This window comes from Talpa occidentalis, unplaced genomic scaffold (genome assembly GCF_014898055.3).
Source record: "Talpa occidentalis isolate TD23 unplaced genomic scaffold, MPIMG_talOcc4v2.1 talOcc4.5, whole genome shotgun sequence".
NCBI lineage: Eukaryota > Metazoa > Chordata > Mammalia > Eulipotyphla > Talpidae > Talpa > Talpa occidentalis.
In genome coordinates this window covers 138,517,519-138,587,786 of record NW_023604861.1, presented here as the reverse complement: position 1 = coordinate 138,587,786, position 70,268 = coordinate 138,517,519, and the positions used below count along the sequence as shown (strand labels likewise).

At 57.9% G+C, this 70,268-nt stretch overlaps 1 long non-coding RNA gene across 1 annotated transcript; it reads right to left on the bottom strand.

Annotated features, from left to right (window-relative positions):
• Positions 1-13,483: 13,483 nt before the first annotated feature.
• LOC129146964 (uncharacterized) lies at positions 13,484-20,887 on the bottom strand. Its single transcript, XR_008554387.1, has 3 exons — positions 20,431-20,887; positions 14,754-14,887; positions 13,484-13,520 (listed from the first exon to the last, which is right to left on the bottom strand). It is a non-coding gene; the product is annotated as an uncharacterized LOC129146964 (long non-coding RNA).
• Positions 20,888-70,268: the final 49,381 nt, after the last annotated feature.

The window sequence follows — 70,268 nt, the reverse complement described above, 5'->3', positions numbered from 1 at the left end:
TCTCTCACATCGCAGCAGAGAGAGACGCCCAGCACGCAGGACACGCGCGAGGAAAGAAGGTCGTGGATTTGTGTCAGACTCACCAGGGACTGAAATACTGTTGTCATCACCCGCTGAGTGGCAGAGCAAACACACGTCTTTCTGAGCTTCCTCGATTATGTAACGTGCAGAATGATGAGTTGCTCTGAGTCAGTGTCAGCGCCAGGCCCCTCGGGGCTCCGTCCCCAAGGTCGTTCCCTTTGCTGCGTCAAAGCTTCATAACGGAAAAGCAGGAGGCCAGCAGACGAGCGCCGCGGGCTGCCTTGTGACGGGGCTGGGCTCTGCTGGGAGGCTCAACCGCGTGTCTGCGGCAGCTGAGTGCGCGAGGACGGCCTGGGAGACCGACAAGGCTGACTCTGTTCATTCTGTCTCCACCCCCAGCACGTCAGCCCGGCCTTGCTCTGAAACGGGAGGTTACTAAGGACTGCTAAGCTACTCAGCTACCATGGCCCCTACTCAGACACTCTAAAAAGTCCCTGATAAACGCAAACTAGCAAGTGCCCACCTCCCCCACCAGCAGTTGCAGCTCAAGCATCACGAGCTCCCGCACACAAACTGTGGAGGCCTTGCCAGTCCTGCTCCTGGGGCTCAGCCTTTCGGGAGCAGTCCCGCTGAGCCTGCCGGTGGGACAGATACATCTCCCCCTCTCTTCACCTCTCAGAGGCCGTCTGGTTTCTCTGGAAAACTGCCGTCACGGTTCCACCGCGGAGGTACGCGGGAACAGGCGGAGAGAGACCTGCCCCCAAGGGCTGGCCCCGCCTCTCAGCCACCGTCCACTGACCAACACGGGCCCAAGACTCACAGGGTGGGGAGAGAAACCATCTCTTTCTAGACGACAACCACAAAGAAAGCCCAGAAAATGGAAAAAGAGGAAAAGGTGATTGTGAGACCATGAGAGCCACGAGTCCACCCCTCTTGCGCTTTCTCTGGGCTTCTGAGACCTAGTCTTGAAAGGCTGCTCCCCTGCGTCTCTCCCCGGCCACAGCCACTGTGATTCTCTACCACGTGCCACAGTGTGCGAGCACTTGCGGGGAAGTAACTGATTTTAAAATGACTCTTTTGGAAAAAATCTTTCCAATGATCCGGGCATAGTAAGAAATCCAGGAAGAAGACGCAAGCGCCAGAACGGTCACACCCTTGTTTATTTATTTCAGAAAATCCAGGGGGTGTCTTCAGTCTCCAAAGGTCCAGCGACCTCCAAATGCGCCCTCACAGGCCTGGGCGCCTCCCTCCCAGCAGTCACGTCCTGGGGACAGGGCAGCCCCGTCCCGCCAGCGGCGTCGCTGTCTCTGTGGCCCCACCTGACCTTCAGCGCGTTCTCGGTTTCTCCCCTGACTAAAGCAGGCTCTCGCCAGTCTTCCTGCCGGGAAACCCGCTCTCGGAAGAGATGCCATGATTTCCTGGCCTTATTTAGCTAGCAAATTCTCCGCAGATCTGTTTGTGCAGGTCACGGCTTCTACGCCCACAGCCCCTCACTGCGACCCCTGTGGAGGGCTGCACACCCCGTCCCGCCCTGTGCTCCCGCGTCCCTCCGTTAGGGCTGATGGGCGCGGCGGTTGAGGGGGCATCAGGGCTTCCTCCCCCCAGTCTGCCCCACGCCACCGCTCCTTGCCCGTGAGGCGTCACAGGAGCCTCCTGCTCTGTCTCCTCCCGGGTCCTCCGCTCCCGGGCCCTCTCGCCACGTCCCCCGGGACATCTGCCTGCGCAAGAGGAGGAAGAGCAAAGCCCCAGCGACGGGTCCTGGGCTCAGCCTCCCGGTTCCGGAGCCCTTTGCCCCTGACACGACCAGGCTCAGGGAATGAGACCCGCTCTCAGCCCCTGAAGACCGGCCTCGCTCCCTCCTCGATGCCTTAGCCCTGGGCCTCCTTCACGCCGCCGGCAACCTGGCGCCGCTCCCTGACCCATGGTCGAAGGCCCCGACCCCGCCTGCCCTCCCCCTCAGAGCAGCAGCTCGTTCAGTGAGAGGCTGAACAGCCATGTTGAGACGTGATGGCTGGACCAGCAAGTCACCCACTGAAGTCGTGTGATTGTTTCTAGCATAGTCGCAGGCGTGAGGGCATCTTCATCACCAGAGAAAGAAGCCCCCGCGCGGTTCGCCCCTCTCCTGCTCCGTGCGCAGCCAGGACGGGAAACAACACGCTGACCCCCTGGTCTCTCAGGCCTGGCAAAGCAAGCTGCAAAGCGCACTCACGAGAGAAGCTGGACAGAGCTTTGAAATGTCCTTGGGGTGTCCCTCAAATGCGCTCCCCACAGCCATGTCTCTGCGGCCAGCGGGAGCACACGGTCTCCAGACACACGACGCGGCCAGCGTGTTTCCAGCACGGGGAAGGCGGCTGCTCGGTGACCATCGAGGGAGCGAGCTGACTGGTGTTTAAGGGTCGTGCGCTTCAAAATGAATGCTGTGAAAACCTCGACTGGCGGGTGCGCCCTGGAGGCCGGGACAGGAGACGGCTGGAGGAGCCTGCTTGTTCCCTGCAGGGCTTCGGGGCCCTGAGGTGGCTGGTGCGGCCCCACCCACCGGCCAGCTCGGTCCCCCCTTCCCGCCCCCTGCTCATCTGTCTTCTCCACCGCACCCGAGCCCCAGCCCGAGAAAGCAGTTGGAGTTAATTGCACACGTAATATGGCGCCATAAAAGTGGCTGCATCCAAGAACAATGTTGAATCCAAGCCAAGCACATCACAGCTCTTTGCGCGACCTCCTGCACCGCAGAAAGGGACGTGAGAGGAAAGGCTTTTTGCCGGTGACACCGCGTTGAGCGATGGGGACTGTGACCTGCTGGCGCGCGCCTGTCCCACCAGGTGCCGAGGCGATTCCGGGAAGCGAGCTCCCGGCAGAGCAGCAGGGATGGGGGTGGGGGAGGCCCCAGCGCCGCTGGCGTCCCCGCCCGTGCGGAGAGTGTCCCCCCTCGGCTGGTCACACGCTGACACCTGCCCTGAAGCGTGGGCGCTCTCTGAACCTCAGGCCTCCCCGAGTGTCCCCAGCGCCGCGATGCCCGCGGGGCCCGCACGGCCTCCCTTGAAGCAGAGGGAGCGTGTGGAGACAGAGGCGTCTCTCTCCGGGTCAGCGATCCCGGGTCAGGACTCGAGGTCGCGCCCCGCACGGCCACGGCCACGGTCACCACGACCGGGCTCCGCACCCCGCGGGGCGCCCCGGGTCTCGTGCTGTGGAAGTAGATGAACTGCGTTTGGGATTACAATCTAGAGACGGTGGTTCTGGGGACACAGAACAAGCGTGGCCCCGGGTGTCACGGAGGCGGTGACCGTCACACACGCACGCGGCCTGCGCGCCCGGTGCCCCGCGCTGCGGGAGATGACGTGTCGGAGTTTACCCCGTTCCCTTGTGCTTTTGTTTTGTTTATCGTCCAAGTGCGTCCTTACAATTTTGAATCTATTTCCGCAAATGACAGTTCCCCCCCCAGGTTCTTCTGTTTGGGGTCCTCGCGCTTCCCGTGCGCCCCGCGGCGTCAGCAGAGCGACGGGACCAGCGGCTCCTCCCGGCTGCGCCCAGGTCGGGGCCACCAAGACAGAGCGGGGCTATTCAGGGCCCCCCGAAGCCGCACGGACCCGAGGGAGCTCTGAATGGGGGGAGAAGCGGTTTGGAAAAGGGCGCAGGTGAGGGGCGGGGCGGGTGGGGCTGGGCGGGGCGGGGCTGGGACGGGGCTGGACGGGGGCTGGACGGGGGCTGGACGGGGCGGGGCTGGGTGGGGCTGGACGGAGGCGGGGCGGGACGGGGCGGGACGGGGCGGGACGGGGGCTGGACGGGGGCTGGACGGGGCGGGGCTGGGTGGGGCTGGACGGGGGCTGGACGGAGGCGGGGCGGGACGGGGCGGGACGGGGGGACGGGGGCTGGACGGGGCGGGGCTGGACGGGGCTGGACGGGGCTGGATGGAGGCTGGACGGGGCAGGGCTGGACGGGGCTGGACGGGGCGGGACGGGGGCTGGACGGGGTGGGACGGGGCTGGACGGGGGCTGGACGGGGCGGGGCTGGACGGGGCTGGACGGGGCTGGATGGAGGCTGGACGGGGCAGGGCTGGACGGGGCTGGACGGGGCGGGACGGGGGCTGGACGGGGTGGGACGGGGGCTGGACGGGGGCTGGACGGGGCGGGGCTGGACGGGGCGGGACGGGGCGGGACGGGGGCTGGACGGGCTGGACGGGGCGGGGCTGGACGGGGCGGGGCGGGGGGGTGGGGCGGGGCGGGGCGGGGCTGGATGGGGGCGGGGCGGGGGCCGCAGTTCTGCGCCCCCCACGATGGGCGCCTCTCAGTGAGCGGAACCAGCCTTCGAAGCGCACAGAAAAGTGAAATCTCTGCGAAGTGAACGCACAGGACGAGCTGAGCGGCGCGGGGGCCTCGAGGACGGGGCCCCAGGCCCGCGCAGAGCGAGGAACCCCCCGCGGACCCCCGGGGCAGCGCCGGCTCTGGGCGGTGACGGGGTGGGGGTGGGGGGAGCCCCGGAAGGCGGTGCGGGGTGCTCGGGAGGCCGTGGGGCCTCGGGGTCCGGGAAGGCCCGCGGCGGGCTTGCGCCTGGCGACGCGGGGCGCCCTGGTCCCTCCGCGGGGACGCCCGCCCGGCGCGGGGGCAGGCGGGGAGGGGGCCCGTCCCTGCGGGGGTCGCCGGGCCCCGTGGAGCACCCTCCGCAGAGCCGCACCCCGACTCCCCCGCGTCCTCCGAGCTTCCCCCGGGGCCGCCTTCCCGCGCTCAGCGGGCGCCCCAGAGGGAGGGCGCCCCAGAGGGAGGGCGCCCCAGAGGGAGGGCGCCCCAGGGCCGCGGGAGGGCGCCCCAGGAGCCGGACCCGGGAGCGCGGCCGGTGCCCGCAGGGCCGGGCGCGCCTCGCCCTCCCTCTCGGATGCGCTTCCCTGCTGGGCGCAGGGAAAATTTGCTTTTGACAAATAAATCCGTGGCAAGAACGTCCTGTGAACAGGCGGGGGAACCATTTCCATCTCAGGTGACTCCATCGCCAGAAAGAACCTGAGCAGCTCACCTGCGCCCGGCGAAACCCCGTCAGCACATCCAGAGGCCGCGAGCCCCGCCGCTGGTTTTTCACGAGAAATTCAAGCCGCGTTTCGGGGGGACCCGGCGCCTGCTGGTGCAGCCCCGCTCACTAGTCTGGAGCGACTGACTGACATCAGGAGAGACGGAGCATGCCAGCCGAATTTTTATCACAAATTTTCACTTAATCGGCCTCTGGGGTTTAGTGCCGCGTGGCAGTTCAGGAAGGTCGAGCGTGGAGCCTCCTGCTCAGCCCCGGCGTCTCTGCCGGCCGCCCTGGGGAAAGGCAGAGACCGAGGCGACCTGAGCCCGCAGGCGTGTCTCGGGGGCCTGGACCGGCCTCACGGCCCTCGGCCACTCGGCCCTCGCACCCCGCGCTGTGCCGCCACACCGGCCTGTCAGTTACGTCCTCTTGGCCTCGGCTTCTTCGTTCCCACTTTGTCCGTGTTCACTATCAATATGGCTGTGAGTAAATGGCTCCTACCGCTGCATGAGGGGCCGCGGGAAGGGCTGGAGCTAGGCCTGACCCTCGCAGCTGGTGCTCCAGCCAGCAGGCAGCCGCGGGCACCGTCCGGCCTCCCGGACTCGCCGTGGGTGCTGCTCTGACAGAGCCGTGCCTGGAGAAGGTGAGTTATATTTCGTGTAACCCCCACCCCCACTGTTGGTTTAAATAGCTGGCAGGAAACACAATCCCCGTATTTTTATTTTCTGATGTGCCCCTAAAAGGGCCTCGGGGAGAAATCATTTCATGTCTAGACCCGCGGGCACGGCCCTGCCCTCCAGCCTCCAGGGCCAGCAAGCTCCTGAGGAGGAGCAGGCGAGCCCGGGTTATCTGCTCGGATTCCCTCCCCAGCAGGCTCTCCAGCCCGTGAGACGCTCCAGGAGGCCTGTGGCCGCCCCTATTACTCGGGGCCAACGTGTCTGGGGCTCACGTGGACAGAGTGTGCACATGAACTATGTTTTCAAAACATGAATCTCCCTGAGTGTCTTCCCTGATACACAAATCGACTTGGCACGCGACAAACCAGGCGTCCCTGGGGTCAGCTGGCCCTCCCGGTTACAGAGCCACACGACTGCCTGCGAGTGAGGCCACCAGGAGGGAGTCAGGAGCGACCTGGATGGAAAGCAGCCGCAAAGTGCACGGGGACGTGGAGGCCCCGATGGCCTGCTGGCGCTGTCCCCGAGGAGGCGCGAAGGTGGCAGACGCTGCTTCCCGCGGATGCTGACAACAGATGGGTTGAGGGACGTTCTTGCCCGTCCCGCTGAGACCGTGTAGGTTGATTTCTGAGTCCTGTGTCTCCGAGTCCACCCGCTCCCCTCACTGGCCGACTCCCCCTTAGGCCAGTCAGTTCCTCTTTTCCGCCGACTTGGCTGGGGGGAGAGGTTCAGGCCGAGGGCCCTGCCTGCCGCAGGGGTCACTCGCCGTCCTCTGCGCGCACAGGTAAGCTCGCCCCCAAGGGAGACGGAGCCACCCGCGGCAGGTGTTCTCACAAATGCGGACGCTGTCACGTATTGGGGTCTCTGGTTCCCCGATAGATTACGCTCCGATGCTAATGTCTTTGCCTTGGCCGTGTCCATGCTCAGCGTACAGCTTACACACACGTTTCCCCCGAATACGTCTGGACAACTGGCCCAGGTTGAGACGGGGAGCCGGAGGAGCAGCCGGCCTGAGGCCTCTCTCCCGCGGTGCCTCTGTCTATTCCGTGCCCCCTCCCGCCTGAGCGCACCCGCAGCCCGGCCGTCTGTCCCGCCCGGCCGGGAGGCCCCACGGCCCTGGACGCGGCAGCCCTGACTCCAGCGTCATACCGGCCCCTGGGCCTGGGCTCAGCTTCCTCTAGTGGGAAGGCTCCGGGGAGCCTCCAGACCACGGCGCCCAGCACAGCAGGCCAAGTCCATGTCCAGAAAAACACTTCTGGCCGCCTCGGAACAACCCCCGGGCACTGCCGACGCCATGCCCTTGGCCTTAAGCCTCCGGGCTGCGGGAGGACGGGTCAGTGTCCCAAGAAGCTGGCCGTCGGGCCTTCCCGGGTGTGCGTGAGAGGACACGGCATACACGCGGGCATTCGCTCCTCATCCAGTGAAAGTCTTAAAATATCAAACAGAAAAGCAGAGGAACGAGAGGCCCGCGGCAGTGAGAGAAAGGAACCCAGTGCGCGCGAACTTCTGACAATTCTGCAGGATTACAGTTTATATTTAAAGACGGGGTTTCTAGCCGTGTGGCGTTTTAAAGGAACGTATTAAGGTAAACCACCCTTGTCAGGCGGTCCTGGCGTTCTGGATTGTCTTGTCTTGGGTGTGGATGTGACACTGACTCATCCCGAGTAGCCATCGCCCAGACCACGCCACCACACGCACCCTCTGCGGGCGCCCCGGGACCACAGAGCCACCTGCGTGGGCACGGGAGTGTGAGCCTGACCTCCCCCGGTGGTCCTGACTCGGCTATTAGTTGATGTTTTCAGTTAAATTTTGTCCGCAGGGTTTACTAGAATGTCCAGCGGCCTCGTCTGTTGTCACGGCCTGCGACGATCTTCCTCTCCCGGCCCTTCCCCCCGCCTGTCCTTCCCTCCTCGTCCGCCCGAGGTGGGCAGGGCAGGTGACCAGAGGCTGGGGTCTCCAGCCGTCGCTGCACAGCGAGGCCGGCCACACAGGGCCCCTGCTGGGTGCCCAGCCGCCTTCATGGCAGAGGGAGGAAGGAGAAACCCAGGAACCAGAGCGCTGGGGAGTCCAGCTCTTGCCGCAGGAGCTGACACCTCCTAGCTGGCCTAGGCCGGGCACTGCCCTGACGGCGCCCACAGGCGAGGCAGCTGGGCCTGGCGTCCTCACTTCAGATGGGAGATGAGGCACCATGGGTGGAGGCTGCTGAAGCTCAGGCCGCGAGTGTGGCCGGCAGGTCTCCCCAGGCCTGGTCAGGCCCGCGCCGCTTGGCCACCCCGCCCTGCACAGAAACGCCGCGCACCCACGGAAGGCGGCTCACGGGGGACACAGGCCGCCGCGCCCCTCACCCGGCCGGCAGCCCCCTGGCCCCTGCGCCCACAGCCAGCCACGCTGCCAAACCCGCCGGGACCTTTCCCGGACCCCAGGGCTGGGGCGCGGGGCTCCTCCCGGACTGGTGGTTTCCTGAGGACACAGCCTGTGCCGAAGGCTGAGCAGCATCAGCGGAAGGTGGCGTTTGTCTGGCCCCAGCGGGTGGTTGACAAATATTTGCCGAAGAGATGATTGATGGTCACACGGTAACAGAAGGCATTTAAAATACTTGAGGGTGAAGGGTCCCACATGGCGCGCAGACCTCTCCTGCCGCCCGCTGCTCCCCTCAGCAGTGTCCTTCGGTCCTTCTGCCTGCTCTGCTCCCCGCTCTGGCTCTGGTGAATTCTCTCACCCTCCCGCGCTTCTGACTGTACCCAGTGCATGTATAAACGAAACAAACGAACAAACAAACAAATAAATAAATAAAGCATGCCTCTATTAAAAAAAAAAAAAGGTTACTAAAATACTTGAGGGTGAAACAGTGGCAATGCCTCGAGGGTTCAGCGAGCACACGCGTGGCAGGCCGCATGGCGGCACACGAAGGCAGGCTGGCTCAGGCGGGCAGGAGCGCCAGGCGGCCGCCTAGAACCATCCACCCGGCCTGGGGGAGGCCGCCCCCGCCCCAGCAGAGGTGGAAAGGTCAGCCTGGCATGGAGGTAGCCCAGTCAGCTGTGCCGTCAAACCAGCTTGTATGGGGGAAACTTACTCTTCGCTTTGGCGTCCCCACCGGTAGCCAGCGCGGGGCTCCAGTCTTGGGGAAGGTGGTCCCCATCCCCCCTGCCCCGTGCGCAGGCGGGTGTGGGTCAGCGTGGTGTGCCCCCTGCGGGCCGGGACGGGCAGGCTGCACGAGGCCGCATTCAGAAGCAAGTGCCTGCGGGAGCGAGGTGAGAAGCCGACCCGTCTACACCCACGGTGTCTAAAGCGCAGTCTGGTCCCGTTCCCTGTGTCGCGGCCCAGATCCGAGCAGGGCTGACTCGGGTCCGCCCTGGGCCCCTGCGGCTGCCCCTGGACAGGATGGCGTGGCCCCTCCGTCCCCGCCGCAGACTCTGGAGGCAGAGACGGAGCTGCCTCCCCTCTCCCGGCTCTCACCTCGCCTCTTGCCCCACCAGACTCACGTCCTACTTCCAGGGAAGAGGCCACTGTCCGTGCCACGAGTTTGTTAAGATGTGATTTGAACGCGCTTTCCTGGCTCGGGGACACGCACCTCCCACTCACTGACCCTCTGTGTCCCGGGAAGCCACCGAGAGCACAGCCCTGGCGGAGACCAGCATGTTTGAAGGGTTCCAGCACTTTACGCACAGCAGAAGGCCCGTTTTAGACCTCAGTGTGAACACGCTCTCTGCGAGGGCCTCTCCCTGCGGCGAAGGCGGGGCCCACAAGCCCGGCGTGTGGGGACAGGGTCTCCCGGGGCCCAGCACAGGGGCCACACGGTCACTTTGTCCACTGTCCAGTGCGGTAGGCCATGCTCTTCACCTGACGCCAGGAAAGCTCAGTTAAAATTTAAAGTAACAGGGGCCTCCCTGGTGGCGCAAGGGGTTAAGACACAACCTATGAAGCTGTCCGCAGCCTCTGCAGCACGAGTTCAACCCCTGGCCAGGGAGCTACCCACATGGCGCAGCAGACCTCTCCTGTCTCCCCGCTGCTCCCCGCAGCAGTGTGTTTCAGTCAATCTGCCTGTTCTGTTCCCCACTCTGTCTCTGGTGGGTCCTCTCACCCATCTGCGCCTCTGGCCTGTACCCCAGTTCTTTTATGCGTAAATAAATAAATCTTTTAAAAAAATTCAAAACTTAAAAAAAAGAAATTAAAGGAACAAATATACACACCGATCAAAATGTCCAAAGGAGATTTACTTACCCAGAAGCCTCTGCTCGGCCTTGTAGTGGTGATACGGCCACCCTGACCTTTTCTTCCTGCTGGGGCAGCTGGCGCTGACCCTGGACTCGCACCCAGAGTCTGGACGTGTGCCCCCCTCAGAACTCCCCCAGCACCAGCCTCACTTTCCCAGGATGCCACCTCCCATGCCTGCTGTGCCGGAAGCCGTGGACAGGGCTGCGGATTCCATCCCAGCCTGTGCTGGTGAGATGGCGGCCTGCAGGGAAGGGTCTTCCTGCAGAGCGCGCAGCGCCAACAGGAAGAAAAGAAGGCAAATGGTGCATGATGGGAGCTCTCGGGATTTGCTCCCTTCAGCGCCCTCCTGTCTTTCAGCTGGAGTCGCCAGGCGGCCCTTAGCCCTCGCCCCTCACACCGGGCCGCGGTGGCCTCTGCAGGCCTCCTCCAGCCGCCCCTCCTGCACGCAAGCCCTGGTCTGCAGGGGTGCGGACCCCGCTGTCGGCACACACTCTTCCCCGCCCCAAGAGCCAGATCACCGCAGCGAGGCATAGACACGCCAGCCGGCGCTGGACCCCAGGGAGCCTGAGGTCAGGGATGGTCAGGGATGCGCTGGCCCCGCAGCTCCTGCTGCGGAGGCCGGTCCGTGGGACGCCGTGGCCAACCTGGTTTCTCAGCAGATGCAGCGCCTCCCGGCACTAGCCCTCGTCAGAAGGGGCGAGGATACGCCACTTCTGCCCTGGAGCTTAAGCTCCTCCGATTTCTTCTGCTATTAAGTCTGACGAGGACCAAATTGTGCATTGAAAAGGGTACCTTTGTCCTATTCGCTCCCAGTGAGCTTATGCTCTGAAGGAAGCGCCCAGACATTCCGCACAATGGGAGAACACAGCCCTGTCCACCTGAGCTTGGTTCCAGGAGGCTCCAGGGAACAAGGCGGCTCCGCCTTCGCGGGAGTCAGGCTGATGCCATCGAAGTGGCAGTTCCAAATCCCTCATTCACGTCCTTTTGCATCGTCAACGGACGGGACTTTGCATAAATTTGGCAAAGACACCTCATCTCAGCTCCTCTGATATTACCTTACATCTCAGGAGAAGGTGCTTGGCGGGAGGCCTGCTTCCCGACCTCGCTCTAAGAGAGGAGCGTGTTCAGATCATGCCCTGCACACTCTGGGGAGCGAGGCTGCTTTGCACCCACGGGGTCCTGGGTGTCCTGCAATGTCTTCCCGAGAGTAGGTCCGTGCTAGGTTCTCGCCAAAGTCACTGATGAGTGTCACGTCTTGAAGACGCAGCCCCGTCACACACCAGCCCCCAGACGACGGATCCCGGCAGGAAGAGCAATTCTGTGTCTCAGGCTGCTTCTCCTGCCCAGGCCCTGCCCAGCTCTTTTCTCTGGGCAGCTCTGTCTCTGTCTCTGTCTCTGTCTGTTGGCCTTTCTCTTTTAATGTCTAATGTCTCTCTTTCCCCCTTTATCTCCCTCGGGGCTGTAGATCTCCATTTCAAATAACTTTGATCTAATCTTGAAGGAAAGGCTTTTAACCTCATAGGTCACATTAAGAGAAAATCCTGATGTTATTATGTAAATAAGTTTTATTTTTCTCTGTCATCTTCCACTGGCTTGAGCAGGGAACGTTTGCACCAGCAAGTAGGCAGAGCATGGACTGGAGTCCCAGGGTCTGGATGAGTCTTTCCTTGTCTCCTGCAAAAAACACAGAGGCCTACTGCTGGCAGGCATAACGAGAGTCACGCACAATAACAAGAAAAGAGAGCAACATGTAGAGCAGCTCGCTGTCTCTCGCTGGGCAGGTTCACTGAAGAATTGCAGATCAGAGAGGCCGAGGAGTCGCTCACGCAGCATTGTGCGGTGACGGCCTTTCTTTCTCTGTGCGTGTGCGTGGGTGTCTGTGTGTGTGTGGGGGGGGTGGTAAATTCTCCCTTGTTCCATTCGAGAGATTGACAGTGAAACTTACAGCCACCCTTCGTAGTGGTCCCCTCAGAGAGGAGGACCCCCGCCGCACGTCGGGGTGGTGACAGGGACGCTCGCTTTTCCTTTGTCAATGTGATGAGAAGACGGCTGGTCACAATTCTTGAAATAAAAGGCATCGTGTGTACAAACAGTAATTCACTCTTAGTGCTGTTAGTAAACAATTCAAAGCCGGAGCAGTCTATAACAAATGGGAAGCATGATTCCTCATGAAAATACTCAGGCCAAAGTAAATTATGTAGTTTTCAGCTGGCCTTTCTTTAATAAATAGCGACGGGAAGAATCTCTTTAGGAAACGAATTGAGTCTTTCTCCTTTTCGATTTCTCTGACCTTCCCCAAGCTTTGTAAATGAACATCCTGCTACTTACTGAAAAACAATTTTTTGACAATTGTTCTTAGCATGTCTACTGACAAATTCACGCTTACAGATCGTCGATGTGTAGAATATTTGATCCAGCTGTGTGCTTCTAACACCACCAGACAGTAATGGCGGACTCCTGCCGAGCACTGACGTGAAGCGTGCGCCTCTGCACACCTGCGTGAGGCCCACAGACGGATCAGGAGGCCGCGGTGCTCGGGGCCTGCACTGCAGCCAGTGTGCCTGCGCTGGCAGTGGGGAGCGGTGGCTCTGAAGGTGGAGGGAATGTCTAATTGACATGTCAGAGGTATGACTGGAATTCTTAAAATTCAACAGCAAAAAGCAAACAACCCCATTAAACAGTGGGCCAGCCTAGGTATTTATCCAAAGAATATGAAAACACTAATTTGAAGCGATATCTGCACCCCCATTTTCATCTCGACAATACCCTAGATTTGGAACAGCTGTCAAGAGCCCATGACAGGTGATTAGACGAAGCACATGCGGTTGCACACTCACGAGGCACTTTCAGCTTTGAGAAGGGGAAATCTTGCCACTTACAACAACCCGGTGGACCTAGAGGTAGAATAAGCCAGACGGAGAAGGACAGACACAGCTGATGTCCCTCGCAGGTGGTAATAATGAAACAAAACAAAGGCATGAACTAAATAAAGCAAAAATAACATTCAAGCTGCACAACCAAAGCTGTGCTCCCCAGGGGAAGGGGGGGGGGCAGGTGGGTCGGCACAAGAGGTCTGAGGCATGGCGGGTGCTGGGATTCAACTTCTGTTGGTAAGATGATGTAGTAAATGCAGACAGTGATTCACGCTGGTGTGTGCCTGAAACCTCGGTAATGTGTTGAAACAATGCCGCTTCCATAATTTAAAAACAATAGGCAAAGAGATTTTAGACTTCCCACCAACAAATGCAACCCAAAAAAGGGAAAATTGATAAATTCAACCTCATTAAAATCTGTGCTGTGTGCAAAGCTTTGCTGTGAAAAAGACAGAAGAGGGTGGCAGCTGTGAGCACATGTTCGCAAGCCTCTCATCTGACAGGACAGAAGCGGCGCACACACGACGGTCCGCGCATCGTGGCAGCAGCGTGGTCTGCCCCAGATTACAGCTGACGAGGATGCCCGGGACCCGCAGGGCTGGGAGGCACAGCGGCCTCACTCCTGCAGACATGTCTCTGGCACGAGGCTGCCTCAGGACAGTGCAGAGACACTTAGAAGCCTTCAAAGTACAAGTTTTCTTTCATCATCTCCTCAATTTCCCTTGTGGACACGTTTTACAGGAACAATCTGACAAGAACAGAGCAACATCTGTCAATAGAATTGATCATGGCATGCACTGCAAACGCAATATAAAAATAAATTAAATGCCCAATATCATGAACTAAAATTACTTAATCTCATGCACAGTTATGTTAAATCACACAGGAACAGACTCTGAACTGTTGTTCCCCCAAAAAACTTAAAAGGTATGTTCTTCACATACGTCATTATAATGTGTAAATCACATAAGACACCATATAATGTAGTCATCATATAAGAACATAAATGTGCATATTCGCATAAGAGAAAAACCTGGAGAGAATTAAGTAATGATTGACCGTGGTGATCTGAGTGATGAAATTTTGGAGTTTTAAGTTTTTTAATCAAATTGTTCTTTATGTCATGTTCCACAATGAAGTGATACTATCTTTAGAATCGAAAAAATACAGCAAAGCATGTGACATTTTAAAGGACCTCATGTTCAATCTCTTACAGTTAGAAATTCGCCAGGATGGGGAGACAGGAAGGGCAGGACCGCGCCCGCCCCCAGCCCGCGGCGCTGGCGTCCTCAGGGTGCGAAGCCTGTACCCACCGCCCCTGCTGGGCCAGAGCCACCGCCACGGCCTCGGCACTGCCAGGCACCTGCTCCCGAAGGGAGGACGTCACGGTGGCACCGAGCAGGCCTCATCCAGCGTGGGCGCCCCGAAGTCCACTCCGGTCAGGGCCATGAAACCTGCTGACCCGAACTTGAGCTTCAGATCGACAGACAAGTGACCGGTCCCCCCTGAGGAGCATTCCACACGGATCTCATGGCGACCCGGCACCAAGGGAGCCTCGCCCGGCGCGGGGCCGAGTGGCCGAGACTTGGGTCCCCGGGAGGTGGCCTGTGAGCGCCTGCTCCTGCTCCCTGGTGCTCCTCGACTTTGGGGGCCTCTTTGAGCTTGAAAACATCTTTGATGCGTTTCCTGGGGCCACTTTTTCAGATGTTTCCTCTCTAAGGCATTGGGCAGCATCGTGCTGGGGTGCCGCCTCCCCGAGGAAGTTCTCAATAATCTGGAGCGAGGTCCACGGGGACCAAGGGTCAGACCCCCACAGTCCAGACGCGGCCCGGCCTCCCCGGGCGGCCTCCGCCTGCCGCTGCCTCCCACATCTGCATCTGCACAGCCGAGTCTCCCCTCGCTCTGATTTCAGCTCAGCTCCCTCCGGTTGACACCACACCGAGAAGATTTATTTTTTATATCTTGTAAGATATAAACTTACAGATTCTGCCAAAGGAGGAGGAAAATGAGTGTCTGTTGACTCCTCGCTCTTTTTCAGGCATGAGATAAATGCTGTGTGTATCTCCAGATTAATTTGTCTTCATAACATCTAGTAAAATTCCAGTGCTCATTTTCCTAGTGAAGAAACAAAAATTCAGAAAGGCTAAATAATAAATCTAGCATCCGGTAGAAACACTGAAATTCAAACTCGATTCACTTGATTAAAATACGTGCTCTTTATGCGCCGCCCCTGCCATTTCAGCAGGTCAATACTGCGCTTGAAACTTCCCATGATGGTGTAATTAGCTGCCGAGTGCAGGATTTAATTGCTTTAAACGATCTGCTTTTTATGAAAAGAGTTGTGGACATTTAGCTACATTTTCCAAACCTGAATATTCTTAAAAAATAATGTCCCAGTTTCCCCAAGGAGGGATATTTTTTTTTAATAATCTGAAAGATGGTGCTGAAATATATGTGTTTTTGTATCAAAAAGTTGTAGGTTCAAATCCTACATCTACTCCACCAACTCTTGAAAATTATATAATCTTATAAACACTCAAATGTGTCACCTGCAGATTGGGTCAGGATAGATATTGTTTAATCAGGCCTTTCTAGAAACAGAAGTGAGATAAGACTTGGGCCCAGAGTTGCTTTTCAGGAAAAGGAAGGTGGCGGGGTGGCCCAGAGTCGCACCTGGTACCAGGGTGCTGGTACCAGGACCCTCGGAGGCTCCCTGGCGTGGTCTATGTGTCCCGAGTGTGGCGGGTCCCCAGCTCCAGGGCTGCACCCAGGGTCCAGGCATCACCTGGACCAGCCATCACTCGCTGGCCATGTCCTGACGCGGCGGTGGCTGGGTGGAGGTGGCACCGAGAGACCGGGAGTCAGTCACCAAAGATGCCTGTGTTTTCTGCTCCTTTGCACCTGCCGTGCCTTAAATCCATCTTGACAGGGAAACTTCAAGATGGTGCCAAGCTGCTTCACAGGAGACACGACCCAGGAAGGTTCCCAGGAAGCGCAGGCCCCGATCCTGGTCCTGTGCGGACACACCAGCTTCTGGCACAACGACTCCTTCTCCAGAGGATGGATGAGGCCCAGTGACATCCACTGCCCTCGAGGGGCCCTGTCTTCAGGAGGTGCCCACTCAGCTTCCAGAACAGCCACTGAGGTAGCAGACCTGGCTTCCGGCCTTGGCCACAGCCGTTAGCATTGGTCAGTGGTAGCCCGCCGGGCGTCCAGGCACCGGCACCACTGTCCCTGCCACAGCCGCTGGCACGCGCTGCTGGGGAGGCTGTGGGCTGGCGGGGGCGGGGGATGACTTGGAAAGGCTGGTTGTTGGGGGGCCATGCCCTGGGCACGCTGCTGTAGTGAACGCTGACGTGACACTGGCCACCCCGTTGCCGTGGGGCTGCACGACGCCTGCGTCCGCTGGACCACTGCCTGCCGGGCTTGCTGCACGCAGTGTGGGGACGCCTGGCCCGTCTCCTCAGCACTGGGCCTCGCCAGTGGGCGTGCATGGGAAGAGGCGTTGCACCTTCAAGAAGCGAAATCAGCTTTATCCGTGACTCAGCAAGGACGCAGGCGGTGAACGCAAGTCTGTCTCCCCGATGGATGAAGGAAACGAGGTGGCCCAGGTTTGGGGGCCAGGCCTGAGAAGGGAGTTAAATTTTACTGACTAAAACACGAATTGGCGCAAGGAAGTGTGGCCTTGGGTGAAGGTCACTGGCCCGTCCAGGCACTTCATACGTGGACAAGCATGAAGAGGCGTTTCCTCAGCTGCTGGAGTTCTGAGTTCAGTGGGGGGCCCCTTTCTCTGGGCAGCCCCTCGGGCTCTCAGCCTCCCACTGGTGTTTGGGCTCAGCTTATATTGTGGCTTGACCTCCAGTATTACTGCGGCTGCAAAGACGGTCTCAGAATAAAATTCAGACACATTTTCCCTCCTGTTTCACTTCAGGGTCTGAGATCAACTGCACCACGCAGCCTCCGACTCCCAGGTCCCTGGAGTGGCGTTGTTTTGGGGGGATAGCCCAGAATCAGATGATTCATCTAGAAACTGAACCCATGTTTTCTTCCTCCGCAAGCAGGTTGAGGAAGCCGCATCTGTTCAAGGCATAACTCGGAATTCACATGTTTAGAGGTAACACTTGAAATTCAAGCGCCATGCAGGACGGTGCATGACGAGGGTTGTAGAAATGACATTAAATGAGAGTTTGGTGCAGTTAATACATTATTCACAGTCCTTCATGCTTCACATTGGAAAAATTAAGAGCATCAAAATGATATTTATTGACAAAATAAAGTTTGGTTTTTGAAGTTTTTGAGGGAAGCTAAAGCTATTTTTTTCGGATATATACTCTGTTGGCAGGCTCTAAGCATATTACTTTGAATTTTTAAAATGTGATCTAAAGTACTTTGGATTTAGGTTTGTTGTCCTCTAGGTTGTCAGTAATGCAGTTGGGTCTTATGAATAAAAGATTTTGAGTCATGAGAGAACTTTTGAATTGTTTAAGATCTTTCCAACCTGTGGTCTAGTCAAGGGAAGGAAAAGAGACATTTTCCCGTCACTGTACACGTTGTATGTTGTTTATGGTGAAATAATATTTCTGTACAACACAGGTTGTTCTCTGAGCTCAGCCCTGGGGCTGGAACCGGGGCCATCAACGTCTTTTTAGCATAGAGAATGGTGTCCGCACCTCGTTTCTGTTCCTCTGCTCTGTCATTTTTATTCTTTTGATTGTTTCCTTGCTCTCTTTCAATTTCTTTATAAAATTAGTGTTAATTGGTTTTCTTTTTGGTCATAGAGTAGTTTATTCTTCATTTCCGATTTAAATTTTCCCTTTGTCATCACATCTCACTTCATCTGTCCCATTTTTCATGTGTCCCGTCCATCTCTCTTCTTAGTTTTGGGATTTTTGTTAATGATTTTTTTTTTTTTTGCATTGAACATGTTAATTGGGAAACTGATCCACCTTTGAGAGCTGTGTCATAATTTTATTCCCCTTTGTGCTTGGGCTCTTGGAGAATAAATTCACTGTCAAGATAGTTTACTTCACTTTTCCTGCTTCCTTCTGCGGCAGCATGGAGTGATGGCCGGCGTGCTGCCTTGCGCAAGAGGCCTGCCTGGGCTGTGGGGCATTCCTGTGTGTGTGTGTGTGGTATGTGTGTGCATGTGTGTGTGTGAAGGTGACTCTTACTGGGTGGCCCTGAGGGGTCAGATGTGCAAGGACTTTGTGCCTTTGATTTTTCTTTTGTTTTGTGGGGTACACCATTTCCTCTTGCTTTCTTGCCCTATCCTAATCACGAGTCTCCAAACATTGCTGCCTCCTTTCCTTCCCAGCACCCCCACAGGAACAGCCTGCTCCCCACTTTCCGGTCCGTCCTTCAAAATCAACTATCAGATCTAAAAAAGGTGTTGTTTTTGAACTCATGGTAGACTTTCATTTCTGTGGCTATTTTTCCCCCATATTTCCTCAAAGACAGGTGAGAACCACCCCTCAGGGCACCAGTTTGTGCTTTTATAATTTCGGGGTGACCGTAAGTGCATGCCCTCTCTGAGTTGCAGACATGGTTATCATGTGGCATTCGCCAGGGTCTTTTCCTTTCTTTTGTATAAGTACAGTTTTTGGAGGATTTTGAGAGCCATTTGCATTTATATGGCCTTAATTGCCCTAGCCACACAGAAGGAGACAAGATTTAAATACGATTCTTCCCGGGAGAGAGGCGCATGTTCTGCCTAGTCAGCATCTTTCGTTATCCCTGAACCAGTAGAATTTTACCTCTAAACAGACACACCTGCCCACACATCTACCAGCAAAGTAATTTCTGCAAATTACAATCCATCGTTGCCTACCTACTCCATTTTCTTAATTTGTTTTGCAAGTGTGGCGAAGCGACCCACCAAGCTAAGATGACAGGAAGCTAGTAAAAAAACAGATGTTTTTAAGACTCAGAATACACCGATATGTTGTCCAACCACGATGCGCATTTTCATCAAGCTGCAAAAGGCAGAGTCACTTGCATTTTGAATGTCGTTATGGAACAGACCCATGTGAACCATACCATTCTAGAACACTTAAAATGGTGGATAAACACGTATTGGAAATATATTCAAACGGATGGGTGGCTTTTAGAGGGAAAAGTTTTCTAAAACATAGAATAAAAACATAGAAAAATATACGTGTAAGCTTGGAAGGAGGGCGTCTCATAAACCACACACACGAAAGAACAATCTTTAAATAATCCTGTGTCAGGGGCCTCCTTGGTGGCGCAGGGGTTGAAGTCTCAGCTCTGTGAAGCTACCCGCAGCCCCTGCTGCACAAGTTCGATCCCTGCCCAGGCAGCTACCCACAGGGCGCAGCAGACCTCTCCTGTCTCCCCGCTGCTCCCCTCAGCAGTGTGTTTCAGTGGATCCGCCTGTTCTGCTCCCCACTCTGTCTCTGGCGAATCCTCTCACCCCCATAAGTCTGGCCTGCACCCCAGTTTTTCTATGCAAAAAAAAAAGACTGAGTCTACTTTCCTTAGCTTAACAAGAGAATGATTATGTTTGCCAGAACATGAGCATGTGCCTTTTTATTCTGAAATAGAACCATTTCCTGCTCTGGCTATGCTAACACGCACCAGAAAACTGTGTTGTAAAGGTTTAAACTGAATAAAACAAAAACAAAAAACAAATCTCTGCTAACAAAGTGCTCCTTGCTGTGAAGGGCAGCCTGGCGCAGAGAGCCTGTGGGCATCCTGGGGGTCAGCAGGGCCTCGGGGAGGGCACAGGCCTGGGCGTGAGCCTGACGCCCAGCAGCCTGACACGGCCCTGCCGCTCTGCCGCCAGGCCGCCCGCCGAGTGTGCAGACGCTGACACGCAGCCCGCGCCCCTCGTTGCTCTGGGAGCCTTGGTATTAATTTTATTGATTTTCAAAACTACAGAGTCAGGCGAAATGCATTTCAAAGAGCTTTAGCGGTGGGAAAGCTTTTACTAGGTCACAACCTCGTTAATTTATGTTCGATTTTGATTCTTCCTGACTTAACACGCCGTCCACTCTGGCCGGGGCGGAGCCTGCCTTCCTGGCCTGCTGGCCAGAGACTCCCGAGCCAGACCTGGCGGGGGAGGCCGTTAACCCTTGAGGCACCGCCTGCTCGCCCTTGTGGGCAGCTGAGGAAGCAGGGGTCGGCCCGGGCAGCGCCCGCCTCGGTCAGGACACGGCCTCTTGCTGCCAGACCCGGAGACAGCCAGGCTCACGGGGGCCGCCTCGGCCTCAGCAGCTGGCCCCCCACCGCCGAGCCCCACACCCGGCCGCCTGGGGAGCCCCTGAGGCCCCGCGTGGAGGGGAGCCCTTTGGAAAAGGCTTCCATGGGCCTCGGATTTAACCTCAAAGTGCTTCCCTCGGGCAGATTCAAAATAAGCTCCGCGTCTTGCTCAGTTGGTCTTTGAACCTCTGCGCAGAGGCCGGGATCGGGGCCTGGAGGCCTGACAGGCGCTCGGGGCACAGCCGCAGCCCCGGCCCCCGAGGCTTAGACACACCAGGCTGGGCGGGATCCTGAGTGTGCTCTCTCAGGACGGGAGTGAAAATACGCGTTGGCCAAAAGTCTCCTCTTGTGACCAGTGTGATTCTAATTACCTTTTTTTGGCATTGTCAAACGCTCTGAGCCAGAAAATTCACTTAATTAGAAGCAAAAACAAACACTACCTCGGAAAAATGAACTTGAAGGCTAAAGAGAAGGCCGAGGGCGTGATATTCTGAATGACAGCGGCAGCGGGGGGGAAAATCCCTTCATAGGAAAGGGGGATTCCGAGGACGTCACCGGAGGCGACAGGGGCCTCTGTCGGCGGTTTGGGTGATGCAAATGGCAGACAAGGACAGTGGGGGAGGTGCACGGAGCCTCGTCTCCAGGGGCTGCTCCCGCTGCGGTTCCTGGGCTGGCCGGGCTGGCTCAGCGGGTGGGGCGGTCCCGAGTCCGGAGCGCGTGGGATGGCCCGCGTGGACGCGTCTCCAGAGCTGATGAATGTTGCCAGAAGCTGCATTTTTGTCAAGGCCATTCTCATCCACAGCGTGATGTCACAGCCATCGAGGATGCATTTCCACCACACGCCTTTATGAATCCGGAGTCACTTTCACGAGGCTGCGGTCTACGCCGTGTCCCAGGGTGGCAAATGCCGGCCTGGCCTGTGAGGCGCCGGGCGCCGGGCCGCCGCTCCTCCCGCCCTTGGCCGGCTGTTCCGTGCCCCGCTGCTGCCCCGGGTAAGTCCCTGCCGCCTGGCGGAACAGTTCTTTCCAGCCTGCCCTCCTCTGCCCCACAGCAGCAGCGCGGCGACTGACAGCTGACGCCAGCTTCCAAGGAGAGAGGCTGGTGCGAAACGCAGAGTTGGTGGTGGAACGCAGAATCTGAGGTTCTAGAATGTTCTCTGCAGTTTAGAAGGGAATGGAGCTGAGAACACCCCTAAGCCTCTACCGGTTCTCTCACATGCAAAGATGATGAATCCCAACTACGGAGAGAAGGTGTCAGCCCACGCCCCGGTTCTGTGACAGGGTCCTCTCCTCGTGCCCACGTCCCGGTCACACACCACACATATACACACTCACCACACGCACACTCACACGCAGCGCTGGGTTCTACTCAGTCATTAGTCATTCGATCAGTGATTGAGCTGGGAACCAACCCTAACGACGTGGCCTCCTGTCCCCACACATGGGCCACACTCTGCCCCCACCACAGCCTCGGGGACCACGTGCTGCTCCCATGGCAGCGTCAACGGGGAGCAGAGAGGCCTCCGAATGTCTGAGGGCCCCACTCGGCGGGCACCAGCGGAGCGTGCGGGCACCAGCGGAGAGTGCGGCCAGCCTGCCATCTGCTCAGTTCACGGAGGAACCTGGAGACATCAAAGCAGACTCCAGCAGGGAGTGCCCCGAATCACAGCCCGGGCAGCCGCCTTCCTGCTACCTGCTCTCCCAGGGGCTTCCTCTGGCAGCTCAGGTTGCAGGGGCAGGACAGCTCCAGAGCCTCAGTCAGCACCAGGCCCTGCCTGCCCAGTGGCCAGCACAGATGGGGCCTTTGTGCTGCTGGAGAGGTGGCCGGGGGCCGGGCCTCACCCTGCTGCCCCACCCTGGCCGCACCAGGCTGAGGGAGGCGCTCCTGCAGGAGGGGGTGTCTCACCTTTGTCTTCACCTTCTCCCAGGACACACTCACCGGACTCCTGCTCGCTCCCTTGGGTCTCGCGCACCCACTGGCTGCAGAGCAGGCCGTGAACTTGCAATGCCGGGCAGTTACCCAGTCTCCAGGGAACCCCCTTACAGTGTGGGGGTTCCGTAATTGAAAAGGCCTCAAAAATGATTTAGGGCCTAAGTTTGATTTTCAGAAGATTCCCAGGAAACCAGGTATAGGCTTCAAAATATAATCAAATATGTAATGAATTAGTGATGACTTCATTGAGATTACACGCGGTATATCAAAGCACACCAGGTAATTGTGTATGAAAATGGATGCAGCGTGTCCAGTCAACAGGCATCCAAGTACAGACAGCTGGTGGGAAGAAGCAGCGGGAGGCCCGAGCCGCCCCTGGCCCTCGCCGGGGCCCAGGCTAGCCTGCTGCAGGGGCCTGTGTATGGGAGGTGTCCAGGCAGGGCCTGCTCCGGTCCAGGCCCTGCTGCCTCAGGTCACCCCATCCTGCCCACGAGCTCATGGTGGATGGACGCCTGCGTGTCGCTGCGCACCTTCAAGCCGAGTCATTACCTGAAACGGCCCTGTCGCCTGCTGTCCGGCCTCGTCCCAGGAGGCCTGCTGGGTGAGCCTGGGCCCGTCACCACGGCGCTTTGTCATCTCTCACCTTGTATTTCCCACTGTTGGAAGACGCTCCAGGGCCATCTTGTAAAATTTCAGCCCTTGTGCTGGAACAAGCGATCTCTCCCGGGAAGCTCGGCACCGTCTGGAGACTAGCGCTAGAAACCAAGCCCTGCTCCGGCGTTGTCGCTGCCAGCCACACTAGCTGACCGTGAGGAGGTGTGCGTGTGCGCGTGTGTGCATGGGGTGCGTGTGCCGACGTGTGCACACACATCTGTAAATGTTTCTGTACGTCATTTTCTTCCTCCGTCTTCAGCTCGCTGTGCTTCTGAGCGTGTGGACCTCTAACCCATGACCGCATGAGTCCTTCTAGATTTTTCTCCTTGCTTATCCAAAACTGCCCACTCCCCGGGGATCTTCCAGCGCGCTGGCCTGGTGTTGCCCGGCAAGCTGTGGTGGTGATGGAATCATCAACCTGCTTCTCCTGGGAAACAGCTTTATCACCTAGAGAGCAGCTCCTTTGCACGGCTTCCTTTGCCCTGAGCTTTGCAGGAGGCCGTCACCCAAGTTGTGCTTATGCGTCTCAATTTTTTAAAAGACTGATGCCTGTGAAATAGGTTATTTCTAGAAATATCAACGCAGGCATATGTAAAAATCTTTGTTTTATGTTTGAATGTGTACCTTAAAAAATTGAAAGTAACTCTTATGTGACTGATACCCTTGTGCTAAATATAAAAAAAAAAACATACAAAACCCACCATCACCGAAGTGTTGCTGACACTGTACAGAATGATGGGGGCGTCTCGGGCTCTCGAGGCCAAGGACAGTGAATTTAGAGCCGGTTCTGAGTAAGGAACGTAAATAGGAGAAGGACTTTGGGCGCGTCCCTTGATCGCGTGGGGCCTGGACTTGCTGCTCTGTACAGGCAGGTCCCCGAAAGCGTTAAATGAATGGCCCAGTAAGAGCCTCAGCGAGGAAACCAGCTTGAAGGGGACGCCAAATGCTAATTCCCTTTTGTCCTCCGGTTTGAATGATTTTCTTGCACAGTCTGCGCCGTCCTGGGTGCCGACCCTGCCCCGGTTCCGGCGGCGCCTGGGCTCGGGCCTGCGCCGGGCTTTCCCTGGCGCGCCCGCAGGGCGAGCAATTTATTTTCCACAAAGGAAAGGCTGGACGTCAGCCGCGGGGCCCCGCTGAAACCCTGAGCGCCCGCGCCGGGATCTGTGCATGGGGAGCCTGGGCTGCAAATCGGGGCGCTGCTCTCTCACCCCCACTTAGCCGACGGCGCGGAACCGCCCTCGGGGCCGCGGGGCAGCGGGGGACGGGCCTGGGCGGCGGGCACGAAGGCCCCGGCTCCCTCCTGCCGCGCGGAGCTGGTCTTCGGGCCATGGGAGCGCGGGGACGAGCCTGGTTCCCCGACCAGGATGGGCGGCCCTTCCGCGGCGTCTGGACCGGGCGGCCCCACCCGGAGAGACGCGCCCGTCGGGGCGGCAGGGGCGAGCCCCGAGGGCCGCCATGAAGCTGGGGTCCAGGCCGGCAGCCCCCCGGGGGCTCGGGCCCCAGGTCCTTAATCCCGGGGCGGCGCAGCGCCGCCGCCCGCCCACTCAGGGCACTCCTGGGCGAGGACTCCCCGCGCCGGAGCCCGACAGGGACGCGAACCCGACCTTCTGGCCGCTCCCCGGCGACGCCCGCCCGTCCCCCCGGCCCCAGATGCGCCCTCGGCCGGCCGGGCGCTGCCGCCTGGAGTCAGGTCCGCGCGAGCGCGTGGGGCCTCTCTCCGCCGGGTGGGTGCTGCCCGGGTCCAGCTGCCCCCCTCTCCCGGAGGCTGGGGCTCTGCGCTCTCCTCCGACACCGTTAAAACGTTCTGACACTAAGACACTCGTCTGAGGGGTGTCCGCACCCCTGTGCGCGCCTCAGCGCCACAGCAGGGCCGAGCTTGGCGAGCCCAGCGCCGGCGGCGGCGGGCGAGGGACGCGCAGGTGCACAGAGCGGACCCCGCGGTACTATGGGCCTTGAACACGGGGAGACCGGCCACGGCCCCGCAGGGCGGGGGCAGGGGGGGCTGGAGGGGTGATGCTCGGGGTCACTGCTCAGAAGCAGAAAGTCGGAGACCGGGAGGCTTCGCTCTCAAGGAGAACATAGAGAAACAGCGTCACGGAGCAGATACGCTAAGCCAAGGAAACCCTAGAAATCTGACTGCGGAACTGGGAGGAGCCGGGAAGCGGGGTGGAGCAGGGGCGGGGTGCGGGGCTTGGGCTGCAGACGCAGCTCTGCCCACGGCGCGAACCAGCGCCTTGAGATCCTACCGGCATCTAACCCAGCCCCGCGGCCTCGATGGCTCGGCCTTAGACACCCCTGGAGCCCCGAGCACCAACCCCCCAGCCTGCCCCCCTGCGCGGTCTGGGACCCTGGAGGGACACCCCCAAAGAGCCTTCCCGCAGCCCGGAGTGACCTCCGCCGCCAGTGGCAGGGCCTCCCGGAGAGCGCGGGGGCGAGCACCCTTGAGGCCCGGTTCCTGCTGCAGCCAGAGGCGCCGCGGGCCGGGGAAACCCAAGGACCCTGGGCCATCACCCTCACTGCAGCTGGCGCTTCCCCTTTAACCTGCTCTGGAGCTAAAGACTTTTCTGGCCACCCCTCAGCTTCTCCGGCTCCAGGCTAAATAACCCATTTCCCGTAAAGTCCCCCCAGGGTCCTATTTCCTCGCCCCTTTATCATTTTTCTGGCTCCTCTCTGCGTTCTGTTGGAGAGAAGCAGAATGAGCTTCTGGGGGAAAGTCTCACCCCTGACCTTGCACTGAGGCGCAGGGAAGCAAGGGGGGCACGGTGGGGCCTTGAGCAGGGAAGCCTCTCTCCGCCGCCCTCCTGCCCCCACACCACGCCTCCTGACCGCCAGCCTCCCGCGCCCTGGTCCACCAACGCTGCCCCACGCGCACCCTGCCCCACGCTCACCCTGCCCCACGCGCACCCTGCCCCCATGCTCACCCTGCCCCACCATACCCTGCCCCACGCGCACCCTGCCCATGCTCACCCTGCCCCACGCATACCCTGCCCCACGCGCACCCTGCTCCGCTTTCCCTGCACGGCAGGCTGAGGCCGCGTTCAGACACAGGAGCCTGGGACCCAAGGGACCCAACGGCCTCCTCTATCATCAGGCACTGCGCTGATATTTCACCGGCGGGACAAGTCAGGGCCGGGCCAGCGCCTCTGCAGCCCCAGCTGAGTCCGCTCGGTGGAGGGGGAGCCGCGGCCCCGCCTCTTTCTGCCAGGGCGCCCGTGTCCGCATCCGCCCGTGCCCGGCACCACTCAGCAGGCAGCTCTGCTGCCCGACCCTGACCAGCTTCACCCGCGTCCACGCCCTGATGAGAGAACACGGCCTCCTTGCATTTTACTCCCTTCCCACAGCGCCGAGGGCACGTCTCAGCCCTCCCGGGACGGCTCTGATTACAGAGCAATGTGCCGGGGAGCGCGGGGTCTGGTGGCACAGGCTGGGGTGAGACGGCCGAGCGCCAGGGGGAGCGGGGCTGCCCTGCCCTTCAGGGGCAGGTGGGGAGTGACAGCCCAAAGTCCCCCTCAGCCAGTGGCCGCCCACTGCTGGGTGATGTCGGGAAGGTCACCCACCCTCCCTGGGCACTGTTCCTGGTTACGAGGAGGAGCAACTGATTTCTGCTCTTCCTGCCATTGGCCAAACAGGCATGGCCCGGACAGCCTTGCAAAATTTAAAGTAGGATGCAATATAAGATTCGTTAATTACAATTGATAACTTCTCCACAGGCCGGAAAGTGCTCGTCAGACTCATGATCTCCACCAGCCTGAGCAATTCCATCAGACTGCGAGCGCTGCGTCGGGATGCCTGAAATGAGGCCCATTTAAGGATATAGTATTTAAAAAAAGGAAAGCAAAATGAAATAACACATTCTTTTCCAAATTAAAGACCTTAAAGGGCTTTGTTTTCAAGTCGGAGATGAGTGAAAGGACATACGATCCGTGCTAAGTGGCTGGCAGGCAGCTCAGGCAGGCGGAGAGCGGCGAGCCGGGGCTCCTGACAGGCAAATTGCTGGCCTGTGGCAAGTTCTCACTCCGACAAGAAAGGAGAAGCAGCGCAAGAATTTACATTGTCAGATGGTGTTATGCTTACTGGGCCTGATCCTAAATCTTAGAAATTAAAAGGCCTGAAAGCTTGATCCTCACATGTCACAAAGAGGTGAAGCTATTTTAGAGAAAAACAACTTTCTTTAGCAGACGCCTGGGGCACCGTGCGGACTCCGAGTGTTCTGAGCTTTATGCCTGGGAGCGCCTCCGAGCAGGTAATGACTGTTCACTTCCACGGAGGCATTTTTTCAACCTATCTCTTCGCGCTGGAATTAAAAGAAACACGGTCGCTTTATCATCACGGCCATAAATCATCTTCGCTTTATTCCCTACAGTGACTCTGGGAAACAGGAAGCACATAAATTAATACAAGTTGTCCCTGACTCTGACATTCCTCTCCTTATTCATCCACTCGGCGAACAAGCATCTTAAACAAGCTTGCTGAGTGAAGTAGTACGGAAAGTTCCAGAACTACCCGCGATTTCTCTTTTACAGGCTTTCTAGTCCAAATAAACGAGGCGGGTCGATCAATGGGTTAAAGACGTATGGATATCTTGATATTTCACTGGAAAGGCTCGAAGTTGCTGAACTCCAGGTAGGAAGGTAAAAATAAACCAGAATAAGTCGGGAGCAAAGTGTAAGCGGAGTTTAGCTGACGGGGACTGAGTGTTTTCGGATCATCGTGACATTTCTCTTCGGAGACTGCGCTCCCGGGCCCGGGGAGGGCGTCAGCTCTTCATCCTCTCCTTCGTGCGGCCGCGCCGGAGCCTTCCCGGTCTGCGGGGTTCTGGGAACTGCCCGAGCGGGGGACACGGGGCCGCGGGCTGACAGCCTTCAGGCCGAGCACCCCGCTGGTCACAAAGGCTGCTCCTTCCTCTCTCTGCAACTCGGTCTCTCAACAAGCTTCAAACAAGCTTCTGTGCACGCGCCGCCGTTCCGAGGGGCGGCCGAGGGACCGCGTCTCATGCGGCCATCGCTGAGGGCCAGCCCTGTGCAAAACGCCTCTGACCCGAGAGACCCACGGTCGCGGGACGCTCCAGACCTCTGTGTGGGGGCCTGGACAGCGCGTCCGCTTACTTGACCTCGTTCGCCTCACAGGCGCCTCGCGGGGTAAACGGTGGTGACTGAAATCGCCATTTTGTGCTCTGGGAGGGCGAGACCCAGAGCGTGGACGCACCCGTCGAGGAGCGCTCAGCTCTGAAGGGAAAGTCTGCGGGGAGGAGGCTGTCTGGCCAGAGCAGGAGCTGGGAAGGGGTGATCAGCGCGTCTTCTAGGCGAGAGGGATGTTATAGGGTGAGGAAAGAAGGTGAATCCTAAAACATCCCCTGAAGACATTGTTCCGTCTGGAAGTCTCTGCCCTTGGCCACCTGCTCTGCTGCCGTCCCCCTCCCTCTCCTCGCCCGGACATCCGGGGCTGAGGGTCCAGCACCCTCTTCCCGCTGCAGCAGGCAGACCCGCCCCAGCCTCGTGGCCACCAGGCCTTGTCCCAACCCACCCCGCCGTGTGGCTCACCCGCCCTCGGCGTCTGCTCCCACCCTCGAAGCAGCCGTGGGGCCTTGAGCAAGGAGCGACCTACTCCTCCCTCCAACTCCCTGGCCCCGGCGTGCGGTCTCACTCCTGACCGAGCAGCTGCGCAGGGAAAGTTCTCTCCCGTGTATGAGGGTTGGCGGCGCCACTCCTGCAGAGATGCTGGTCAGGAGCGCCTCTGCCCTCCCGTTCTGGCTGAGGGCGGCAGGGTATGCGGGACACGTCACAGCGTGTCTCCAGGCCTGTTTTACACACCAAATCCATGCACGTAAGGGAGTGACCTGACCACCGTGGCCAGCCTGCTGCTGCGGGGGGCCCATTCATTCCAGGGGTCTGCAGACATCACGGGGTTGCTGTGACCTCAGACACCGTCCTGCCCCGTCGCTTAGGAAGTGTGCCCCGCGTGCCCCTGGGGCCTTGGGAGGAGCCTAACATCCTGGCTGCATGCACCTCAGCTGTGGCTGATGGGGCATGAGCCATGGACACGCCCTTGCACCTTCCTCACCATCCCTGGTCTCTCCCGAGGGATACCAGTAGGACTGATTCCACGTTTGAATTTTGGCCAGGGACAGAGGCCCTCAAGCATGCACTGTGGCTGAAGGGAGGTCACAGAGCATCAGGAAATAGAACTTTCTAGACAATCTGTCAGCCTGCCCCAGGCATCTCCTGGGGAGCAGTGGGAGTGGGGTCTGGGGTGCGCCCTCGGGCTCCCTCCCCCCGCCCCCAGAATGGGCCACATCACAGATGCTCTGCAGCCCAGGAATGGTGACCCACAAGGCCGTCCTGGCGGAGACTGAGTGACACACGGGCCAGGCTGCCCCGAACGGTCAGAGCTGGCCACCCCCAGACTGAAGGGAGGCAGTCCTACTATGGAGCCTGACGCGGTCAGGTACTGGCTGGGCCTGGGAGCCTGGCGCCCTGCTCCTGAGAGGACATTCTCCCTGGAGGGACACCAGCAGCCATGGGGGGGCCGCTGCTGGACCCTTTGGTGAATGCCCTTTGTTCCTGTCTGCCTGACCACCCCGCCCGCCCCCGGCCAGGGTCCTGTGGAGAACACGGGACATGCTGACTCCACAGTCCCGCGGCCCAGCGACGACGCCGTGGAGGGGGCCGGCCACAGAGCACTGGTGCGTGCGCGTGCCCGGGGGGGCGCTGGACTCTCCGAACGCTGGGGCTCAGTGGGCGGGTGCGAGGCTGCAGAAGACATGTGGGTCCTCGCCCAAGCAGGCGGACGCTCAGGGTCACAGGGGTCGTTTTCTGGACTCTCACCCCCAGTCGGAGGACCGTGGTCTCCCACTTGCTGCCCCGTCCAGGCGTCCGTTAGCTCTGTCCCTCCTGGGGCCCTGTGGGCCTGGGGTCCCCCAACCACTGTCACTCGCCATGTGCTGGGGTTGCCCAGGCCGGGACTCCAGACTCTGCTCCTGGGCCGAGCCTCGTGCCGCGGGCCAAGCTGGCGATGAGCAGGCGGAAGCCCCCGGGGTGGGCACGGGCCGCCTCCTCTGGGGCAGGAGCACCGCGCCCACACGCCCTGAGCGGGCGCAGCTACTGTCAGTCTCGGAGACAGAAGAGCAGAGCACTTTGGAGATTTGTGGGGACAATGTGATAGACGTCCAGGGCTGCATGCGCTCAGGGCGGAAAATAGGGCTTTTAAGAGGCACTGCGCTGCCTTAGAATTAGCCGGCGGGGCCACGGGCGCCCGCTGCTGCGCTCGTCATACATTTATTATGAGAGCTTTCATCCGACTCTCTCCACATATGATTATTATTTTGTCAAAGGAACTATTGATTATTTAAAATAATGTAGTATTATTACCCTTAAAAAAAATCTCCTTACAAAAGGCGCTCTCCACGCAAGCCGGGAGACACCTCTCTCGTCATTCCCCCCTGGAAGCCTGATTCCCATTTTCACTTCTTTGAAATTCCTCCCGCTGGCAGCTTGGCTGGGCTCGTCAAGCCCATCTCCCCACCCCAGCGCCTGGGGGCTAAATCCTCCTAGGAGATATGGGGGCGCCTGCGCCCCGTGTGTTTTAGGGGGTGAAGTTGTTGCTTGAAGTGCTGGAAGGCACTGCCCACACGCTTTCCCCTCCTCCCGGCCACGCCGCTTCAAGCCTCTTAGGCAAAAGCCTTCAACCCCCAAGAAACAGGCCTGTTTCCTAAAGGGGTTCAGCCTGGAGGGGGACGAAGTCAAAGCCACGTTACAATCAGAAGAAAGGCGCGGTGTTCTATGGCTCCAACCCTCTCGGGTGAGCTGTGCCCGGGAGGAGGCCTCTGCTGGAACAGACGTGCTTGCGCTGCCCGCCTTGACGCGCGGACGCACGGACGGCCCTGAAACGAAACCCACTCGCAAAAAGACCCTCGGGAGGCACGAGCTGCAGCATCTCACAGAAGTGACTTGCGGTTCAGGCACAAAGCACCACGCTGTCCCCTCCGCCCAATCGCGGGTCCTGGCGGGGCCGGCGGGTGAGGTGGGCGCCACGTCCAGACCATGCGCTGCAGCTGCGGGGGCCCGCGGGGGCAGGCTGCCCGCGACACCACGCGTGGGCCTTCGACCAGGGCCTCCCTCCAGCGTGAGTCGCCACAGTTGTACAGACAAGGAAAAAGCCAAATGCCCCAGAAGCCAGCTAAGGGCCAGGACTGGACGCGGGAGACGGGCGGGCGCTGTGTGTGCCTCCAGCTCCAGCCTCGTCCCCGCGCCAGGCTCTCCCGTGGTCTCTCAGCAGCCGTGCGATGCCCGGCATATGTGACCAATACGCTCCTTTTTAAAAAATCCCTGTGTATTATTTTTCCTCTGCAGGAAACACAAGAAAGCCGGAGGGAGAAACAGAGAGAAATGAATGAAAGTGGGTGCGTGGTGGGGCCCAAAGTTCCCCCCGGGGTTCCCGCTCGACCCCTCTCTGGAGTGGGGGCAGCGGCCCGGGCATGTCCACCGGGGAGGAGCGGTGCCTCTGTCCTAACACTGCCAGGTCCGTTAGCTCATTTTATGTCTAACACACACCAAGGAAACGCATCTTTCCAAGCTGGAGGGATTAGAAGGAGGCTGGCCACGGTTTCTAGTTTATTGACAGGAAAAGCAGAGAAAATGAGCGACTTTCCAGCGCCCTGGGCAGCGCTGACGCTGCTCGATCTGGCCATCCTGGGTCGGCGCGTCTGCTGGGCCTCGGCAGGCGCTGCCGCGGGAAAGCCAGGCTCCGGCCCCGGGAGAGGGGCTCATGGAGAGGAGCTGTCCCCAGCCAGCTGGTCTACCCGCCTGTGCCGCGGCCCACCCCCGCCGCCGAGGCCCCTCCCGGGGGAGAGAGGCCTCGATCTCATCTCGCTTTCTCCCGAGGCCGCAGGCAGAAGGGGAGGCGGGGATGTGGCATATTAGCAGCAGCTGTCCCATATATCAGCCTCCTATTTCCCAGAACTCACTGAGTGCTGCCTGGCGATATTTATATCTCTTGCACACACTCAAAGACTAAGCCACAGGCTTTGGCCATAAAATTAGCTGCACATTGAAAGTGTCTTTGTTTCCAGTATTTACGGAACTGAACTGCTACAATTCTTTAAAATGCCATGTTAGCCATTTGGAGGATAGCTTCCAGAAACGTCTTATGAATGCAAAATGAAGGTGCAAGGATCTGGTGATGAATCTGGAATCTGAACTGCACCTACCACCGCAGCCCCGAGTCGGCATGGACTGTCCAGGGCCAACAAGCTAAGACAAGACCCTCTTTATGACGGCAGCGTCACCGCAAATATGCACTGAGCAGCATGACGCACGGGCAAGCAGGTGACAGCGCACCCAGTGGTGTCTGGCTGCTGAATTGCCTGCCAGGCTCTCAGTGCCTCTAACTCCCCCAAGACACGGTTCACGCAGTGAGAGAGCGTGAGTCAGGGGCCACCCCACTCTTGTCCCAGGTGGAGGCTGGCCATTGGCTCGCCGCTCGCTGGTCTCTCCTGCAAGTCCCAGACTCATCGGGCAGCGCCGTCTCTGCCCTGACGCCTCCCACATCTCAGCAGCCTGACGCCCCTGCGGGCACCTGCAACACCTTGTCGGAGCCTGCATCACTGTCCCATGCACGCATCTAAGTCATTTCTATTTCCGCTCCTCCCTGAAGTGTAAGCTCCCTTAGGGGGTGCGTGATTTACATTTTCTACCGTGTTGTTTGCTGCTGTGCCTGAGCACTCAGACCAGACGCTGGTCCGGAGCTGAGCTCGTCTACACGGAGACATCATGACGTGGGGCCCGTTTCACAGAGGACGGCACTGGGGCTCAGTGAAGCTCGACAGGTTGCCCCATATCAGACGGCAGCGTGGAGAGTTGATCTCACCTCGACCCTCCACGGCCTTGGCGGCTGAGCTCGGCAGTCACACTACCCTTACTGTCCTCATCCCTGCACGCCCGGGAAACATGACCTCTTTTCCCTGCTCATCAGCCACTTTGTTAGATAAATATGATGTGATAAGCACGATCTACTCCAAGACATAAAGATAGAAAGGACCTCAACAATTTAAATTTGACAGCAGGAGACACATATATAGAGACAAAGACCTTCCGTACACAGGGGCGAGCATGGGCCTCCCTGGTGGCGCGGGGGTTAAGTCTCAGCACTGCACTATCAAGCTATCTCCAGCCACTGCAGCACAAGTTCCATCCCCGGCCAGGGAGCTACCCCCATGGCGCAGCAGACCTCTCCTGACTCCCCGCTGCTCCCCTTAGCAGTGCATTTCAGTAGATCCACCTCTTCTGCTCCCCACTCTGTCTCTGGTGGATCCTCTCACCCCCGCCCCTCTGGCCTGCACCCCAGCTCTTGTGCGCATAAATAAATAAATCTTAAAAAAAAAAAAAAAAGCTAGTGTTTTCCAAAAGTGAACAGGATACCCGTAATTGGCTTAGGCCAATCCCATTTACCTCCTGGCTTGAGTTGGATCCTTTGCTTCTCCAGTGAAAAATCAGAATTCTAGGGCCTCCCTGGTGGCGCAGGGGGTAAGTCTCAGCGCTATGAAGCTGTCGGCAGCCACTACTGCATGAGTTCCATCCCTGGCCGGGGAGTGACCCACACGGCGGGCGCAGCAGACCTCTCCTGTCTCCCCGCTGCTCCCCTCAGCAGTGGATTTCAATAGATTCGCCTGTTCTGCTCCCCACTCCATCTCTGGTGAGTCCTCTCACCCCCCCACCTCTGACCTACACCCCAGCTCTTGCATTTCATAAATAAATCTTAAAAAGAAGGGGGGACGCAGGAGCCAGCGGGCCAGCAGGTGTTAACGTGTGCCAGCACAGGGGTGAAAGCACAAGAAAAGTGCAGGAGTCGCCAAGGAACAATATCAAATACAGCACGTAGCACAGCCCTGGCTCAGGGAAGCCGGGGAGCGCGTTCTCACTAAGCAGCTCTCACGGTCCAGCGCGGGACACTGCGCGGGGAGCAGACTCTGAAGACTGAATACATAGACTAGGACTGGAGCCTAAAGAATATTTTAAATAATATTTTCTAATCATTAAGTTGCAGGTTAACTCTGAGACACGTGTAGATTTTCAAGTGTATCAAATAATACCAGGAGGCTTGTCGTTGACAAGGATGCTTTTTTGACAGAAGTGACTAGTTCAAGTCTGGACTGTGGTGACAGCAGCACGTGACATCAGTGGGCGGCTTCGTCATGGGAGTAGTTATTGGATTTTCTGGGCCAGGCCCTGGGATTCCTGACGGAAGCTCCGTCTCTGCAAGCTCACAACCCCGCCCCAAATGTGGGGAAGGGCCGCACTTGGTGGGGCGCCGGGGGAGGGGGGAGCAGTGACGGTGGAGCAGGACAGGGGGCGGCCTCTGGAGGCCTCGCTGGGAGGCGGCGGGGGGAGGGTGGAGGCTGCCTCCAGAGCCCCGACGTGCCCACGGCCACCCACTGGCACCTGAGGAAGGCAACTGAGGTTGCTCATCAGTAGCCCCACAGGTACGGAGGGCCGCCTGCGCTAGCCAGGCGAATCCAACATGAGGAGGAGCTTCCTCAGAGGTGAGTGGGGTGGGGGAGGAGAGCCCAGAGGCAGAGTAGCGATGACCCAGGCCAGGCCGGGCTCCAGAAATCTGCTCCGCTCTCCCTGGACGTGAGGGCGCAGTGCGGGCGGGCGGCGCGGGGGTGGGGGGCACAGCCTGCTTGTTCTGAACGGCGCTTTCACGACCAAGGGAGGACGGACACCGCAGAGCCTTCCTTGACGGCTTGGAAGCTCCTGCCAGAAGAGGAATTGCTGGGTGACACCACAGCTCGACTGATCTCTTGGAGCTGCTGGGCTGTTTGGGACAAGGCCGTGGCATGAAGGCCGCGCCACCTGGCCCCTCCCCGGCCGCTGCAGAGGGGTCCCGACACCTGCCTTTCCTCGTCCGGCGAAGCCGACCTGGCGGGTATGTGGTGGCGTCTCCTGCAAATGGTCTGACTCTGCGTCTCCCTCACCGTTTGTGCTGATAGGCAGGTCTCCATGCACTGAGGGCCCTGTATGCCTCCCTCCCTCTCTCGCTCTTTTTTTTTTTTTTTTGAGAAATGTCTATTTCAGTCCTTTGCTCATTTCTGAATCAGGCTGCTTTCTGCCGCTGCTGAATTTTAAGAGTTTTCTGTTTTCCTGGCTTAATCCCTTGTCGGATTGAAGGGCACGAAGTCTGAATTCTGACCCAGAAGTATTTCCCCAGGAAATACGCCAGGAGTGACGCTCAGGATCGGTGTTCAGCTCTGCAACCAATTCGGGTTTGCTGCTTGTCATCAGAGCGTTGGAGACGGACATACACTCCACCTCTGGCATGAGTGAGCGTGAGGGGTGAAGGCACAGCGGGCATTTCTGCAGTCACGCTGCCCGCCCAGAGGAGTCAGAGCATCAAGTGCTGGGACAAGAGAAAAGACAGATGCCGCGACCGTGCGAGACGGTTTCCAGACAGAGAAGCGCAAGGGCTGGAGCCGCCTCCCAGCAAGGGAGGGGACTGCGCCCGAGGGCTGTGCCACGCGTCCCTAGTCCGGCCCACGCGCCCTGGCTTAGAGCTGTGAATGAATTCCTTCGTCTTTCAATTCTCTGCGCCGTGGGCAGGGGAATCTCTCCCAGAAATGCTGTGGTTTCTTTGCTCAAGCATTTATTCATTCAAATGTGTGGGCCGCTCTCTGGTAAGTGAAGTGTGAGGACGGGGCCCACGGGCTGCACAGCCGAGGCCATGCTCAGAAGGGCCCTGCAGTCCGGGGAGCTGCACACAGAACCACGTCCGGAAGGGCACAGGCCTCAGCAAACATACCACACCCTGCACCCCTCCCCCCTTACATTTTGTAGAGCTTCTGGCCTCTGGTCTCCAGCACCCCCAGGGTCTCCCAGGAAGGCCCTAATTTCCTTCCCAGGAAGCGCATTGAGACAGGATTTGGATGAGCAGCCAGACGTAGAATTTCTCTTGGGAAACCTCACTGGCTTGACAGCAGCAGACAGAAGCCTGTTTCCAGGGCGCTGGGAGGTCAAGGCCCAGCCGCCTGCGGTGGGAGCCGGAGCGGGAAGCGCAACAGGGTGACAGAGAAGCAGAAGACTCAACAGCCCAGAGTCCCCCAAACACACACACATGCTCACACACGAACCCGAACACTCACACATTGCACACACACGTGGTCATGCTCACTCATGCCGGAGGGCTGCAATGTGTGTCTGTCTCCAGCGCTCTGATTACAAAGCAGAAACCTGCTTAACAATGACAGGGCCGAACCCACTCCTGAGCGCCACTCCTGGCGTGGGGACACACCTCTCGGCGGGAAAGCAGGTCTGAGCGGGTCTGTGCGGCACCTGCACTGCCCCGGTGCCCAGCACCACGCATTCCAGTGTCTCTGGGCTCCAGATGAGTGTACTCTGAAGGGTAAACATTCACAGAACTATAGGGGTGATAAATTCATTCTATTTCTGATTCAAGAGGCAGAATATGAGTCCTTCCGTCACATAAGGCACAAGAGGAAGGGAACGGAAGACAGAAGCAGTGGCAGGTGAAGAGCCAGGACCGGAGCGAGCCCGTCACCTGCGGGAGGCTGTGTCTCCACAGGCCCTGGGTCGAGCCCCTGCAGGTGGCCGGGTGAGGAGGCACAGCCACCGGGGGCAGGGCGGGCTTGGTTGGGGGTGTGAGGCTGTGGGGCTCAGGATGAGAGTCACCCCGTCTCGGAAGCCCCGAGGAGGCGCGACCTCAGACAGCACTCAGGCCTCTGGGACCGTGAGGATCACCGTGAATTCTTAACCCGCCCAGGCTGTGGCATTTTCTGGGAGCCTGAGCTCACAAGACAGCCCAGACACAGTGAAACCTGCAGAGAGTCAAGGCCAACAGAACAGCCTCTCAGAGCCCGTGAGGGGTGACGTTGGCGCAGGAGGCTGGGAGCTTCTTAAATGGATACAGACAAAAACGCTGCAGCAAATCATTGGGGAAAGACGCAACCTTAAAGACCTTCTCTCTTAAGATATATTTAAGAAAGTTGTTTAAGAAGGAATGAAACAGCTTTCAGTCAGTGGGATGGCGACCGAGGCCAAACGCAAGAGCAGCTGGAGCGCTGCCCCATGGCCTACCACAGAAGCTGTTTCTAATGGGTTCAAACTTAAGTGCAAAAATTCAGACCACAAACTTACTTGGAAAAGATCATTTTGGAATTTCTCCATGAAAGCAGAGGGCAACAGGCCCTTCTGATGTGCCGTGTAACTCAGAAATCATTAAAAAATCATAATTGCATAAAAAGCAGACTGAGGTGATAAAGAAAATGAGCAAAGCCAAAAGGAAGACAATCAAGCAGAAAAACCTATGAAGATTAACACAACAACAGGGATAGGCCCCTAATAGACACAGACAAATGGGGAAACGCCAATGAAACAATAGAAATAGGGGCAGACGGAGGAATAGGGGCCTCCCTGGGGGCGCAGAGGTTACGCCTCAGCACTGTGAAGCTGTCCGCAGCCCCTGCAACCTGAGTTCCTTCCCGGCCAGGGAGGTGACCCACATGGCGCAGCAGACCCCTCCTGTCCCCCGCTGCTCCCCTCAGCAGTGGATCCACCTGTTCTGCTCCCCGTTCTGTCTCTGGTGAATCTTCTCACACCCCACACCTCTGGCCTGCACCCCAGCTCTTGTGTGCATAAATAAATAAATCTTTAAAAAATAAAGGAGGAATAGAGAGTTCAAAGGAAAAGCAAAGCAAATGATTTTTAACATATGAGAAGATGTTTCAACTCTCAAAATAAAAGTAAAACCACCCAGATGTCAAGATCCTTTAGATCGGCAAAGAAGGTGAAGCTCAAAGCAGGGCTTCCTGGGGGGTGTGGGGAGACCCGGGCTGTGCGGGCCCCTGGGGTCTTATCCCTGGTCCGTGGAAGCACAGTCAGCATGATCTTTATAAAAGTATTCGATGGTCAATGAGTCCATCAATAATAAAGCACAGTTTGCCTCAAACTTGGCAGACCGCAGCTTGCCTTGGAGATAGAGCCTGTGTGCACGTGTGTGGAGACGCGTGTGAGAGGTTTTCTGTCACAGCAGTTTTCTAAGAGCAAACTTCGTAAACAAGTCAGATCCCATCACCATGCAACAGGTGACAGGAAGCGGACAAAATGGAAGATTATGAAACTCTGAAAAAGACCAAGGAGGCTAGCTGTGTCCTGAGTTGATCTGAGGTCCCTGGAAGGACACATGCGCACAGCCCCAGCTAATGGGCCCGTCATTCTCTGCTTGCGTAACCCTGGGCAGACGTGTCTGTTTAATTGCCTGCACCTGCCAGTCAGAGCCGAGGGGTGCACAGAACTCAGACCGACCGGACGGTTTGAAGAACGGGGAACTGCCCTGGGTGAGGGAGAATCTTCCTGATGATTTTGTCCTTTGGGAACTTTGAAGCTGTTATCCATGTTATAAATACATCAATTAATTGGCATTATAAGGTTGCGAAGACCCCATGGGACGTCTGTGCTTGCAAACTGAGTAACATTTCCACCCCTAAAGTAAGTGAATTTTTCATCTACATGGACACAATAACAAAGAACAACTTTCACGAGTAAATCCTCCCGAGAAAACCAACATTCCTGCCAAACTGAACAACTTCAAATGAGAAGGGCCTGTGTTTGGGTTCAGCGCCGCTGTTAGTTTATGGCCTTTCACAGATGCTGCCGCGCCCTGCAGGAGACTCTGCTGGTTCTGGCCTCGGGTCCTGAGTTCACATTCTGTGTTCAAATCTGCATTTCTGCGCACCGCTGCTCGCCCATCTCTGGACGGGGATGCAGGAAGACAGCATCTGCCCGGGTCGGTGTGGTGAACGGCTGTGCCCGCCGGCATCGTGGCCAGGGATCCTCTCCTCTCGCTAAGAGGCCAGCTCCCTCCTGGTCATTGCGTGCTGGGCCCGGCTACCAGCTCACCTGCCTCCCCCTGCCAGGCTCCACCTACCTTCTCACAGTGCCAGGCCAGCGCCCTGCGGCCACCGGCACACGCACGTGCAGGGTGAGAAGGGGCAGAATAAAGTGTTCCCGGACAACAGGTCACGAGGCAGAGGACACCTCGGACACACTCCAGAAAGCCACACACCAGCCCTCTGGATCTAGAACAGCCTCCAGCAAGGTCCCCGGGGCCCCGCCCCCCCGGCACTGCATCCCGTGATGCCGGCTCGGCCACGAGACAGGGTTCACGCCTCTTGATGGAAATGACATTCTCCGTTACCGACTGCTCCGCGCGGGGCGGGGGCAGGCGGCTCCCGAGTGGTCTAAATGCACACTACAAGGAACTGAAATTGGAGCAATTTGCTGTAATTTAGAAAGAAGAATGAGTGAATGAATGCATGCACTGCAGAAAATTATATATTTTGTTTGAAGGTAAGATTGTACATCTCTAATCAAGGCTTAAAATCTGAATTAGGATAAATTGTGCCATAATTATTTTCTTAGAAGAGAACAAAGACTTTTTAAAGCACCTAATATTCCCTTTCCAAGCTTTCAAAGTGAAGATGCTCATTTTGGGCAACGTGTGTCTTTCTTGGCCTGTCTCTGGCGACCCTGGAGCCGGGACTGGCCTCCGCGCTGCAGCATCTCACCCCCGTGGAGCGGCTGCATTTGCTTTGCTCCTGGCTTCAAGCCTTTAATTAAGGGGGAATTAGCTTACCCGTGATAATTATTTACTTGAATCTCAAAGTTGCTTACCATTGCGTGTGCGCGAGGCTCGCGTGCAAGATTGTGAGCATGGGCGTGCATGTGTGTGTGCCGGGTGCAGGGAAGGGCTGGGTGAGGAAGCCTGAGCTGCGTGAAGGCCCTTCTTTTATATTTTCATCTCCAAGATCCCCCTTGACAGCACTGACCGCTCTCCTAGGAAGATGCTGGGCTTTGAGGCCTGGAGACGCCTGTGTCTCTCCCTCCACACCACGGGGTGATACCGTCTCCTCAGCCTCCCCTCACAACCTCTCCACGCTTGCCCTCCCGCGCGACGGTGTGCGGTGCTGAGGACACAAGTCCCCTCCTGCACGCAGACCGCAGAGCAAGGCCTCTCCCCAAAGCAGGGCTGAGGCGTGGCTGACTCGGTGTCTCAGATGACCCCAGCAGACATGCGCCGCCTCCTGCAGAACCAGCCTGCGCGCGCTGGCAGTTCTCCCACGCCATCACCAGCGCCTCCCTACCTTGGGGAAGCCCGTCTCCACGTGGGCCTGCGGCTCCCGCACCACCGTCTCTTTTATTCAGCCCTAGGCACCCGGGCCCTCCCCGTCTCCCCACGCGCCTGAGCGGCAGGTGGAGGCCCTTCGGGCGGGTCAGGGTCCAGGCCTGCGCTTCACGCCAGCTCGTGCCACCGAGTGAGGCCACAGCCCTGAGCTCCTGGTCTGCCAGCAATGGGGGCGGAGGTCAGGGCCGACCCCTCCGGGCACCGCGCACAGCAACCACAGCACGGCCACCCTGCGAGCTCGGCCCCAGCCTGACCCGTCACGCTGCACACGGCGCCTGCCAGCTCGTCTGCCTGCCCAGGCCCGCATGCCCGCGGGGAGCTGCGTGGGTGCTGGTGCCGCCCGAGAGGGGAGAAGACGAGGCGGCCCCAGAGAATGCGAACTGCAGGCCAGCAGGGTGGGCCACCGCTGCTGTCCGGCCACAGCCTACGTGGGCTCCGCGCTGGTTGGGCTTTAGCATGGACACGCCTTCTGCATGATGCCGAGAGCAGACTGAGCCGGCCACCGACCCAGCGCAAGCGGCACAGATGTCACAGGTGCTTTGTGGTGATGCTGTCAGCTGAAAATCAGGGGAACGCGCCGGTCAAAATTCCAGGGAGTCTGAATGTGACTCACCTTTTAAAAACAAGCCCATTTATTTCTCTCAAAATACATCAGCATGTCCCTGTTCCTTCAGGAACGTGCCCAGAGCCATTAGGAGAGCACCCGGACTGCACACCCCACTCCCTCTGAGCCCCCAAAGCTGCACCCCTCAGTGCTCCTGACCCAGAGGTGTCAGCGGCACTGCGTGTGTCCAGGACCCGCTGTGTGCCGACTCGGGGAGTTTACCCCCCAGGCAGCGTCTATGACTCAGACGTCAGAGTCCACACTGTGGCCAGCACGTCAGGAGACAGCAGGGCTGCTGAGGAGAGACCTGAGCTGGCTGCACCGAGGCCCTGGCGCTTGGGGGTGCCGGGAAGAGCGGCTGCGCAGGCCAGGGCCTGAGCTCCACCGTGCCCAGACGCCACCAGCGCCAGGCTGGGCGGGCAGCATGCCGCAAGGCTTAGTTTGCAGGTGGCAAGATTTATGGGCGGTTAGGCCCATGCCCTGTGGAGTGGACTCCGTGGACAAGTGCTGGAGGGACTGGACGCGGGCGGGGCCCTGGGTTCCTGGGAGCCGCCCCCAGCGCCACAGCTGCAGGGCTGGACAGACACAGCACTGGCGGGCGCCAGTGAGGAGGGGAGAGTGGGGAGACCCAGCACGCTTCGCAGTGTGGCCGCGAGGACGGACTCCGACTCCTCTCCCTGGCGAGGCCGGGGGCGCAAGGACAACGAACCCGCTCTCCACTAAGCCTGGCCCCGGGAGGCCTCCCCCCAAAGCCGAGCCCGGGGCCTTGCACCTGCGCCCGCTGTGTCCCTGCCTGCACCTCCCTCAGCAGCTCCCCACTCAGTGGGCAGGTGAGGCAGGTGCGGCTCTGAGGACAGGTGCGGCTCCGGGGGCAGGTGAGGCGCCACCCACGCAGTCACGCTCCGCCTCCTGCTTTCCTGGGGGCGGGCGCGGTTGGTTCTTCCAGCCTTGGCTTCCCTTGTTGTTATTACCCTTTCTCAGGGTTTCTGCTCATTTCCCCAGACAAGATGATGGAGGAGCGTGCACATTTCTCACGCTCGAATGTGACTTCCATAAAAACCCACTTGGTAATTGCCGCTGCAGTTTATGAGGCTGTGAGGGAAAAGACATAAAACGTAGCTGTGAAAAATTGTGTTCACAAACCTGAGAAAATCTGGCTGTGACTGTCTCCTCTGAATTACAGCAACAGATTATGACATAAACGACAACACTGGAATCGGAAACATCTCTGCAGATTGAGAAGGAAACACACACACACACACACACACACACACACGCGCGCGCGCGCGCATACACACGGCTTGGTGTGAGCTGCCCTGAGGACGAGGACCCCATGCCGCTATTCTACGTGCTTTGCACCATCAGCTTCCAGCGTTTCCCTGTTTGAACTTCTCTCCCCCGTCTTGTTTTCAAGAACAAGATCTAATGCTTGGAACGGGCGCGTGTCCACGGTAACATCCCTGTCCAGTCAGAACGTCTGCAGGTGGCCCTCTCTGCAGATGAGACAGACGGACCTGCTGGAGGCCTGGACGAGGACAGGCCCCGGGCTGGCGTCCTCCTAGGAAGTGCGGGCGGTGGCGCAGACCCAGAGGTGGGACATGGGGGATGGATCCTCCTCGGGTGGGTCCCCGATTGCCCACAGCCCCAACCCCGGCAGAGCCAAGATGCCCGTCCCTGGTCTTCAGTGGGAGCCTGGCCATGCTGACGCCTCGGCCCGGGCGCTGGTGCGGTTGTGGCCGAGGGTGGCGCTGTCCCGAGTGCAGGCCTGTGCCGGGGTTAGGCTGCCCAGACACCGCGGCCCAGAGTACAGCGCTTGTTGCTCTAAGAGGAAAAGATAATTCCCTCGAACTGGGTATGTTTGATTTTCAAATACCTTGTTTTGTAAATCCAGAAAGCCAACTTCACCAACCCTTTCCTGTGGAAATGCCTCCACCACGGGGCCGGGGATCAGAGGATCACAGTGCGCTCGGAGCCGCGGCCAGCTGCTGTGTTGTCAGCCGCCCTCCTCCAGCAGGCAGAGCCGGGCTTTGGAAACAGAAGCCATGGCCTGTCGGCCCCAGATCAGGGTGAGGCTGAGGCGGCTGAAGTCAAGCTGAGACCCGTGCGCTTGGCTCTAAGCAGACCCAGCTCGCGCCTGCCCCGCCGCTCAGTTTCCTCTCACTGGGGCCTCAGGGGGTGCAGACGCAGGCACACGCTCACGTGTGCACACGTATGCACACACCACACACACGAGCACACGTGGGCATACACAGGCAGATGCACAGCCACTCTCTCAGCCACACGTCTCATCCACTCTCACTCTCTCATCTCTCATCCACACACTCTGCCCTTGGGCTGAGCTTCCGTGCAAAGGACATTTTAAGCCGTTGCTGGTCACGTGTGGGTGTAGGGTTGTGCTCCCACGCGGCACAGACTCCCTCCCAAGCGACTCCTGGGAGGGCGGAGAGCGGCCCTCGGACCAGCAGGCGGGCGCGCAGCACAACACCCGCCCAGCGAAGGAAACGCGCGTGGGCACCTCCGCCGGCCCGCGGGGCAGGCTGGTCTGCTCGAACTCCAAACACCAGCCTGATACGTCTTTGACGATTCATCAGCGGCCCTCAGATTAAAATGGGAAAATGATTAGCCCGCTGAATGGAGATGTAATTGCTACTTCCAAATAAATGAACATACGATCAACATCTCCAGCAGGAGGTGACAGACTGAGCCACAGAGCAAGACCGTGCGGTCAGAGGATCGTGGGATTGTGAGTGTCTGTGCATTTACATTTAAGGCGCAGCTACCCACTCGTCTAAGGACGCCTTTACTGGTGAGTCTGTGGCCTTCTGTCAGCGCCAGACACTCTCCCAGACGCAGGACAGAGGAGCACGGGCGCTGCAAGTAGCTGTGCCGCGAACCCCCGGGCTCTGCGGGGGGGACCCAGAAACAAGCGCAGGTGCAGGAAAGAGGGGCCCGCGGGGCCGGGGGAAGTGAGGCTTGGGTAACAGGGAGGATCCAGAGAGGGTGCCCAGCAACGTGACCTCCGCGTCGTCCCCAGGAGGCAGCTCCGTGCATGAGGCCACTTCGGCAGGGGGTGCAGACGCGAAGGCGCCGAGGGGAGGTGGTTGAGATGTTACGGCCCTTCCTGCAGCAGAAGGGGCGGAGAGCTGTGTCGGGAGAGCGTCAGGGGGAGTAGACAGTGTGTGTGTGTGCGCGTGTGTGTGCGTGTGTGCGCGAGTGTGTGTGTGCCCGCCACATGAATATATTTAAGGGATTTCTCCATGTTTTGTTGACGACAGGCTGTAGGATCAAGGGCAAAAGCAGAGCGAGCCCAGTTGGGGTTAAAGGCATATGGGGGGAGGCGCAGCCTCGCTGGTGACGGGCGCTTGGGGCAGACAAACGGCATGGCTGACGGGCCCCGTGGGGGGTGGCGGAGGGGACGGTGCCAGCTAGGAGGCCGGGGGTGTATCCTGAGCTACAGCAAGGTCACGCTGCTTCCTCCTGACTCGTGCGGATGAAGGCGGCACGGCGGGGGTGGTTTCCCTTGCCTGCTGCTGCCTTGGGGCCAGGCGCGCCTGCTGCTGCCTTTCAGTGGCGAGGAGATCAGTGTGTCCCCCAGCAAGCGCTGCGGTTTCCGCTGATACGCGACGGCCCCGGGGAATGTTAGAACAGCCCTACGTAGGGGCAGTTCCGGAGACGTGGGGCTGCAGATGTGAAGGTGTTTTTCATCAGCTGTGAATCCCGGTCAGAGGCGGGTGCGGGTCACGCGGCGATCCCTGTGGCCACAAGGCTCAAAGCAAAGCGAACGGGGAAGGGGTGGCCAGAGAATTGAAAAAATCGAAGATGTACAACTTATACTTGTCCATTATACATCAGTAAAACTGGAAAAAAATAAAAGGCAGGCAAAGGAAGGATAGTCCGGGAGCCAAAGGGAGACAGAATGGTGAGGAGAACGTGCACGGCCGTGTCGGAAGCATCTAAGACGAGGATTGAACTTTGACTCTTTGATTTGATTTTTGATGTTTGATGTGGTCAGAAGCCTCGGAGGGGGCTGCGTGGAGGGAACGCTGAGGGGAAGCCTCCCGGGGACAGGCCCGAGCGAGGGGAAGCGAGACGTGGGTCCGAGCTCTGTGGCGGGCTCGGACGGGGGACAGCGGCCAGGCAGCAAGCGCCTCTGCCTGGTTCCCGTTAGCTCAGGCGGGCGTGGGTAAACGCATCTTTGCCGCCTGGGGAGGGAAGCGCCCTCGCTGCAGGAGGGAGCGGGGGAGCGGGGGAGTGGGGCGGGGGGCCCTGAAATAACACCGCAGCAGAGAGAACCCGTGCTCCAGCCCGAGGCGAGAGGGAGGGTCAGCGCCGCACACAGAGGCGGTGGGCAGGGAGGACGGGAGGCGCCCCGGGGGTTCTGCCCCCTGACTTGTATTTTCTCCTGATGCAGGAAATAAATTCAGCATGAGCCGAAGGAGCAGGGAAAGGGTTGAAGGTTTGAGAAGAAAGGGCAGGACTTGCCGCAGACCTGGGGGGGGGGGGTGGGGCGGGAGAGACGGGCAGGGCAACGCGGCAGCGGTCAGCGCGGTCCGAGGCGGGCAACCGCACGGGGCAGTCGCAGGAGACCGGGTTCCTTGATGGCGCCTCCGTGCAGGGCAGGCCTCGGGGGCTGAGGTGGACACAGCCCTGGGCCGGGCCCCAGTTGTGCTAAGAACATCGCAATGGCAGAAAAGGCCCAGGGAGCAAGTGCGCTGAGTCCACGCTCTCCACCCGCGGCTGAGGGGAAGACGAGGAAGGAGGAGGCTGTGCGTCCACAGACGGCCCGAGGCTGGGCCCACGGGGCGGGGTGTGGTCTGGTTGTGGGTCTTTGGGGAGATGAGCGTGTTTGAAAGTAAAATGCCTGATCAAAAGTAAGAGTGCGACACGGAGCTTTTGCAGTAGCCCGAGCCGGTGGGGCGCGTCCGGTGCCAGCCCGCGGGCCGGTGCAGCATGGCCCTCCCTGCCCCGCTCAGCTGCACGGTCCCGGAGTGAGGCGCGGCTGTGGGGTGCCAAGAGCCGACCCCGCCCTCACCTGCCGGCCTCAGGCCTCCCCCCGCTGCTCCCTTCCGGGGAGGGTCGTGTTTTGTCAGTGTGGTGAGTTCAATCACAGGATCAAATAATGCATAAAATCGCATTAAACACATTTGACAAAGCAGCCCCTCTGCTGGGAAGGACGAGCCGGCGGCGCCCGGGGGCACTTCTGCAGCCGATTCCTAAAGGTCAGTTCGCGCGAAAGGGATTCTCTCCTGAGGGTATCTGAGGCGCTGGCCTAGCACGTTCCGCTCTTTGGAGGAATATACGCTGTGCATTGACAGCTCATTCATGTTTTGTGATATTCTGCATCGCCAGGCTGTTAAATTAAAATAAGCTTAGGAATAGAATCCCCACTGGAGGCACGATAAAGGATGCGGTCTCGCTGTTCAGTCCCCAAATCCTAAATACTAATAATCAGAAAGAGCTATTAAGGGATAATTTGAAAAAATTTCATTTATAAAAGTGATCCTATTCTATTTCTCTGTCTGCTTTGAAGCTTTTAAAAGATGTTTAACATCATGTCTAGAAAAACTGTGGCGATACGTGTGACATGAATAGACAAACGCTCACCCTTGGAGACGCCCGGGATGGAAGCCAGGACAGAACTCCCGGGGCTGCGGAAATTCAGGATTACCCAGAGCGCCCCGAGTCGTGTGCACGGCCCTCCCGAGACGGAAGCTGAGACCGGGAAGCCGAGACCAGGCCGCCGAGACCAGGCCCTGCCCACGAACTAGCTAGTGGGGGCATCCCGTGGGGTCATCACTGGACCTTCGCAAGGGCCAAGTGCCAGGCGGAAAGGGAAGGCTGAGGTCACCTGCCCCCTCGAGACTCTCGCCCTCCACGCCAGTGGAGAAAGGGGCAGACAAGCTGGCACAGGGCACGGAACTCCCTGCCTCAGTGTCTGCTGTGGCACACGGGTGTTTCCCTTTGACAAATGCTGAGACACACACAAACAACATACTTTGAAAAAACAAAGATCAAAGCCAGCCCATGGCCGTGGCAGACACCACGGAGTGACCCCTGCCGGCGCCAGCCAGGGGCCGGGTAATGCCACCGTTGCCAGCCCCAGGCAAAAGAATGTTTGGAATATCTTTCCGAGAGTATTTATAATTTTGACTATTCAAGTGAAAGCCTTCTGCTGTCAACTGCGTCTGCATTGCATCTCAGCTCACATCCCGTCACTCGTTAATTTCCGGTACAGGATTGAAATAAATGTGTAATCTTTTTCTCATCCAACTTGGTTGTCCTGGAAAGATTGTCATAGAAACGGCTCCAATGACCAGAATGCCTCTTGGGCCACCAGGATGTCCACCTAAGGAAGGTCACCACTGAGAAAGGTGTATCCGCCCCCCTCACAGGGCGACGGGCTGAGGCCCCCGGGGGCCCAGGGCACTTCTCTGCGGGTGCTTCTCACAACCCTCACGGACATCAAGGAAGTCAGAGCATCAAACAGGGATGGACCAGAACCATGAAAATAAGTGTCCCAAAGGGCATTTTCCATGGCAGGGACATTAATTCACAGATTTTCCTCAAATTCTACCTATGACACGTTTGCTGGTATTAGATGAATTTAATTTCCAGATTTCTAATCTATAGTAAGTGACAACAAAAAATTTTTTTAAAAAGATGGAAGAGGGGCCCTCCCGGTGGTACGGGGGTAAAAGCGCTATCAGGCTGTCGCCACCCACTGCAGCACGAGTTCCTTCGCCGGCCAGCCAGGGAGCTACCCACAGGGCGCGGCAGACCTCTCCTGTCTCCCCGCTGCTCCCCTCAGCAGTGGATCTCAGTAGATCCGCCTGTTCTGCTCCCCACTCTGTCTCTGGTGAGTCCTCTCACCCCCACACCTCTGACCTGCACCCCAGCTCTTGGATGCATAAATAAATAAATCTTAAAAAAAAATAGCAAGCCACGAGGGCCGCCAACTGCTCCCAGAGGCATCTACCGCGGGGGTGGAAGTAGCTTCTACCCATCCTGCTTGCAGCCCGGGGACACGGACTAACAGGCTGAAAGGTAAAGAGCAAACACCGCCTTCAGGGAGAAGGAAAATCAGTCTTGATCCTAAAGCCCAGATCACAGGCCACGACGCCCCGGCTCCACCAGCAGCTGCCCCCGCCGCGGGCGCCCAGGAGGGCCCTAACGCCAGGGCGGAGGCCACCGTCCCGCACAGAGGCGCGGGTGCTGCCTCCCACGGGGGGTGCCCCCGTGCGCCCGCGGCTGTGCGCCTGGGGAGGCGCTTCTGTTGCTGTTCCTTGATTTCTTCGGCTTCGACATCAGTTAGCATTACAGGCCAAACCACGAGGACTTCGCCCGCAGTGGCCCGCGCCCGCCCCGGCCTCCCCCTGCTGGTCAGTATTCGGAGCAGGAAGGGCGGGCCCCCCCAGAACAGGCGGGCTCCCCCAGGACAGGCGGGCTCCCCCAGGACAGGCAGGCTCCCCCAGGACAGGCAGGCTCCCCCGGCAGCCTGGCACCTCCGTTTGCTTCTCACTTGCTCTAGTTTTTTTTAATTTCCTTGATAAAAATTGTCTTATTTCTTTGCTTAATTTTGTCTGTTTTTATTACAAACTCCAAGTCAGACGCTCTCTTCAGAGTCTGTCTCTCCCAGTAGAGCCGTGTCTTCCCACGGAGACGTCAGGATGCCTTCGGGACCCGGGACGCCGCCCTGTCCCCTCGGAGGGCGCCCAGGCCCTGCGGGCGGCGGAGCGCAGCCGGCGGCCCGGCCTTTCCAGGCCCCATTCCTTCCCCGCGGGCCGTGATTTTCTCGTGCGTCGGGCCTGGCGGCTCTCCGAGGCTGTAACGCGAGTCTGTCCTCATGTATGTCACTGTCCACACAACGGACCTTCTTTGATCCAGAAACTTCATTCCAGCGAGTCTTTTACTATGTCTCGGGTTACTGTCTCTGATTGCCTCCGGGCTGCTCTCCCCTCCGCCCTGTGTTCTCTTCACGGCATCTGCGCCGCCCCCTCGCGCCCCTCCCGGTCCCTTCAGGCGGGCCCCGCGCCCTGGTCTGAGAAACACCCTCATGTTCACGAATATGAATGGTTGGAACATTTCACTCCCAAACACAATATACATGGAAAGTGCGAACCCCCTTGAGCGGGGTTAAGCGAACGCAGGGCGACTGGATCAGACGTCTCAGCGGGAAACGTCAGGTGGCCGACGTCAGCTGAAGGGGCTCGGGCTCGGGGGCGCGTGCGTCCTCAGCTGCAGCTAATGCTCCTGACGGGATCTGGTTTCTCTGGCACTGTGCCAAGCTGTGACCATGTGGCTGGCACCAACAAGTCAGTGGTGGGTCCATGATGTTCCTGTATGGACAGTTCTAACTAGGAGTTGGGGTGTCTCGGCTTACGCCCACCCTTCTAGAGCCTCCTCTGAGATGCTGGCCTGGGGTCTGGATTCTGCATTCCAGTTGGCTCCTGCTGGCTTCCGTTGCTGTGGACAGCAGCGAGACGCTGGGGGTGGGGGTGGGGGGGCATGTCAGCCTTGCTCCCCAGGAAGCGCCTTGCTCAAACACCGATTCGTTCCAGTAGCAGCTGGTTCCAGGTCCCAGCACCCTGCAGAAAGTACCGGAGAGGCCGACACCTCACAGGTCAGGCTTTCCACCTGGCAGGGCACCCCTCCAATGTCTGCCACTCCCCTTGCCAGGGTTCCCAGCCCCTGGTCCCCTCGGCCAGAGCTGCTCCCGGGCCTCTCTCCTCTGGGCTTCCCTCCCCTCCCACCAATACCCCAGTTAGTCTCCAGCTGATACAGTCGCCAGCACTCCCCGAAGGGCCTCTCTCCTCGCTCCCCGGAGGGCCTCTACTCTTTGAACAGACGCAGATTCAGCCCTCGGCGCCCCAGGGGGAGACATCCCAGAGGGCTGGCTGCTGGGCGCTCTGCCCGAGAGGGCGGGCGGGAGCCGGGCCTCCATGTCATCGTGGCTTCCCCTAAACAGACGGTCAGCGCCAGCCTCTCTAGCTCATTGTCCCGGGCTTCCCCACTCAGCAGCACCTAGCGCCTTTCTTCAGATCTAACACTTGCAGTTCATCACTTTACCCAACTGCCTCTTCACGGAATCATTAACTCGTTCCCGACGTGGAACACACGCGCCCTCCCCGAGCTTTCCCAACGCACAGCTCGCTTACTGTGAAGATCGAAAGCCGTCTCTCTGAATGATGGTGACATTTTCAACCATATTCTGAGTCATGGAGTAAGTGTTACTTACACTGACTAGTGTGTTCTCAAGACAAACTGTGCCTTTCGGGAGAGCAGAGGAAGGCGTCTAATTTTAATTCCAGGTCCTCCTGGTTGCCTTTGATATGAGCATCTGGTTTCCTTCCCTGCCACGTGAGACCAGTCGCCATCAGGGCAGCGAGTCATGGGGACGCTGTCCGCGCTCCAGCCATGGCTGCAGAGCACCCCACGCCACCTCTGGAAGGCACTTGGCACCACATTTGAGTAGGGTGCGGGCAGGGGCCGAGGGCCCCCATGTCGTGCCCACATTTCCAGGCGAGTGGGCTCTGTTGCTGAAGGCCTGGGCAGGCTGTTGGCACATCAGCTCTGGGGGCTCCCCACCACAGAGGTGTCACCCCATCAAAATACAGGATAAGGGCCTCCTGGTGGCGCAAGGGATTAAGCACAGCGCTATGAAGCTATTGGCAGCCACTGCAGCATGAGTTCGAGCCCCAGCCAGGGAGCTACCCACAGGGCGCAGCAGACCTCTCCTGTCTCCCCGCTGCTCCCCTCAGCAGTGTTTTCAGCCAGTCTGCCTGTTCTGCCTCCCACTCTGTCTCTGGTGAATCCTCTCCCCACACACACCCCTCTGGCCTGTACTCCGGGTTCTTGTATGCATAAATAACCTTTAAAAAAAATACAGGATAAGCTGGGAAGACAGACCTTTGTAACAGGCCTGGTGGTCAGTCACAGGTGGGCTGCAGAACTGGACCACCAGGGTGGGCATGTAAGTGCATGTGCATATGTGTTTGTGTGTGTACAGGGGCATGGGGCGGAGATTTCTAAATGGTATCTGGCCAGCCCCCGCCCCCCAGGAAGGTCTCCACCTGCGCATGACACGCTCCCTGAGGAGAATCTTTCGAGAAAGACACGAGCCCAGGCCCAGGTCCGGGAGACTGCGGGGGCAGAGCGGGTCCGGGCAGCGAGGGCCAGCCTGCCCCTCCTGGCTGCGTAAACTTCAGAACCGCGGCTGCGCCCTAGGGCCAGCGAAGGGCCAGCAAAGGGCGGGCAGCAGGTCTGGGAGTGGCGGGGCGGGAACGATCCCTAAGCCGACGGCGACCGTGTGAGTGAAGACCCAGCCTATCCTCGTCCACGAGCCTCTCGGCACCCCACGGAGCCCACAGTCCGGGGCCGGGCAGAGACCGTCCAGGGCGCCTCCTTGGTCCACCGCGCTGGGTCTTGGGGCAACGTCTGTCTCGTCCCTAAGCGGCCGGTGACCCCCAAGTGCTGGGCACGAGGCCCTCGCTCACCCACCCGCTCCTTCTGCTGCTTTTTAAAGTAAGTTCGCATGAGAACATTTGCTGGCTCAGGCGGCCAGTGCGCTTTTTTTTTTTGTCTTTCAGGCATGAACACCAAGCGAACAGATTGCAGCGGCAGCTGAAATGGGGGTTCCTGGGGGGCTCCGTGTTTCCACGCATTGTTAGGATGAGGGTTCTGTTTTCCTCTAAGAGCTGAAAACAATAAAAGCAGTTTTTTATGCATATTGAGCCTCATCTCTGCAGCATGTAGCCCGCAGGGTAGAGCGAGCCCCCGTGGGCTGGTGGAGGGCGGGTGAGGGCACCTGGCGCTTGGTCTGCCCCATCAGACCCGCTGTCCCAGGCCCCACAGGGCCCCACCCGGCTGTGTGCGGTGACCAGGCCTGTGGTCACTGGTGTGAGAGCAGAAGCACCAGGCGAGACTTTGATTGCGCGTGTTCATCCTAGTGGCTCCGGGCAAGCGAGTGCACAAGTTCACACCGCCTGAGTCACAAACAGCTCACGGCCGCTCCGCCTCCAGCCCGCGAGGAGGCGATGTGAACCCGCCAGGGACACACAGCAATAACGTGGGCAGCAAAGTGTGGGCACACTACGTGTGAGTCTGCAGAGCCCCCCCATTCCACTATGGAAGGGCCTCTGCAGATCTCCGCAGAGGTCTTAGAAAGTATTAATGGAGATAACACGCATTAATTATATACAAAGAAAAATGTAGATTGGGATAAAGAAATGATTTTTATAAGTCAATAAAATAATAAAAATAGATAATATTTTTCAACAAGTCGTGATGGTCGATTTTAATGTGTCAACTCGGCTGGGCTAAATTAAACCTGGCAGGACGGTTTTTCTGGGTGTGTCCATGAGGTTTTTTTTTTTAAGCTGTCAGCACGCAGGTCAGCGGGCCGAGCAAGGAGCTTGTCCTCTCCGAGGCCGCGCGGACACGGGCAGTCGCGGTCTGCGTGAGCAGAAAGGTGGAGGGAGGGTGGGCTTGCCTGGGCAGGGACATCACGCTCTCCTGCTGCAGATCCCGACTCCGCTTGGACCTGGGCACAGACCAGCTCGTACTTCACCTCCTGCCTCTCCAGCTCTTGGCACCCACGCCAGCACTGCCCTGTTCTCGGTCCTCTGCACGTAGTCGGGCAGCGCCGGCGGCTCTCCTGGTGTCTCCAGCTCACAGTCTAGATGGAGCCTCTGGTCCCCATGGCCATGGGAGCCCATCTCCACAGCACGCTTGCGCACGGGTAGCCACAGATCCACCCTATCGTTCAGTTTCTCTGGAGAACTTTGACCAGGGCACGCAGGAGTCAGCAGAGGCTGGTTTAAGGGCCTTACACTGAAGGGGGCTCCCCTGAAGCAGAAGTCTTCTCCTCCCACCTTATAATTGGGCCCCTCAAGGGAGAGATGCTGGACACCTGATCCTGGGTGACTTCATCTGGGAACTTGCAGAGCCAGAATTTGAACAAACTCTAGAACTCACTCTGAGCCATAGTATGACACAGGCCTATGATAGCGTAACCAAGGGCACGGCCATTTTCTCCTCCCAGTGTACTTGAGTTGGTCTTTACTTTTGGACAAGTAGGTTGGTTCTAGTTTTCAGTGTTATAAACATTTCTGCACACACATCTCTGTTTTCTTGCCTGGTTATCTTCTTCAGTAAATTTGTAGGAAATGGAATTGCTTGAGCGGACAGTTTTCTCATGTGCATTTCCATCAGAGTAGTGGGGAGACCCTTTCCTGGAGCAGAATGAGGGGGTACATTCTCTGCTAAGTTTCCTAAACATTAACATTGGTCATTACAATTTACTTTGCCTTCGCCAAGTAAGTGACACATGGACATCCACGTGGGTTCGAGTTTACTAATGCACTTTCATCATAGTTTGATTTTAAATTATTTTAAATATTTTGCTATTCCGCACCCTATAACTAGTGCACAGTTTTCCTCTTGACTCAGGTCTTTTCTCGGGGGCTGATTATATCGAGGTGACCCCTTGGACAACTGTGTGTGGTGGTGATGACGGAGGGCAGGTGTCTATTTCTTTGCATGGTAACTGATGGGAGGATATTGCCTACAAATGTCATGCAAATATCTAAAGACCATGAACTGTGGACCCAGCTTTGAAACTAACTGTAACCGTCCCAGCCTCTCCTGAGTGTCCTTAGACACTCCTGAGGACACCCAGTGTCCTCATCACTTGAAAGATTTAGTGCCCCTCCATCTTCCCAACAGCCCCTCAGCTGTGAGCCTCCTGCAGAGGCTCTGGTCCTGAGCTGGGCAGCAGCCCCAGACCACAGCCGGGCACTTGGCAACCATAGAAGCTTGCTAGGCCTCTCTTCCTGCTGCATCTGCTTCCTTATCTGGACTCTTGGTTTGTCAAGAAGCACGTTCTGCAACATGCCATAAATTACCAAAATGTCCCAGTGAGAACTTATTCAAACATTTCAATACATTCATGACCAATACAATGCAGCCTTTAAATATATAGAATGTTTCCAATGATATGCAAAAGTATTAATAATGATATATGAATTGGAGGCAAAGTTCTTAACCAGTAAAGACTGTGTTGTCTAAAAATGTAAGTGTATAAGTAGACACGGAAACAGCCAAGTATTGTACCAAAGTGACCACAGAAGGCTCTTGGCGAGGGGTACACAACCTCTGTTTTCTTGTTCTTTCACGTATTTTCCAAATCTACAAAGAGCATATTGATATTGTATTAAGCTAACACAAGATCACAAGTTATTAAAAGACGCAATCAGAATAACAAAAAATAAAGACTAAGAATTATATCTTGATTACTCCTGTGAAGCAGTCTCTCCCTGCTTTCAACTCTTAGATCTTTAAACACTTAAACTGGGTAAGAACCCATTCCCTGAATAATACTCAGGTAGTTTCATCTTTAAAAATAAAATAAACAACTGCTTGAAAGAAAGCAATCTGACAAATTGCTTGAACAAATAGATTGATTTTCTCCCAACCATTTTCTTTTTATTATTAAATTTTGATTTCTGCAATCTGCATCTTTTTTCTTCTGCATATTTTAATTAGATAGTAGAATTTAAAAATAGGGTTTCCAGTATTAAGAAAGTTGCAGTGGCATTTATGTGGGACAGCTGGTAGATTTCTGATTTGAGAGGATTTTTTTATTTTATTTTATTCTGTCATCTGAACTTTGCTTTGGTAATGCTGCAAATTAGCAGCTATTCATTCCTTAATGAACAAGGGTTCATGTAAATTCCAACTGTGAATAGGCAATCAGGATTTCTTTGGGCATAATGGGTTATTTACCAGGCTTCCATTTCAATTTTGAACTCTTTGCTTCTTTAAACACCATCCTATATAATTTTGCAGCCATCTAATTACATATGTATATATTTACCATATACATATTGCCTTTGTGCCTATTTCTGCTCCAAATTGCTTTATTAAAATAATGGCAAAGCTCACTCTACCTGAAGTGGGTAGATAATTCTGAGTGCAGTGGAGATCAGTTCTCCACGCTCAGACGGAAGAGGGGCAGCCTGGAGGCAGACCCAGGATGGGTCTTGAAAGGCGTTGCCACTGGGACCCCAAGGCGCTTGCAGTTTTAGACATCTCATGAGATTTCGTCTTAAAAACTTTACGTCATCAACAGTCTTCAGCTGTGGGAAAAATGGTCTCTCTCTGCTTTTATTCATTTTCTGGTATAATTTATGCTCACCAGCTTGTGAGGCTCATGGAAACCCAAGGCCACTGTCTAGCTTGGGTTTCAGAAGCTGCATGGTGGACAAGCAGCTTGCCACGATTAGGATTGAAAAACAAACTGGCTTGGCTTTCTCCCTTCACCCCCCCCACTCTTCACCCCACCCAGGCGTCCTTTCAACTGAACATAACCAAGAGGAGACATGCACCTGGACTCAGCACAAGTCCAAGGAGAAACTGTGGCCATTGGCCAGTTTCCCACTGGAAGCTACATGGCACCACGGGCTCCTTGCTGTGAGCCACAGCAAGGCGCCTGAGCAGGCGGGAGGTGGTGGTCTCCTCGGTGGGGTAGAAGGTTTAGGAAAGCTCAGCATCTTATCTTTTAGGGACACGAAACGTCTAACATCAGATGGTGCCTTTCTTCAGTCTAACTGGAAGTCATCTATTTACAGACACACACACCCCATTTATGCCTCCAATGTGCTTATACACACTAAGCGGTGCCAAGGCTTGGCAGGTAGATCACGCTCTGTGGGTTCTCACCTATGCACTCACAATGGGGAGACAGGGCTCAGGCTTGGGGCACAGCAATAAGAGACTTTATAAACAAAGAGGTCATTGGGGAAAAGGAAAGCACTTCTAAGTCCACATATGGCCGCTGGCCTTCCCCAGAAAGTGCCCACCATGCCCAGTCAGACAAACCAAAGGTTGCTCACACCGAACGGTGGTGTCCCTGGTGCTGGCGGCACACAGGCGAGTGGCAGACAGCTCTCAGAGGTGGCCTGACATGGGCCAGCAGGGCTGGTGAGCACAGTCAGCAGGCAGTGGTGCCAGAGGCACCTCAGGGACATGGCTCTGAGGGAGTTATAAGCACAAGCCACCAGCAGAACCGGGGACGGGAGCAGCAGGCAGGCTGCAGTTTCAGGCAGAGATCACATGCAAAGGTCTGCGCCCCAGTGAATCTCCCTGACAGATCTGTCCGAGCCCTCTCGACCTGGCTTATATCCCCTTGAGGGTGCCCGCCCTTCCAGTGCCACTGGCTGCTTACAACTCCAGCTGTTTTACTGGTGCCCGTCGAACTTGAATCTGATTGGTCTGTTTACCATCCTGAATGAGCTCAAGCCATCTTGAATGGCACCAGTGGGAGCTTGAACCTTTGGCCCAATTACAAGTTTGGCCCAGTATTAAAAGTGACACCCAGGCTACTGTCCAGCCCTGGTCTGTGCTGAGGTCAGGCAGGCAATTACTGGAGTAGCCTTGGTGCCCACAAGGCCAGCCTGGGGTCTGCACAGGGTAGCGGGCCCTGTGCCACTGGGGTGTGGGCCGGGCGGCAGGCTGCACGTGCTGCGAGCCTCTCTCTGCAGCCCCACCAGAGCCGCCCCCCACACCAGCCGGCCTAGTGCTGTTCCTCGAGCTTGGACCCTGTGGCCTGTGGTAGCAGCAGCCAAGGGCTCGTTTCAGAACCGCTTGCATCCTGGTAGATGCAGCTCGGAAACCATTCATCGCTCTCAAGTCTTCAGCCCCGCCTCGGCAGTAACTAGCCTGAGGTTTCACCTGTAAACAGGCCTGGCCCCTGGGGGCCCTCAAGGAGGCCACACCCCCTGCACGACTCCCAGCTGCCGGGGGATGCTCACCTCATCAGAGCAGAAGCCTGGGGAGCGCTCCTGCAAAGGCACTGCCCCGGAACCCCCCAGGCAGAGGGCGCTGCCTCCGGCCTCTCTTACCTCCCTGGGCCACTCAGTGTCCACACGCTTCCCCTGGCGGGAGCCTTGGCACAACAGCCACCCCGCTGCCATCTGCGGAGCTGCAGTGAACCGTGGGCACACACAGGCTGGCCCGGCCCATGCTTGGCCACTCCCTCCTCCCCCCAGCCTGAGAGGCCCGCCTCTCCCTCTGGCAGCCCCTCGCAGGTGCCTGCCCCTGGCACCGGGAGCGTGGGAACACGCAAGGGACCTCCGCACCCGTGTCTCAGGCCACGGGGGCCATGGCGGGGGCCATGGCGGGGGCCCGGCTGTGTGCTCTGCTGAATGTTCTGGAAAAGCCAAGGCAACCAGCTGGCTGTGGACGGCCACCGTGCCCGCCCCTGGCCCCATGGCCTCTTGCCTGCTCTCCAGCCTCTATGCCCCCAGACGGGCACCCCCTTGCCTGGCGGGAAGGCTTGCTTGGGTAGGAGTGTCTCCATGCGGAGGGCGACGCTGACAATGACGGAACCTGCGAGGAGAGGCTGCGGGTGTGCAGCTGCATGGAGCAGCGGCGAGGCGCAGACGGCGTGTGCGGGGATACACAAGTGCAAGCTAGCACACCGGGCGCGCCCCAAAGCCCCCATCCTCTGGTCCCTGCCCCCTGCGTTCACACCCCCTCCCCTCTGGCAGGCTCCAGTCAGATTTCTGGGGGTTGTCCCGGTCTGGTCTGCTCACCTCTTTGTTTCTTGCCCACACCTGAGGGAAACCACCCAGGTGTCTTTCTCCTTCCGACTTATTTTGCTTAGTGTCCTCTCCAGGTCCATCGGAGATGTCAGTGGCGAGCGTTCCCCTTTTTTCTGGCTGAATAATATTCCACTTTGTCTCCAGACCACATCTTTATCCACACACCTGCCGCCGGGCACGGGCAGCTTGCACAGCCTGCATCGCGACCAGGGCTGGCAGCGGGAGTGGAGGGAGAGTTTGCAAGCGCTGCCGGGCGGCCGGGGCCCCAGGAACCAAGACCCAGCTGCGCCACTCCCAAAAATGGACTCAAAATGAATCAAACACTTGGATGTAACCATGAGAGTCCTAGCAAAAACCAGACCCCACGACACCGGCACCAGGAGGTCTTGGAGGCGCAGCTGCGGTGACAACAGACCCAAAGCAAAACTTAGCAAATGTGCCTACGGCGTCTTACACAGCCTCTGCTCTGCCAGACCTGCTCTCGCGGCCCGGCGGAGGCCCCGACCCGGCGCCTGGCCTGCTCCTGCCCACCCCACACCGCCCGCCTCTCTGCACCCGCTAGCTCCCTGGCCCTGGAATGGAGCTGCCTGCCCCACCCGCCCATGGGGTCTGCCTCTGCCCAGACTCTGCCTGTGCCAAGAAAGCCCGTCTTTGTCCCAGAAACATCACATCCTGCCCCCCACACCCACTTGATCCCCGCCACGGTTGGCTCGGCGTGGCCTGCTGGTTGGGGCAGGCTGTGACTTAACCATTAATGTGCATTATTCCAAGTCACAAAAAACTCTCATGACCCACTGGGGGTGTGGCAGGGGCTTTCTAAGGCTCTCCAGCCCTCCCCGCCTCCTGCAATACCACCGGCCTCCCCACAGATGCCCCAGAGCCTGCCCCTCCTCCCAGCCCCCAATCCCGTGTGGGCTCCTCAGCCCCTCCGACGTGATGCCTCACCACCCAGCGCGCCTGCTGGCTTGGCAGCCCAGCCTGGGAAAGAGGGGGGCTCCCGACAGCCATGCCCAGGGGCCAGGGGCCCCTCCTGGGGTTGGTCAGGTAGGTAAACATGACCCCTGGGCCGTTGGGAAGGGGTGTGTGTGGAAAAGCCAAGGGCCTGGACTACGGCGCCGGTGGCAGCCGCCTGCCCTAAAGCAGGGCCGCCCTGGATACGCCAGGAATGCCCAGCCTGTCGGCTCACAGCAACAGCTCGGCTCAAGCCTGCGTCATGACCCGGCACCAGTGGGAGGCAGGGAATGTTCCAGGCTCCGAAGGAAAATGTGGGCACCCCGGCCTTGGAGGGGCCCCCTGCAGTGGGCCTGGGGGCAGGTGCCAGGAGGGGTGAGGGCGGCGCTGGCCCTGCTTTCTCCAACAGGAGCTGCTCCTTCCCGAAGCCCTCCCAGCTCGCCCTCAGCCAGGCCCACGCCTGCAGGGCTCTCTCCCGACCAGAACCCCCTCCTACCTGCAGGCGCTGTCCTGGGGAAGGAGCTCGGGCAGAAGCCGAGAGCTGCCTCCGGGCCGACTTCTTCCTTTGCCCTGTCTTCTTTAAGGTCTGGAAACCTCCATCTCACGCTTTATAAGACAGGCCTGACTCCCTCGTCCTGCCGCGTGAGAAGTTGGGGTGGGCTGGGGACGTGCAGCGGCCATTTCTCAGCGTCCGGTCCCCGGCCCCCGACGCCGCCCTGCGCCCGCTGGCCGGTCCACTCACCGCTCCTGCCTCCAAGAGGACATTCTGTTCTCAACCAGGATCCCCCACACCCAGACTGACTCTCAGGTGAGAAAGGTTTCAGGTGATGTCAAAGAAAGCGCCATGTTCGCTTCTCACAAGCTGGAGCCCCTCGCGGGATGACGAGCCTGGAGCTCTGGCTTCACCTTCCGGCAGCGACTAAATCTGGGCCAGTCTCCTTCATTCACTGGTCGTGCCAGCGCCCGCCTCTGGCTGAGGGATCCCCATTTCTTCTTTGTTGGGTTTGACTCATGACTTTTGTTATCGCAGGGTCGTCTTTGTTCACGGGGCTTGAGTTGTGCACACGGTCCTTGTGACGGCTCTCCCCGCGGGCCGCAGAGGTTAGAGGGCCCAACACAAAGGAAATGTTTAAAAAAAATTGTTTCCCAGGGCTCCCCTCGTGGCCTAGCGGTTGAGTCTCAGCGCTATCACCGTGTCGGCCTGAGTTTGATCCCCAGTCCGGGAGCTGCCCACAGGGCGCAGCAGACCCCTCCTGTCTCCCCGCTGCTCCCCTCAGCAGTGGGTTTCAGTGGATCCACCTGTTCTGCTCCCCACTCTGTCTCTGGGGAATCCACTCCCCCCCTCCCCCCCCCACCTCTGGCCTATAATCCCAGCTCTTCTACACAAAAATATTTTTTTTTTAAAGCAAAAGATACGTATTTGGAGACATGAGTCACCGTCAATGCAGACCAGAGAACAAATGGTCCAAAGCACGCAAAGCACCAGTGGAAAGCAGCCCCCACCAGCTCTTTCCTGGGCTCACCAGAGACACAGTAATGGCAGGGGGACGCGGAGCAGGTTCTCTATGGCTCGAGCAGACTGGGTGAAGGGGGAGTCCTGGAGCCCTCGGTGGCTTTTCAGGCTTTTATTGGGATTCACCAGGTTCACAGGGGGCAGGGGGGCAGGGGAGGCCGGGAGGCTGGCAGGCTCCTAGCCCCCCAGCAAGTCTTTACTCTTTCTGGGCTCTCCGGCCTTCTCTCGCGCTCTCTTGTGTTCTCTCTGCTTCTCTCGTGGCTCTCCTGGCGTCTCCGTGACGCCGCCCTTATAAGCCCAGTCTCAGCCCAGGTGCACCCACCTACGCACGCCCACACCCCACTCCAGGTGCCGCCCTCAGGCGTGCCTTCAGGACCGCAGGGATCCCTCCTCCATCCTCACGGCGGGGAGGGCAGGAGAGCCTGATAATCACTTCCCCTACAGACACCATTTTGAAAGGATGTAGAAGAAAACAAACCTTAACATTTAGAAGAGGCTGAGCTGATGACTAAGGAAGTGTGAGTCTTCCCAGAAGCCTTGGAGCACAGCCAATTTCAAGGAGCCGCAATGGAGACCTTCCACGGAAGTCCATCGGGTGAATGAAGAGCAATTTTAAAAGATGCTTGGGAGGAAAATTCCATGGTTCTGGGAAACCTGAGCTTTCCAGGAGCTGAAGGATGGAAAAAGGACAGTGGTTAAAGTCATTATTATTTTTTACTTTTATTTTTACATAGAAGAACTGGGGTGTAGACCAGAGGTGTGGAGGGGTGGGATAATCCACCAGAGACAGAGTGGGGAGCAGAACAGGTGGATCCACTGAAACCCACTGCTGAGGGGAGCAGCGGGGAGACAGGAGAGGTCTGCTGCGCCACACGGGTGGCTCCCAGGCCTGGGATTGAACTCAGGTTGTGGCAATGACAGCTCTGAGACTTAACCCCCAGGCCACCTGGGAGGTCCTGAATAAAGTTATTAAATTGAAAGAAAAGTTAGAAAACTCTAAGGAAAGTTAGAAAGTGTCTGCATGGATATTTACAAAAAGTGTGTTTTGAGCTGCTTTCTTGGAAAAGATAATATGTCATTGGGGACTTGCAGATGGATCGCATCCGTGGCCGGGGAGTGGAGAATTCCTAGAAAATGAATCAAAAGGATCTGGAAGACACCTTGGGGATGACCGGGGTTATACTACTCTGTAATATTTTTTACTCATGTATGGAAACATCATGTGTAATTATTTTGCTTTTAAAAATGTTTTTGGTCTAAGCATCATTTTCTTGTTTTTTTTTAATATTATTATTTTTTTATTTTTAACATCATTGTTCATTTTTAAACAATATTTGCTTCCCCCCATGCCCTCAGGTGTAGTCCCCATAGAGTTTCCTTCCCCAGTGCACCCCGTGCACCCTCACCTCAGGAAACAACCCAAATGCCCACAATAGAGGACTGGGTCAGGAAGACGGGGCACATAGACGCCGTGGACTGTCACTCAGCCACCAAAAAGAGAAACTCACGCCATTCGCAGCGATGTGGACGGAGCTGGAAGGAATGACGCCCAGTGAAATAAGCCAGAAGGAAAAAGGAAAATATCGGGTGGTCTCACTCACAGCAGGAGCCTGGGGACCCAGTGAGACCTCAGGGTAAAACAACAAGGACAGTTCCAAGCACAGCCGAGCAAAACCGGACAATCATAAGTCAGAGATGTCCCGCAGGGAGGAGGAGGGAGAGGGCCAGAGGGAGGGCGGGCGGAGCGCAGGGGACTGAGGTGCAAACGCCACTTCGGAGACAGCGCGCAGCAGGGGAGCCCCGGGAGGTGGCCAAGCGGCCTGCTGGGGAGCCCGTGGCAAGTTTCCTAACCGAGAGGGAGAAAAAGAGAAACAACCTCTCTGGAAACTTCAGATCTTCTCAGCAAGGCAACAGGGAGAAAAAGACCAATGTTCCCGAGGCGTCAGCTGCGGAGAGGGCCGGCCCGGCGCCGGGGAGAAGCCCTCAAGGGGGGGGGGGGCAGAGCCCCGTGTCTGCCGCAGTGCGGGCACAGCGCTTGAAGCATCACTCAGCTTTTCTCAAAGTCACTTCTGTGAAAGCAGATTTATGATAATGGCTGAAAGCTCTGCTGACGGAGAGAGAGCCCGTGGCTGAGGCCAACCCAAGAGGCGAGGCCCCCAAGATCACACGCAGGCGGGGACGAGCACACATGGCCCTGGCTCATGTCACAGGTGAGCCATTGGGCAGGGGCCCAAGAGCCCGGGGATTGCTGGGGGACAGGGGTGCCTTAGCTGTGATGGTTCCAGGATCAGCTCTGCACCCCGGGGGGAGGTCCAGCCGGGGGGTGCTATCCTGCAACGCCAGAGGAAAAGGCTCTTGGGCTGGTGTCCCCGGCCATGGCAGAGGCTCGGCATCTTCTCTGAGGCCCTCCCCATGCCCCACCGGGACAGTGGGGTGCTGGGCCAGGCTCTGGCCCCCACCTCTTGCCTTTGGGTCCTCTGGGGCTCCAAGGAGCGGCTCCTGAGGGGGCTCTGCTGTCCCCTACTCCGGAGTAGTGGGGGGTCTGAGTCTGGAAAGGTGAGAGGCAGCCGAGTCCATAACAACCGCCCCAACCCGCCACACCCCCATCCACACGCTCTGAGAACAGCACTGAGTCACCCCATCGGACCCCATGATCCGAAGAGCCCACTTCTGAAGATGCAGGACCGTGCATCTGACACGAGGCATCGTGCATCTGACACGAATCAAATGCATTTGCCCTCGCCTTTCAGTGTCGTTGCTATCCAGTGATGTGCAGTGGCTCGAGGGGAATGGATAGAATTATAATTATAGATGATGCGTTATAACTGTAGACGACGTACATGTGATCCATATAAATCATCACTTACTCTTCTTTAAGGTAATATAGTAATTTTACTGTTGTGAACAGTCCACTAAAATAATCTGGAAACACAAAGATTTATTTTGTTTTGCTCATTGTTTCTCATTTTTTAATTTTTTTCTGTTTCAGTTTTATTGTTATTATTTAAATGATTGAACAAGGTTTCAAATGGAGACTAACAAGATTGAATTTTAGAGTAGTGTTGTGTAAATGTTCATTTTGTAAATGGGTATCTTATTAGTGCAATGGTTATATTTTATTTTATTTCCAAAGAGTGTAAGTAGCAGTTTTTGCTATTGCTATTTAACAGTTTCTCTATTGATCTAGAAACAACATAGCAATATATTTTGTCTTCTAAGGTAGTTTCAAATTTTCTCTCATTTGCAGCTACATAATTACTCAAAAAGAAAGTATGGAATGATAATTCTTCGCATGGTGGTTCACATTTTTATCTCCCTTAAACATAAATTTCATGAGAAAATCACTTCCTTTCCCCTAACTCTAGCCAGAGAGAGCTGGTTGTGAACAAACGCTCCCCAGCACTGACAGTGGCAAGAATTTTGCGAGGTTTTCAGAGAGATTTGAAACCAGAGGTGGTTTCTGCATACCAAGGTCTAAATTTGCTCTCGCTATAAGATGATACATTTAACTATACAAACTAATGCTTAAAAATTAATTTTGGTCATTTTAACGTGTCTGAATAGCCTTTAATTACAGAATTATGAATCTTCATGGCCATAAAATTCCTCACGTACCTTCGCTGTTGAAGACCGAAGTGTCTCCTCCAGCCCAGCCGCCGCCGTCGGGATTCTGCCTCCCCAGCCCAACTGTGGCCCAGGGTTCACCTCCAAAGTCGGAGTTCCCTGGAAAGGCAGCCGATTGCCCCAAACTTGCTTCCTAGGGTGTCTTTTTCTGTCCCCATGACACGCCAGCAGGCACGGCGCCAGAGCCGGAGCCTGCAGTGTGGACGCGGCGGGGTCACGGGCGAGCTCAGCAGAAGGGTGAACTCACCTTACCCGCCGAGTCAGCGGTGACGCGAGAGCGTTTTGAGCCAATCCCCGAGGGGTTTTCTGCTGAGAGGAGACGTTAGCCTCACCTCTGCACGGCCTCTGCGGGCCTGAACTCGCACAGGTGGGCGGAATCGCCCCTTTTCATTGGGGTGAACGCAAGTGTTTAATCCCTTGGCAGTGCCCCTCACGCTGTCCCCACACGGCATCGTCCCGCTCTGGCATAGCCCAACGTGACCCTTTGCCAGAGAGTTTGGTTTCTCCACATGCTTGCACGTAGTTAGCATCCCTTGTTTCGGTTCTGATAACTCCCTTCAGCATTTTTGGGTAAGAAACAGCAGTGATGGGCTTCGGCTTGTGTGAGCCTGGAAGCGGGTTGACCTTCCTCCCGTCCGGAAGCAGAACTTCGGGCACATTGTTGTGGTTGGTGGCGCGGGCGTGGGCGCGAGTATTTTAAAGCACATTGAACATTACCTTTCCACTCCCTTCTGACACGCAAGGTTTCTTCTGGAAGAATCCACTGAATTCCAAGCCAGCCTATTCTCCATCTCCGGGCCCAGGACTCTGACCGCAGCCCGAGCTGTGGCGCAGCCCCGTCCCCATGCTGCTCCCTGCTCCCTGCTTCTCCCGGGTCTAGGGTTACGCTAGGCCATCTTCTCCCGGGGAAAAGGGAAACCTTTGGAATTACTCCTCCTTTCAGGAAGGCTGACAGTCTATTTAAAGGCGTGCCTGATCCGACATCTCGTTGTGTTTGCCTGGGGAACACCTGACAGTCTCCGCTCGGCCATAACGGGTCTGGAACCCCGCTCCCTCCCCTCGGCGGCCGCCCCACCCTCTTTAGGTGACGTGGATTCGCGCGGCTGGAGGGTCCCGCGGTTTGACCCAGGCCACCGGACTCCAGATCCCAGGACTTGGGTGGTGGGTATAGAGGGGGAGCTCTGTCGCTGCCCCCAAGTTCACGGCAGCAGGCGGCTGAGTGGACGCCCGCTTCCGCGCCTCGGTCTGCCTCTGCACCCCCCGTGCTGGCAGGCGGAGAGCAGGTCTTTTTGATCAACAATTCCACACGCAACAGGAGTAACGGAGCCCGTGAAACACCATTTTCCATTTCACCTGGGGCCACGCCTGACTCTGCGACTCCGAAACACACTTTGGGGGCCCTAGAAGTCAGGGCAGAACAGGACAGGGCCGCGCGGGCCGGCGGGCGGGCGGGGCAGAGGAGCACGCTGTCCTCACAGCTTCTGTCCCGGCAGCCCCAGCTGCTCTGCCCCCCGATTTCCTGCTCCGCTTATTTCCCTGACGCTCTCGCCACCCCTTTCCTAGACGCCTCCAGGTTTCCTCGTTGCTCGGGAGCGAGCGAACCCTCGTCTTGTGTCCACCTGTCAGTCCGCAGGGGCCGCCGAGAGCCAGGCCCAAGTCGGCCAGTCACACGTGCACGAAGCCACAGCCGCGGTTCTCACAGGTCAGTGTCCTGTGGGCAAACGAGGCAGAAGAGTCAGACGCCCATGGAAGGTGCAGTGAGCCAACGTCCTCTAGTGCCAGTGCTCAGGGGGCGCGGGGCAGGAGGCACTGGGGAAGGGCCGGGGCCTGGAGGCAGGGCGAGCTGGGCCATCCCCCGCCAGGCGTTAGCCAGTCACAGAGTGACTCTGGGCAGTTCCTCTCCTTGTACGAATTCTCTTTAAACATGAGGAGAATGGCAAATCCTGTGGTTCTAGAAATATAATCCTTTCCCCCCACAGAAATCATCGTTTGAACCACGTTTGTTCTGCCAAACAAATGGCATGAAGTAACTTGTTGATGTTCTCTTTCCTCGGGTAGCAGTGCTCATTTTTAACTGACAATGTACCAATAATTATAATTAATAATAATAAATTAATATCACATCAGCCGTGAAAGATGCTTCTTTCTCTGTCTTTTATCTGTTGGTGCTAAGAGCTGACCCGGCGAATTAGGAGCCAGAGACTTTGTTGTGTATCAGGTGGATTTTGGCCGTAAATACTCCAGTTTTTGAGCTCGCATACTCTAGTGCCCGCTGCAGTGATGGCGCCTCTAGCCCCTGCGCGACTAGTGAAAGGATTTCAGGAGCATTCATGGAAGTTTCATTTGCCACCCCTCTCTAACTTAAGCGAGGCCCCGACATCGCAACCCGACGAAGGCCTTAGCGCCAAGTGCCTTGGGAGAGCAGCGCTCCCAGCAAAGGGACGGACTTGAAAGGAGAAGCCAGAAAGCAGGTCATCGAGAATCAGAGGCCAGCGCTGTCGCTAAGGCGCTGCTCACTGACTCTGCCCTGGTGGGAGGCACTGCGCCAGGATTTTCAGGCTTTATTTAATTTTTCCTTAAAAACGGCAAGGGGAGTGGCGTTAGTTCAATGTCACAGGTGAAGAAATTGAAGTCTGGAAAGGTGAACTCGCTGGCCCAGTGGCAACGCAAGGATTTGAAGCCAAATGGATCTGACCACAAGCCCGTTCTCTCTCCATGTCCTCGAGCTGCCGCTCACTCAGCAGTGCTGCCGCTGATTCAATGTCTTCTCTCCTGTCAAGTTTTATCTCCCTCCGTGCCAGGAACTTCTACATACACACATGAGGCTCATCTAAGCCTAGAGAAATATTGGGAAAATGGCGTCTTCCCATAATTTACCGACCAGAAGCTTGAGCTCCTGGATGAGGAGCAGCTCCTAGAGCCCAGGACCTCGCAAGCAGCCGAGTCAGAATGCCGACGTTCTCCACACAGAACCTCTAGTCGTAGCCCCAGCATCTTCTGCTGTTTCCTCGACGTTACTGTGGGCCTCTTCCTCCCTCACCAGAGTTTTCGGATGCGGAGAATTTCTTGCAACCTCATGACGACGCACCCACGTGTTCAGAAAGCAAATGACTGATTCAATGACTGACAATAGGAAGCGAATGGGACTGAGACGGCCCTTTCCAAAAAATGTTCGGGGACCATACTTAGATCTCCTTTGTCACCCAGACTCTGTCCATCCCCACTCTGCTCCCCCCACCTGTCCCGAGGCGGATCCAATGCGAACCCCAAGCCAGTCCCCTTGCTGGCCCAGCTTTGCTGTTTGGCCCAAACCCCACATACACCTTGCCCGCGGCAGACATGGAGAGAATGTGAGCTTTGGGTCTCATGCCTCGGTCTCTTGGAGGATCCAGATTTCCCCAAAGGAAGGGGAAGGTGAGGCAGGTGGCACGCAGGACGCAGGAGTGTCAAAAGTCAAGAGCATGGCCTCCCCGGTGGAGCAGCGGTTGAGCGCTGGGTTGCGAAGCTGCCCACAGCCTCTGCAGCACCGGTTCGATCCCCGGCTGCTCCCCGGCCACCAGAAGAGGGTCCCGCATGGCGCGCAGACCTCTCCTGCCGCCCGCTGCTCCCCTCAGCAGTGTCCTTCGGTCCTTCTGCCTGCTCTGCTCCCCGCTCTGGCTCTGGGGAATTCTCTCACCCTCCCGCGCTTCTGACTGTACCCAGTGCTTGTATAAATAAATAAATAAATAAATAGATCTTTAAAAAAAAAAAAGTCAAGAGCAGAAATATCCAGCGACGCTCCTCCTGGGCACTACCAGAAGCAGAGACGGGCTGCAGGCAGAGGCCGGTGCCTGCACGGCCAGCCCAGCATCGCCTGCGCCTACAGGAGTCCCCCACCGCGTGGGGAAGGCGGGGTCTGGGGGACAGGGTGAGGCCTGCCAGGGCAGCGGCCTGCGAGGCTGGAGGTGCTGCGCTTCGTGGTACAGCCAACACCTGTGCGTCACCCCCGGCCAGGTCCTCCCGTTTCCGTCCTCAAGGAAGGGGAGCCAGGGAGGGCAGGGGCGTGTGGGGACAGCGGCCCAGCGGCCCAGCTGCCCAGTTGTTCAGTGGCCACCTCGGAGCCCCCTCCCTTTCAGGTCCGACCTGGGATTCTATTTTAAAAATCACCCGCGGCTACATTTGGTCATTTACCCTGTGGGCCCCTCCGTCCCTCTAAGTCCGGGTGAGAAACAAAGAGGACAGGGACCTCCAAGCCAGCGGGGCCCGTGCCACTGCTGGCCTGGGCCGGCTCTGACTCCCACGTCTCTGCGGGACGGAGCGCCTGTCCAGGGCCTGGCTGCCTGTGTGCGAGCTGCTGGCCTCAGAGCAGCACCCATGAATGGACAGTGGCTATGTTTTTCTTTTGGGGGGCAGGCGGTGTTATCAGCCAGTTATCTGTGCCAAGCTGGGCCGGTGGAGACGAGCGAGGCATCCTGCAAAGGCCAAAGGCCAGGTCCTGGGTGGAAAGAGCCGCATCTCCTCTCTGTCCCTCCCCTAACTCCTACTCATGTCATAGACAAAAAGGGGCCCCCACCCTTCCCCACAGCTTGCTTCTGGGGGATGAGGTTGGGGGGTCGGCATTGTCCTGAGTCACACAGCCAGGCCACACCTGCGCCAGGCCCCCGGCTCCTGCAGACGCCTCTCCTCTCCCTCCTCGCTCCACTCCACCTGCCACCTCGCATCTGGGCCTGCTCACCAGTGCCCAGGCCTGGACACCCTCCCCAGGACTCAGACTCAGCGCGTCTCCCCAAAAAGTGACTCATCCTCCACCCATGTTTCCTGTGGGTGCCTGGGGGCCCCCGCCTCACGTTCACCCCCGTGTCCACTCAGATATGAGCCCTGCAGGCACCCCGAGTCATTGAGTAACAGACTGATTTCAGGCAGGCACACGCCCAGCCCACACAGCACACACACGTGCATGCACACTCAGCCCATAGAGTGTGCCACACTGCACACGTGTGCACACACACAGTTCCCAGAGCATGCATCACACCCATGCACATTCATGCAGCTCCCGCGTGAGTGCACGCACACGCACACACATGCACACACACACGCACACATTGCTTCCAGCCACACCGTCTATTTTGCAGCAGCTCTGAGTGATGGTTTCATCGAGGCAGACCCGCGAGGGGTGGGCTTGGCCGCAGACTGCGGGGCGCCCGGCCTGGCAGAGAAACTGTCTGGCCTGCAGACGGGGAACCCTGAGAGAAATGACAGCGGCAGCTCTGACGGTGTCGCTGGACGGCTGTGGCGTTCAGCGTCTGTCGGCCGGGAGGAAGGACGGAGCGAAAGCACAGGCTGTGCCCTGCTGGGCGTGTCCCGGCTGGCGTGGCCAGGCCGTGGGGGAGGGGGCTCCCCAGCCCTGCTGCTCCACTGAGCCTTCTGCCCGCCCTTGGGTCCCGCTCCTGCTCCTCCGCAGGCTACTCCCCTGTCTTTTCACACCTGACCCCTTTAACTGGCCGACTGGAACGCGGGGAACAAAGGCCGCTCCCTCCCATCCGCCGGCGTTAATATTTCATTAGCATTTCCTTTCTCTGCGGCTGACGGGCGGCCCAGGCCAGATAGTGGCGAAGCTGATTTTAATTATTTTCTCCAACCTGCATCCTCTTTCTCCCTCTCTCCCTGCTGTAAATCAGCCAGAATGTTTCCTTCATTATTACCATCAGCGCTCAGCAGTCTCTAATTACTCCAAAGAATTTCTTATCTTTTATTTCTAAAGCTGAGATTTTGCAGCAGAGGGAGCGGGGGAGAGGCCGTAATTACTCCGCAGCTGCGGAGCCGCGGCCGGGCGGGTCCCCCCTCGCCGGGCGCTCAGGAGACCCCGCAGGAAGGGGCTGTCTTCAAAGCGGGGGGCACAGTGGTGCCACTCAGACTAATTTGGGGGTGCACCGCGAATCCGGTTTTATTACTGCATGATAAAGGGAGACCGGAAGGCCCAGTGCCAGCCTGGCGTCCTGGCAGGAGACCCCAGGGTGCCCGGCCTTCCCGCACCTGGACTTGCCGAGATGCGGGGTGCAGCAGCCGTGGGGGCTGCCAGAGCAGACCCTTCATAGAGCTCCGTGGGCAGAGGAAATGGGGGTGCTTTCCTGGAGAAAGGAGCCCCCTCTAGGGGGAGCGTGGAGCTCAGAGGGGAGCAGCCCGCCCCAGTGAGGTGTGACAGGAAGCCCCTCCCTGCCCGGGGCAGCCACGTTGTCATCAGGAGCCAAAGTGCTTGAGCTGCGTGGGCTTCTGGCTTCCCTTCTGTCTGATGGTGTGGAGGGGCCGCAGTTGGCTGTCCCCGGAATGAGGACATAAAGGAAGGGGGGGCAGCCATCCCCAGCAGGAATGCCTGCAGGCCACACCTCTGGGCCAGGCCTCTGGCTCCCCTGAGGGGTGCGCAGCTCGGGTGCCGGGCACGTGCACATGGAGACGCGCTGCCCTGCAGGCAGCCCCGTCCCTTCCAGCCCGCCGCCGGGGGAGGCGCGCCACATGGGGGCCCTTACAGCAGGACAGGATCCCCCAGGGCCTGGGTCGGGGAGGCACCTGCAGGAATTCACCCCACGAATGGCTGGCAGGGTCACCTTCCGGACGGCAGTGTCCGCTCCACAGCACCGTTGGGTACCCCAGAGCCCTAGCCACGTACTCACACCCGCATGACCAAGGGCTCCAAACACAGTGAGAAGGTCAGCACAGCCTGGGCCTGCGTGGGAGGACGGGGGTGGGGAGCACAGAGGACATGAAGCCCGGGAGGCTGCCCCGGAGCTGCCCTGTGTCCAGGAGTGACTTGGGCCGCACTTGCTCAGGGGCACTGTGGGGCTGGTGGGGGCTGATCTTTCACAGGCAAGTGGCCCTGGAAAGAGCCCCCCAGCTGCCCTCACCCGGGGTCTCTGAACATGGTGTCCTTGCACCCCTGAGCCTGGGGGAATCCAGGCAACACGGGGGACCAGAGAAGAAGCGCCCACACCACCACGCGGGCACAGCGGGGAGCCTGGACGCATAGGCACTAGGTGGCAGTGGGAGCTGCCCCAGGTGTGAGCTGCCCCAGGTAAGGATGACCTTGTGATGTTGAGACGCACACTCTGCACAAAACAGCCAATGCTAAGGGCACACGTGACCACCACGGCTCCTCGCACGAGGGTCCTGTGCCCGCGCCAGGGTCTGGGCTGACATTCCTCCAAAACCCAGTTCTGATTTGAGGACGGAGCAAGA